A 72,089-nucleotide genomic window follows, 5' to 3' on the forward strand; every position below is an offset into this window, starting at 1 on the left:
CTGTATTTTAGAAACAATATATCCCCAGCAGTGGTTTTATCGCTTTATGAAATCATGTTTGAAGTTCGTAAGCGTAGAATTATAATCATTTTCATTACATCGAATAAATGTGCATTTGTACATATTAATCATTGTTTTAAAGGGTATTAATATACATCTGTGAAATGTTTTTAAAATCTATGAACATTAAAATTATGTTGTTTCTATAATTATATAGTCGATTCTTGAAACAATATTACCATTGAGTGACTATGCTATTTCACACACTTGTATATTTTACGTGAACAGAGTAAAATGTTACGGAACAAAATACAATGCTGCTGTTTTAGTAGGGTTTTACCTTTATCTGTGATTCTGTGCATGCGCAATATGGTTTTTAGGAAATAAACGAAATAATTTAGATCAAGCAGGTATTCTGGTAGTATTCTTGTTCAAAATTATAAACTATAATAGTTTAACTGGATTTTTATTCATATTATCATTTACAACAGTGCTATAGAGAAGGAGCGATAGTGTTGCGATTATATCAAATGATTTTTTAAATTATTTAGATTATCTAGTTATAAAGGATGTTTGTATTCATAGTTGAAATTTTGCATCGGTAAAATGTCATTATGATTAATGTACTTAAATATATGATACACTAAGATTTTGTTAAACAACACAAATTTGTTCAAAGTTGTTCAAAATCAAATGCGTATCAATAAATCAAATACAGTGCAACGTCCTTTTGTTAAAAGTGAACATCGGGATTTTGGGGACACAAACATTGATTACAATATCTAAATGGAAATAATTTGTGGTGTAAATCACTTGTGGTGTAAATTGGATGTCTTCTATTTTGACAAAAAGCTTGTTTCCTATATCTACAAATTGTTCCCTTTTGTTCGGCCATCATCCTAGCGAAACAGTACATCATTGAACTTTTTCACTATTGAAATAACCGACCTGTTCTAAAGATGATTTTGCGAACTTTGAAACAATAAAAAATGCAAACAAAGTTTTAATACCCAAGGATATTGATATTACTATAGATAGTTTTGATTAAAGACGTAATTTATGTTAGTATTGTCTTTAAGCTGGTTGACAAATATGTAAATAACATCCATGCTAGTTCTTAAGATTTAGTTCACACTGTATTGATCCCACAAACATGTTCAGTGAGTGAATAAACCTATTTGAATAAAGAATCAGCATACAGAGCGTTTTTCAGCTGAATATAATATATACCAAGAAGTTTTTAACAATCAATGAAATCACACAAATATGTTTATTGAACTAAACTTTCACGTGTGTTTGAAATACACTTATATTTTTCTTTTTATAAATAATAATTCAGTGTTGCAATTGAAAGTTAATTAACAACCGATTCAGTATTGATAAGTTTTTATTTATATAAGATTTACATGTTTTTGTCTTTTACATTAAATGTCATTTTATAAATTACTTATTTACTAGAATATTTCCTTTATTTCCTTTTGAAAAGCTATTGATCGGTATGCTCACCTTGGAATATTCCTTTGTATAGAGATAGACGGGTTCAAATACAGTCAGACGACCAAATGATGCCTTATTTCGTATTTTGTCCGCTTGAAATCCCAGTAGAATATGTCATCTATATTAATACATTTTGCATAAGAAAAAGATTCGTGCAAGGAGTACGAATTTAACGATTTTAAGAGGAAGCTGATATTAAACTCTGAACAAAACAAATGATACTAAATGTCTCATATTGATATCATTTTGAAACAAACAACCCATTTTTACTTCTGACAAATCAATGTAATGGAATTTATATTCTCGAATCCTCGTTTTTTTATAATTACCAAAACTGCAAACACATCAAAGAAACAGCTGAAAATTAAATGCTTTTTCGAGGGATCACTTTGTTTCCAGATTTTTATTATTAAATTCTATAGCGAGTTTTTTTTATTATTATCAAACAGTAACTCAAAGACATTATTTTCGTGAGAACATGATTAGAAGTGTTTCTTTGTTTTACTAATTTAAGATTGCATGAGCAAAAACACAAAACATATATGACTTTGGTTTGAATTGTACCAGTTCATATTAAATGATGAATCCTGCTTAAGCCGGTGGCTAGGGGCGTGGACGGTAACTTGCACTTTCCAGTACCGTCCATGAACAGGAGCCTGCAACATTTTCAATTTTGCCGTGTTAGGCTTTCTTTATGCACTCTGTTTTTCTCTATTTTATGGCAACGTCAGTGTTATTTGTGTCGTGTGGCGGCTGTTAAAAGTCTCCCTGTACATTTAATCAAAAATGTTATATTTTCGATCCTTGATGATTGTTCAGAACGAAAAATTTATGTGTTTACATGTTATGTGGTATTTTATTTAATTCTAATTGGCCTTTTAAATTAAATAATCAACGTTAGGATATGTTGCCTGCTTTTTAAATTGTCTTTTGTCATCTTGTCTGTGATATGCAGGCTTCATAACCTCAGATCCCCTTTCAAAATTCTTTTTTATTTAGTTCCGCCCATTGTTTTCTCGTTTAGGACACACGCATTCTTTTATTTGAGAATCATACGCCGCTTTTCATGGAATGACATTAATGTGTCACGTTGAAGGTTCCATGATAACCGCCGTATGAACAAATCTAAGGATGTTTCTAAATTCAAAATTTCACCATTTTCGTATTAAAATGTTAAATTCTGCTTAAGCCGGTGCTAGGGGGGCGTGGACAGTATCTTAGATTTACCAGTACCGTCCATGAACAGGCTCAATCAAACCGAGCCTAAAACATTTTCAATTTTACCGTGTTGAACTTTCTTTAGAAATTCTGTTTTCTATATTTTGCTAGTCTAAATTAATGATTTATGAAACAAAACAATATTGGGCGGGATGTTGTGGACTTTGGGCTGTTCAATTCTTGATGTATACACCAACCGTGTTTTGTCTGATCAATTTTACATTAAAACTTATAGACAAAATCATGAAAATAAAGCTGAAATTTCTAAAAAAAAAGCCGTTTTTAAAATAATGGTATTTTTGAAATAATGAGATATACATACATTAAAATGAAAATATTCACTTTCACAATAAAAAGCTAAACGTTAGTTTTTATAGAGATCAAATGGTCCTTACTAGCTTTTTGCATACATTGAAACTGACAGGATGGACTTTAATTTAATATGAAAAGAGAACAAGATCAATCGGAAAATAATTTTAAAGTTTTCAATGAGCTCGAAGTTATTTCTGCTTCTGGCTTCTATAACATAGTGTTTCATACGAAGTCTACGAAATTACATATTGATTTGCTGTGCTATATCCTATGCAATAGACACTAGCTTAATTATCTTCAGAACACTTAGAATAATTAATCCTATTCGTTTGTTTGATTTATATTGATTCATTATGTAAAGTTGTTTAGAATCACTGAGACTTTCATTTTGTTGTACCATCAAATATAATAGACCATGTTTTTATGTAATATTCGTTCACATCACATATCTTGAATACAATATCACCATTAATGCTAATAGTGTTAATGCTAACAGTGATAACCGTACTGTATCTAACATATTAAACATTTTCGTTAACTCATAAAAAAATAATGATAAACAAGATCAACAAGGAAAGACGGCGTTCAATGAACGCAACCCCCATATGGCCCAGCAACAAGAACCAGTGGCAAGGAGCCCAGGCAGACCCCAAACAAAAACAGGTGAGGGCAAACATACCTTCTACTTTTAAAAATTATCAAACATACGGTGTTTTGGCTTGAAATGGTATTTATATCTCAGACGTTTCTAAACAACTTCGTATCTTGTAAACATCATACTTTTGAGGCCCACATGGAAGATCGGGAAACCGAATGTGCTAGCCTCATTAAATAAAGTCGTTACTTACTTACTTACTTACTTACTTACTGACTATGTATTTCCCAATACACATCAAACTTTACAATCTACTCTACGCAAGCTTGAAACAAGTAACTGTTTAGGCCACATCCGCGGATGTCATGAAACGACCTTGTCTTGTCTCAATGAAATGTTATTGGGTAATAGTAAAGATACATTAGGAAAAATATTATTTAGATTTTGGAAAACAAAATTCAATGTACCGGTTGCATTATAATTTACTGACATATATTAAAGCAAAATCAAAAGTTTGACAATTGCCTTACGAAAAGGAATTGCAAATATTGCGAACATGTTTTGATCATTTTAACAGCTTTTAGAATATGTTGCTCACGAAACATTTTCAAAATGTGTATCATTAAATATTAAGATGTTTGATTAAACTTACTGAAATAAATCGTTTAAACTTTTAAAATTAGTACATGTAGATTCAAAACCGTGAAAGTAGAAAATATCCATGTCAATGCATCATTGGACTCCTGTTTCATAAAACTGAATGTGTTTTTTTAAATGCATTTATAGAAAACATTGCTATGCTAACATTAGATCAATTCTAGAAGCATTATTTCATATCCCTATATAAAAAAAGATAAATCACCAAAATAACAAACAGGAAATACATTGGAAGATGTGATTTATCACTTTCAATGTAATTGTTTCTTTTAGAAATTGACAATAGCTTATTTCCTGTGTAAGGGTTATTATTATCTTATTGGCATGTCATTTACTTGGTAATCATACCTACTTTCTGAGAAATGATAGAGCCTACCAATTTCAGAGCAATGAATTGTTCTAGAGATATACTATCAATATTGACAATGAAAAACTGGTATTACTAATGTAGTAATATAGACCACTTCAAATTACTTAAGGACACTTTTGATGAATGGTTCAGTTAAATGTGGTGTATCGTTTTAATTTTTCATTCTAAGCATTGCAAATTATCAATCTCTTTTTACTTATTTCTTTTTAAAGGTCATTCATCGGTGAATCATATATAAACAAACTTACGTCAAAATCATCAGACATGATTATCTGAAATCAATAGATGCTTCTTTGCAATACGTAGAACAATCTAAAAGAAGATCTAAATACATTAATGAATCACGTATTACAGCATTTTTCAATTGTAAAATACACTTTATTAAAATTTACAATCGTATGCAATGGGAAAAAGTAGGTTGGGCAAAATTAGTTTAATAATTTTCATTATAGTTAACATCATTTTGTGTATTTTACATTATCCTGACATTTCTATCTCTCTTCAAATATGAAAGTGTGTCAGTCAGGTCTTGAAAGCATCAAAAGCAAATATTTTGTTATCATAAACAGAACGATATAATACCTTAACATAGTGTAACTAAATTTATTTATCTATTCTTTATACTTTCTTTACATTTACATTTTTTATCATTTTGTAGAAACATAAATTTATGGCAAAGAACTGTTTCAATACGAACAGTCTTATTTAAATTTTTCTTTAAGATTATTCTCTTTAAATGTGCAATTATTTAGCCATACACATATTCCTGTAAATCGATGTCATTTTTTGCTTGTAAATTTATAATCAATTTGAGAAGAACCTTAAATGATTTGATTTCTTTCGTTCTAATCCGTGATCACAGTGTGTATATCTGAATTTGTATATCATGTATTGTGAATGTTCCTGAATAAAATATGTTTAAACCAAGTGTTACATAATAGCAATATGATTTTTTGAGTACTTGTCTTCATTGCAAAGGTACGGTTCAGGATTCATTGATAATCAAATAAATTTTGTACCTTTTATCATGATATTAAATAAGCAATGCAAGTGTCGTCATGACATGAAAAACAAATGAGCTTTTTGTCTGACCAAAAATAACATATGCAAGTTTCGTCATATCAGATAAACAATGTAATTTTCTTCATAATATCGGGGCGTCCGTGGCCGAGTGGTTAAGGTCGTTGACTTCAAACCACTTGCCCCTCATCGCTGTGGGTTCAAATCCCGACAAGGACTTTGGATTCTTTCATGTGAGGATGCTATCCAGCTAGCTTACCTTTAATTATAATTGAAACAGACTTGGGAAGAATAAAATTAAAATAAAATATATAAAAATGGTAAAAGTCCTCTTATTTTCCAAAACATTTTTCTGTTCCTTTAATCAGAAGTTCCCGTTTAGATTCCAAATATAGAATGATTGGTTAGAATGGAAGTGATTGATTGTTGCATGTGTTGATTAATTCTCCTTATTTTTGGCAATGACTTGTTTTCTTTGAACAAATGCTATATGTCATGGAATTTACTAAGTTATCATCCTGTCGTTTCAAGCAAAGCGTTGAAATATACTTATTTGAAGCAAAGTACAGCCTTGTGTATCTAGCTAAATAACCTTAAAGGTTAATAGTTTTATTTTGGTAACATGGCTAGTTAATTCCATTGTACTGATATAGGGGTTACATACATATGTTTGACAAAGTTGAAGTTTATGTTTCTATTATTTTAAGTTGTTTTATCTAATTGCTATCATTATAAACTTTAATATGAACTTAAAAAATAGAGAAAAACAGAATCCCTAAAGAAAGTCCAACACAACACAATTTAAATGTTGCAGGCTCGGTTTGATTGAGCCTGTTCATGAACGGTACTGGAAAGTGCAAGTTACCGTCCACGCCCCCTAGCACCGGCTTAAGCAGAATTCAACATTTAACACGAAAATGGTGAAATTTTGAATTTAGAAACATCCGCAGATGTGTTCATACGGCGGTCATCATGGAACCTTCAATGTGACACAGTAGTGCCATTCCATGAAAAGCGGCGTATGGTCCCCAAGTAAAAGAATGCTTTTGCCCTAAACGAGAAAACAATGGGCGGAACTAAATAAAATGGAATTTTGAAAGGGGATCTGAGGTTATGAAATTCTGGAAACAAAGTGATCCCTCGGAAGCATTAATCACAACAAAATAACATAAGAATTGCAGACTCGGTTTGATTGAGTCTGTACATGAGGGATAATGAATAAGTGCAACATCCCTCACGCCCCCTAGCACCGGCTTGAGCGGTACTCAATTCTCAACACTTTATAGTGTTGGCACCAATGATCCCGAAGGACCAGAAAATATAACAACACTGAAGTGAAGTACGGGGCAACTTTTTACGGCTGCCACACGGCACTTGACACCTGCTGTTGTGTCATAGCCTGCATATCACAGATAAGACGTCAAAAGACAAATTTAAAAAGCAGGCCTCATATCCTAAGGGTGATTATACAGTATTCAATTAGGAATACTGGATCCACCCAAATAAAAAAGAGTTGAAAATGGCCAAACAGAAGAAACTAAAAGTACCACATAACATGTATACACAACAATAATGTCGTGCTGAACGATCTTCAAGGATCGAAAATATAATATCAGTTCACATTATTTTTATTTGTACACAAAGTGTATTATAATTTTGATCCTCAGTAAAAATATGTTTATATACTTCCCCTAAAGACTTTTATCAAAGCCAAAAGCACTGAAGTTTGGTATAATATGCTCTTATATTCAGGTTTATTCCCGATTTAATGCAAATTGAAATCGATTGAACTTCTCTCTTTCGTGGAAGATAAATGTGAAAGATAAATGTGTAACCAGTCATCATTTCTTTGCCTTTTTTATTTATATAATTTGAAGTAAAATTAACTGAAGCATATATTTAGAGACCAGCCAAATATCTCCAAAAACAAACAGTTTTGATATTTGATACAATTCTCAATTATATTTTCCATTTATAAGAACGCACTTTTTGTGAAGAAGAAATATGAATTCACCAGAAAAAGATTCAGTTACATTTATCTTTTGATATCATGATATTCATCATGATATACAGTTGAAAATGTGTTTTCTTGAAAAATGTGTATAATTTAACTATAATTGAAACTTTCCATGCAGCTATGTTTGGTTAAAGAGAATGTCAATGTTTGTTTTTTGTGTTGTTTTTTTGTCTATACAATAACTCTATTTATCAAAAACTAGAGGAAAGAAGATGAAAGTAAAATCTTTGTACACTAGTTGTTTCTTTATGCACCATAAATCATGTGTAGCCTTTGTCTGTATCACAATGTCTTGTCGCTTTCTGATTTCCCATGTTGCATATAGCTTTTATATATGTTCAGAAGTTTTGCCAACCGGTCGTCTTTTGCTGAAAGTCGTCTGACATTATCCTTATTGCATCATCGAAATCATCAAAGTGTCTGTTATATCGTAGGCACAAACACTTCTCTTTCCAACTGCTATCATATTTATATTTTTTAAAACAAATCGTCATTTACTCTTCATTTGCCTAAATTAACTCCTTAAATTCAATCCTAAAATCAACAAATCAACGTAGATACATCTGCAAGAACTCTTTGAAAAGTAGATTACTATCAATGAGCTACTCAAAGTCGTGTTACACTTGATTGTAACGCTTCAAATCTTTGAATCTTTTAATCAAATAAAGTCAAGAGTTAACCTTTGCATTATTGTTTAAATTTAATTTGGAAAAGTTAAAATGTGCATACTTCAAATGTTACCATTATAGTCACATTTACACACAAAAGCAAGAATTATTGTTAAGAATTAAAAAAGATTTGATTTTAAACATTGAAAAGAGTCTTGGGACTTTTTTAAAAGATTTTGTCATTTTAATAAATTAAATATATTAATCGCCTTAATTTCATGTTTTGTTGTAAGAATGCAAAAAATTATCGAATATTGAGAACATTTTATGCTGATTAATTTTAATGGTTATTTTATAACCAATTTGCTTAGAAAATTTGTACTATATTCTTCATTGTACAATTGCTAATTCAATTTACTTGAAAACATTCCGAGGCCCTATGACGTATTATATATGGTATGAGATGATATCTAACTGACATTAATTTGGAAACCTTTGAACGAGCTTAAATTTATTTCTATTTTAAAGAACCCTCATGAAATCGGATTACAGATCCATTTTCTTTATTAGATTCATTGTAATCTAACGAGTTTAATTATCGTCAGCACCCTCGGGCTTATTAATTTGAATTGTTTCTGCAAATCAAGATTTTAATGTTAAGTAGTTTTTTTACAATAATCAAGGTCAAAGAGCTTGTTCTATGAGTATAAAACAAATCAAAGACATTTTGTGTTATACTAGTATGATTTAGTAGAGTTAGGTATGAAAGCTTACTTTCCGGAAAATACGTTGCTTTACTTATTATGCATTTCATTGAGAAAATGTAAAGACTATTATGCTGTAAACATGTATGATTAATGTTTATGTTCACATTGAGCATTATTCCTAAAGAGGGTCGATAAAAGTATGAAATCAGGAATTGTTTATAGTTATTCCTTTTTTGTCAAAAGAAATGATAAATTAATAAAACATGATTACAATATTTAACATTCAATTTATTGTCGTTTTTTTCCACTTATTCGTTAAAGTTTTGCGGCATAGTATTGCGCTATATATGAGACATTATGAGGTTAAAACACGTTCGTTACTGGGTACAAAACTGAATTCTACAGGACGAGCAACATCTGTCAAAACTAAATAAGACGAGATTCTAGCGCTAAATTGAAAACTATCTAAAAGGGACCACCACCGAGGTTCATTTTTGACATGACGGGACTGAAAACATTATTTTCCGGGGTTTGTGTACCATTTGTTACAGGTCATGATCAATATCAAATGTTCAACTTCTCAGATCATTTCATCGTCCAAGAATGATCATTAAATTGTCCAAAATGTGCCATTAATGGAAAGCGTTGTAATGCTTTTCACTTATATTGCGCTAAGAACCGCACGTTAATGTTAATTTAAATTTACTTCTGAGTATATCTTTAATTATCCTTTGCAGAATGTTCCATTTTAGTGCTCACTTGATCTATTTAAACAATTTCAAATTGTATGGGTTTTTGTTGTTTTCTTTTTTATTTTAATTTCTTGCCTTAGAACTCATTGGAGCTCCTGTAAATTGTTATAACTAACAATATATATATATATTTGTTAGTTATAACAATTTACAGGATGTATTTTATAATGGATTTAACTCAATACAGGATTGGAGCAGTACCTCTAGACGCTTGCAGAAATCATGATCACAAAATAGACAAATATCGTTTTTTCGCCGATTTTTACATTTTTCATTCATTATCATACATAAATCGGTGTGAAAAGATGAATTAGACCTATTAAAGTTTATTCCGTTGGGTAAAGGCAAGATTTTAACATTTTATGATTCAAGCGCCTTGCCCGGTATATACCGGAATACCGTATTTAGTGTGGTGCTCCAATTGTTTTTAGTCTCACTCTTTTATAATCTCTACATATTGCATGCATCAAAAATGCCGATGAAACATCAATTATTTCATTTTTGTCGTCTTCATTGATCAGTATTGCTATCTCATTCACATTAGATTGCAAAATATATTTTTTCAAAGAGACCAAAAGTACATTCGGCGTATAGAGATTACATATCCATTTCGAAACTGAAAATATACAATAACCAGCATAGTTATAAAATATCTAGAAGGGAGAGCAATGATCGTAAATAGTATCGATAGAAAGATTTTACGGGACCCAAATGTTGAATAAAATATTACAGTGAACTCTTGTATGGTAAGATTTAATTAATATCGTTACTCCTGTATATCTTGGCAGATTCATTGCTCGTAAATATTTTTACCTTGAAGAGAACCATCGCTCTGAACGAATCTTCCATCTTTGCCTGGTATTTCGGTCGCTGATTCAAATATATAAAATATAACAATTAAATGCAAATATCTTGCTGTATAAACATGCAATATGTTATCATCACATATACATGAATTATGATTAAATAAATCAGTGCCATTACATATCTTTCGTTTAGTGTTAAAAAGGAAATGAAAACTTTAAAGATTCAGTCAAACGGAACATATGACATTTAATGATTGGTATACTGAGAACATTTTGTGGTTTTCATTCCAATATTTTTATTAATTTTGTTTGACTGTTGGAAAAAAGGATTTTTTAAGTCTTCTATGAAGCACTACATTGTTTACTGGACAGTTTTTCTTGTCAAAGTATATAAGATTAAAGACACCATTTTATGAAAACAGAAAACAATAACTAGCTAATACCTCAAGTTTATAAGTACATTTTTCATTGATGTTTGTAAACAACTGTTGACTTGAAAATTAAATAATGATTATGTCTAGATAATGTTCCGAGCAACCATCGTATTTATCTTACTGTATCTTACTGTATCATAGTTAAACAGTAAAATAAACAGTAGTAGCAGATAAATAGATAATAACCGGCAAATTTCTGAATAAGTTTGCTAGGTTGATTATATTAGTGAATATTGAAAATATGCATTATTTATTAGAAAGAAGTGTCCCTCGTGTTATGTTTCACAGACATTGCAGGGAGTCTAGCGAAATATTGTGTTTCTGTCTATATATGATTAACGAGATATCTTTGATTAGCTTACACAAAAGCTCCTGTTATACTTGGGTTATAACATTTTTGCGGTATATATTGCTTTTTCTAAAGACTTGTATTTCCCTTTATAAAGCGTGTTTCAGTTATTTGCTGAATTTTATTTAATATCAAATATAAATATCCAGTACTCGAACTAATTTAAATGAGATATTAAATCAAGTAATTTAATCAAAAATAAGAAAAACTTAATACTATCATATGTAATATGTGCATTATGTATTTGCATTAAGTATTTTCCCTTATGTTGAAAATATACAACAAATCAGTAAGAGGATTGCGACTTTATGCGGCTTAAATTATTAAAATGTACTCACACCATTAATAAAAACATGCATTTTAAAGATAACTTTGTTTAACATGTAAAATGTATGAATGAATAATTAATTTACTCATGTAAATATAACTTATGTTTACACGTTGATATTCATTTTGAATCATGTGAATGTTCCTTAAAACCATGTACATTTTGTTATATAAAAAGGTTTGATTACCGCTGAAAAGGATCATACGGAACTAAGCCATACAAATAAATGTTCATGCATTTTGCCAAGAAGAAAAATAGTGTCTGCTTATCTTTAGAACAGCACATGCTATTTTACTAATGTTACACATCAGGAAATTGCGAAATTAGTTTTGTGTTGATCTAAATGATAATAATAATAATGATAATAATGAGTTAACAGTAACCGATGTCCATTTTCTTTTCATGCCAAAGAACAGCTGTTGTTGTCTGTGAGATAAAGTGCTATTTTGTTGTCATTGAAGTATTAATAGTCACAATTTTTGAAACCAAGAAAAAATGCAATGATGAGGGGGATGATGTCGACTTTGGGCTGTTTAATTCTTGATATATACACCAACCGTATTTGTCTGTTCAATTTTACATTAAAACCTACAGACAAATTCATAAAAATAAATCTAAGAAATTATAAAAAGCCGTTTTTAAAATCATAGTATTATTGAAAAAATAAGATATACAAAAAATAAATTGAAATATTTTATTCTGTTTCACGATAAAAAGCTAAAGAGATCTGGTCTATACTAGTGTATTGCCCTGTTTTTGTAGAAATAAATACATCGGGACAGACAGAATCGACTTTAATTCAATAAACAGATAGAACAAGATCAATCGGAAAATATTTTTTTAAGTTCTCAATGAGCTCGAAGTTATTTCTGCTTCTGGCTTCTGTAACATAGTGTTTTGTACAAAGTCAGTTAAATTATATATTGATTTACTGTGCTTTATCCTATGAAAAAAACACTAGCTTAATTATCTTCAAAATACTTAAATATCACTTGTTGATAAAATTCATTATGTAAGTTTAAATGACTGAGTCTTCTATTGTGTTATATCCATCAAATAATATTATATCTTCAATACATATGTAAATTATTTTTAATATTACCATTAATGCCGTACTGTCTCATTTTAACATATAAAACATTTTGTGAACTTATAAAACAAATCTTTTACTTCTAAAAGTTATCAAACACACGGTGTCTTAGCTTGAATCTTAGACTTTCTAAACAACTTCGTATCTTGTTTATAAAATATTGACCTGTATTTCCAAAATTTTAATACACATCAAACTTAAAAAAAGAAGCTTACAGAAGGTAAGTAACAATCCACTCCACGCAAGGTTGAAATAACTTCATGAATAAAGATAGAAAACAATGGTTGACTTTACTGTTTGTGCCACATTCACGGATGTCTTGAAACGACATAGTCTTGTCTTAATTAAATGTTATTCAGCAATAGTTAAGAAAGATAAGGATACATATTATTTAGATCTACAAAAACAAAATTTTATGTGCCGGTTGTATTATAATTTACCGACACGAAAGCTAAATCAGAAGCTTGAGGAGTGCCTTACGAAAAAAAATGGCAATTTGCGAACATTTTTTTTATAATTTTAACAGTTTTTAAGATATGTCGGACACGAAATATCTTCAAAATGTGTATCATTCAATATTTAGATAAAATTTACTGAAATAAATCATTAAACGTTTAAGATTAGTAAATTGAAAACCTTGAAAGTAGAAAATATTCATGTCAGTGCATCATTGAACTCCTGTATCATCAAACTGAATATGTTTTATTTTACCGGAGATGTGTTAAAACATATCTTGTGGAATGCATTTATAGAAAACATTGCTACAATAACATTAGATCAATTTTTAAATCATTATTTCATATCCTTATATAAAAAAGATAAATCACCAAATTAGCAAACAGGAAATTCATTGGAAGATGTGATTTATCACTTTCAATGTAATTGTTTCTTTTAGAAATTGACAATAGCTTATTTCCTGTGTTAGGGTTATAATTATCTAATTGACATGCCATTTACTTGGTAATCATACCTACTTTCTAAGAAATGATAGAGCCTACACATTCCAGAGCAATGCATTTTTCTAGAGATATACTATCAAAGTACAACAAATAACTAAAATGGTTATGTTAAATATGGTGTAGCGTTTTCATTTTGTCATTCTAAGCATTGCTATCAGTGTATCTTTTCCATGTTTCATTTATTTCTTTGTAAAGGTCATTGATCGGTGAAGCATATAAAAACAAAACTCACATATAGAGTTTAATTTCAAATCATCAGACATGATTATCTGAAATCAATAGATGCTCTTCCACTTGAGTTATGATTGGAAATCAATCTCAGCAGAACAACAATGTTTAACAAAAGGTTTGCAATACGTAGAACAATCTGAATACATTAATGAATCAGGTATTACAGCATTTATCAATTGTAAAATACATTTTCTTTACATTTACAATCATATGAAATGGGAAAATGTTGGTTCAGCAAAATTGATTTAATAATTTTCTTTCATACTGGATACCAATTTGTACATTTTCGTTGCATTTCTTTTCCTTTTTTTAAAATATGAAAGTGTGTCAGACAGGTCTTGAAAGCATTGAAAGCAAATGTTTAATTATGATCATAAAAAGAATAATATAAGACCTTAACAGATACAAAGTGTAACTAATGTGTTTATTTATCCTTAAAACGTGTCTTTAAAATTGCATTTTTTATCATTTTTTGACTTATTGAAAAGAATGCTTTTTCTACAAACAGTCTTATTTAAATTTAATATTATCATCTTTAAATATTCAATTATTTAGCCATACACATTTTCTGTATATCGATGTCATCTTTTGCTCGTAAATTTATAATCAATTTGAGAAAAACTTGATAAAAACTTGATATCTTTCGTTTCACTCCATTTCCACAGTGTATATAATCTTAATCTGTCTATCATGTATTGCGTATGTTCCGGAATAAAATATGTTTAAACTAAGTGTTACAAAATAAACAAATGATTAGTATTTCTCTTCATTGCAAAGGTTATGGTTTAGGATTCATACACATGCTTTCATATATCATAAACTTTGGTTGTTTTCTTTTAGTTTTAAAATGAACGCCAGTGTTATATGAAGTAGCAAAAGCACTTCCATGAAAAAAGTTATTATGAACAATCGTTAGTAGTGTAAATAAATGTACTTGGTTTTTCATGGGATCTGTTTATATTAGTATATGTAAACTTTTAATGAAGTATATCAATATATATTACACCTGTTCCGGAACTGCAGTACCCTGTACGTTTTCACTTTTTAAATGTTCCTTATTATATTAACATTGATTTGAGCTTTTGCATTAGCACTTCTGCTTAATGTGTAAATTATTCTCGATCACAATAATTATATTTTTTTTGTAAAGGCGGAACTTTCTGATAATCAAATGAATATTGTACATTTTATCATGATATCAAATAAGCAATGCAAGTTTCGTTATGACATAAAATAGAAGGTAGCTTTTTGTCATGACCTCAAATTACCTATGCACGTTTCGTTTTATTATCGCCTGGTTTGGAACATTTCCTTTGTTCTAACTAACCCATTATACTGAGCATTTGAAAACTGTATTGATATATAACAGTACAGTTTTTTAATTGATTCATATAGGAAAAAAACTCGACTGTTATATATCGGTTGAGTTTTTTTCGCACCTTGTATATATCAATACAGTTTTTTTTCATAGAGGCTCCAAATGGGCAGTAGAGGCTCCAATGGGGCAGTGGTAACGACCATTCCCAGTAGCAAAAACATAAAAATAAAAAAATGGAATCAATAAAATAAAATAAAATAAATATATAAATACAATGAAAAATATAAACAAAGATTATTAATGAAATGAAATTTACTCTCATTTAATCAAAAGGTACATCCGCTGAATGAATTATTTCCACTGAAAAAAAATCCCTTTAATCTTGAATCAATCTTGGTAACAGTTTACAATCCGCCTCTAACATTGGATGTCTTTTGTATATTTTTTGCTGCTGAAAAAACTGCCTTATCATAAATAACTGTAATGTAGATAACGATTTATTTATTTATTTATTTGGTTGTTTCTTCTACAAAAAAGAAAACATTATGTCATTGCGATAAAACAGTTATAGTATATGAAACTCGTTAGTTACGGGGATATAACGCTGGCTGGGGCGACATCTCGGGATGTTTCTGCAAAAAAATTGTCTCGGCCTAACAGCCTCGGCATTTTTTAGCAGAAACACCCCTTGATGTCGCCCCAGCCAGTGTTATATCCTCGTAACTAACTCGTTTCATGTACTATAACTTTTACTAAAAAACATAATATCATAATATCAAATATCGTACATTAAGTCAAATTTAACAAAGCTCACTTTAAAGAGCTTCAATAACAAATGATGCAGACTGGTAAAGAAAAAATTTAAAATACAATATATTATAATATTAAGATGGTAAAAATTCTCTTATTTTTCCAAACAATTTTTTGCGTTCTTTAATCAGAAGTTCCCCGTTGAGATTCCAAATATAGAATGATTAGTTAGATTGGAAGTGATTGATTGCTGCATGTGTTGATTGATTCTCCCTATATTTGGCGATGACTTGTTTCTTTTGAACAAATAATTATTTGTCATGCAATTTACTAAGTAATCAAGGAAAGCGTTGAAATACACTAATTTCAAGCAAAGTACTGCCTTATATCTAGCTAATTTACCTTTAAGTTAAAGGTTGTGATTTCAATTTGGTAACGTAGCTAGTTCATGCCATTGTATTGATACCGGGTATGCTTTACATAGTTTAAGTTTAAGATTTCTATTATTTTAAAGTTGTTTTACTAATTGCCATCATTAAAAACTTAAATAATAACATGAAATCAGTTCACATTTTATTTTCATTTGTACATAAAATTTATATTGTTTTTGAAATCGTCCAAATGATATACTTTATAATTTTGTAATATGTTCAACATATTTAGTTCACAAATGCTTAAAAATATATAAAATGTATTAATTTAGAGGATTATGGTTACTGTATATATTATGAATTAAATATAATAAATATACGTATTCCTGATACACATAATAAAAATTATGATAAAATATCCGATATACATTTTTAAGAGTCTATGTCAAAACATTATGCTGCCAGCTTCCGGAATTATATTTATTTTACTTTTTGTACTTTTCCCATGATTTTTTGAAGTATTTGGTAAACATCAACATGATATTATGATAAGAAATATCATAGCATTTTTTGGTTTTGAAGCACTTTCTATCATGTATAATTTTTGATCCTCAGTCAAAATATGTTTCTATACTTCGTTAAAAGACTTGTATCAAAATCAAAAGCGCTGAATATTGTTATAATATACTCTAATATTCAAGTTTATTCCCGATTTAATGCAAATTGAAATCGATTGAAATTATATGTTTCGTAGAAGAAAAATGTGAGACGTAAATGTGTAACCAGTCATCATTCCTTTGTGTCTTTTCTTTATTTATATAATTTGAAGTAAAATAAACTGAAGCATATCTTTAGGGATCAGCCTAATATCTCCAAAACCAAACTATTGATATTTGATACGATTCTCAATTATATTTTCCATTTATAAGAAAGTAACAAGTACTTTTATGGTAATTTTATAACCAATTTTCTTAGAAAATTTGTACTTTATTCTTTATTGTTCAATTGCTAATTAAATTGACTTGAAAACAGTCCGAGCCCCTGTGCCGTATTTTATATTGTTTGAGATGATATCTAGCTAAAATTAATTTGGCAACCTTTGAAAGAGCTTAAATTTTTTCTATTTTCGAGAACGATTGCCTCATAAAATCCGGTAACAGATCCATTTTCTTTATTAGATTCATTGTAATCTAACCAGTTTAATTATCGTAAGCACCCTCGGGATTATTAATTTGATTTGGATCTGCGAATCAAGCTTTTAATGATAAGGAGTTTATTACAATGGCCAAGGTAAATAAGCATGTTCATTGAGTAAAAAACAAAATCTTAGACATTGTGTTTTATATGATTTCGTAAAGATTTAGCAGGATGAGATTTGTAGATGATTTAGACAACACACTATCAAACAATACAGTTCTAATCTTGATATAAGATTCTTTTTTTTGGTATTTGAAAAATAGATATGATTTTCACAAAATTCACTAAGTAATTATGAGATAATTTAGATTATTAAAAACTATTTATGAAATTATGAAAAGATCAGGATCAGGATCAATTGATCCTGATTTTCTTTTCATTGTTTTATAAAACTAAAATTGATCGTATTATGCTAGAATTAAATGGTACATATTCGAAATGTAAATAATTGCTATTTTTTAAAAGAAACCAACCTATTTTGGTATAAAATCAATATATGACAAAACAAATACAAAAATAATTGGATCAAAATGAGGATCAATTAAAGGATCAAGATCAAAATCTGGATCAACTGTCTAATGCCGGTATCTTGTAAAATAACAATAATTTTTTTCTAAAATTTCATAAACATGCTATTTCAAGTCCAGTTTTATCAAGTTAATATTGAATATTTAATCTATGAGGATAAATAAGAAAGAATATTTGAGTTTTTGAATTTGATCCTTATCCGTAAATCTTACCTTCAGTTCGTCCTCGTTTTCTCGTTTATGGTACAATCATTCTCTTACTTGTGGACCAAACGCCGCTTTTCATCGAATGACACAAACATGTATTATTGAATTTTACATAGTAACTATCCTATAAACACGTCTGCGGTTGTTCCTAAATTGAATTTTTCAACCGGTGCTAGGGAGCGTGGGCAGTAACTTGCTTTTTCCAGTACTGTCCACGAACAGACTCAACCAAACCAGCCTGCGACAATTTATTTTACTTTCGCCGTTTTGGATTTTCTTGAAAGATTCTTTTTCCCTCTATTTTTTACAATGCTTTCACTTGTCCACCAACACAACATGATTTACCATTAAATTAATTGTAGTTTGTCGATTCACACTTATTCATTGAAGTTTGATTACATAACTATGCGCTATAGCATTGCACTACATGTATATGTGACCAAACTGACCCAACAATGACAAGCGTTCATTCATATTAGGATACGGGCCGCACAAAAAGAGCAATATTTAATTCATTTCTGAGTATATTTCTGAGTATATATCTCTCGCAGATTTTTCAATTCTAAGTGCTTCATTTGATATTATTAGAAATAATTTCATTTTTTGGTTTGTCTTTAGGCTCTTTGACCTCAGTGGAGCTCCTTGAAATTGTAATATTACCAAATAGGTAGGACAAGATACATATATCCTTTCCTCATAACTGTTATATTGTATAATACGATTCATATCATTCTTCCTGTGTATTTGGCAGATACGTTGTTCGTAAACATTTTGATTGAGAAGAGACCCATTGGGACTCCACTGAGTTTTTTACATGACCGAACTGAAAAAGAAAACAACAGCAAAATACTAGAAGTAGCAGTCTGGTTTTAGATTAGTTATCTTAAACCATACATAGTAGAAATAAAAGGCGTATCAAAATAACTTATTAATAAATAAAAATATTTTCCTTATGCCATATTAGGTCTTTCACCCACAAAATGCAATCTATGGCCTACAATCATTCTATGTGAATGAATAAAAGCGTAACTGAACTAAAATTAAATCTAGTTAAAAAGAAGAAATAAATAGCATCTTTTTAGATTATATTTTTAGTTTTATCCGTAACAATAAAGAAAAAATATTGATATATTCTAGCAATCAAGCCAAACACCTTGCTGAATCAGTTCAACTCGTATCTCAAAATGATTTTAAGCTTGAATGATTTTCATTAATGAATTCATGTCAATGATTATTTTCACTGTATAAATTATCAGTCTTATTGTATCAGAAAAAATGAAACAGTTCAACCATTTTATTGTTAACTTAAATTTAGAGCAGTTTTTAAATATAAAAAGTATATGGATATTGTTCACAATTGAAAATAGTTACATAATTACAGTTATAAAATTTAAACAAATTGCTTTTCTATGAAAAGTTAATAAAATCAATGTCTTGCAAATTAATTTGTGTTGAAATGTACAATTGAAGCGTATTTATATTAAATTTAAAAAATCTTATAGCCAAAGAAAATGGTAAGCTCCGAGGAATGCCTTAATTTCTTTGATTATATAATTTGTTATTATTTTAGAATAAAGGAGATAGTGTCATTATTGTCAAATGTAATTATTTCGATAAAAGATAACTTGGTGGAAAATTTGTTCCGTTCAAAACAATGAGTAAAATTCTACGAAGAGTTACATCAAGGACGGTAAATACATCGTGGCCGAATTGTAAGGTCGTTGACATCAAAACACTTGCCCCGCGCCGCCGTAGGTTTGAATCCAGCGAGGGACTTTAGATTCTTTTATAATGTTTCCAACACAAATAATAGACCTTTGTCATATTGAGCAAAACTGACTTGCCCAGGTGTCAGAGGTAATATTACAAGTTTCGCGGTATGAAAGTTGTTTTATAAAACCATCACCTAACAGCTTGATATATTTAACATGATGTTTGCCTTTTTAATTATTTAAATTCATTCAGTCTCATATGTGGTCAGACGGCAAAATTGTTTCCCGTTTAAACCGATTCGCCACTCATGTTTTGTAATATTGGGAATCAATAAAACCCGAAAAGCATTTAAAGTCAATATCGATATCTGCAAGAATTGTTTCATGTATATGCGTTTTTATAATAACAAAACAACACTGAAAGCATATGATAATACGAATTTTGCAGGCGTCATACACATATAATATCATGTTTAAAATAATTTGATTTTAACTGTAACCGAGATAAATTACACAAATACACTCGAGTTTGTTCTTCAAACTGCATTTAGTGTTGATAACATACATAATTGTTGAATGACAAAACATATTTAATTTTGTGGATTGGGGCACACAACTGCAAAAATATGTAGATTATGATGTAAATATACGATTAGTGATTTAATAGTATTTATTATAATAATCAAAATACAAGTTTGCGTATTTTTCTCCGTGTGGCCAATGTCAATAAGCTGCCTTTTTATCTTTAAATTTTGGGGCAGAAAAGAAAATAAACAACATTCATATCCAGATTAAGTACAGAACCTGCTACTGATAAACAATAAACATTTAATAATTCAATCCCGGTTTATTGTTAGAATTTGACATTGGCAGGAGAATTTGCAACAGTGCAACACGGTCAAATTTGGTAACCATTTGTACTGCAATTAGCATTTGGCAATTTAGTTTCATTCAACGATTTCATTTTCAATAGATAATTTCAGAAAAATTGAAGTTAAACAAATATGTTATCATTAGATTAAAAAGAAATTAATATCGTATCTGCAGCAGTAAAGAATGGAAAATATGTAATGGGTTATTCCATATATAAACAGAAATGAAAACGTATGAAAATCAACGACGCGATTTGTTTCTAATATAAAATTTCTAAAAAACATTTTATTTATTTCGTAAATCATGAAGAAAGTATTTCCGAAGAGATATATCCAGTTTTGTTCATCAAGGTATACCTTTTTCTTCTTGGAAACTATTTTGTAAACTATTTAATTGATACAATATTAGGAAATTTCAAACTTAAAGTACGCCTCGTTTATCTCTTTGAAAATAACATCATATACGTTATCGCTATTATCATGTTCATAAAGTTTGATTCTTCAAAGGCTGCTTCTTAAATTACTTATAGAATATGCCAAACATTTGCCAGGTTATACATTAATTGGATGGAATAAGTTGTTTAGGTTGAATTATGAAGAAAAACGAAGAAATAAATTGATAGTAATTCTAGGTGTGTTCTTTTTTATGACATTTATGGTATACATATAAAATAGTAATTGTATTTTAACCGTAACTGTAAAATATAAAATTTACAAAAAGGTTTGTTCAATGAACAAAAGACGTTCTTCCAAATACAAAATTCAATAAAAATTTACTTGATGAGTTGGCTATATACTTCATCATGGAAATACTATAATGTTGAAAATATACCTGCAAATCTAATATAGAGTGTAAGTGTCGTATCTCTGCAACTCATAGTAATCAAACATATTCTCCAGATTGAAGTTAATGAACAAAATCAATATAAAATGTGAAGCTATAATTGGTTTTACAACATGCCAGACAGTTGAAGTATTCGTAAGGGGTGCATTATTCCTTTATGCTTTGTACGACTACTGTATCGAATGGGTGCTAATATGTTCAAAGCATTCTTTAAAGTATGAGGCAAAATAAATGTTAACTTAAACATAATCATATTGTTACAAATGTATTTTAGTGTTAAGAAGCTTAGCCGGTTTTGTTTCAACGTGTTATTATTGTTAAATTGCCATGCACTCTATGCAACTATGCAACTATTCCATCTAATTTCTATTTGAATAAATCCAACCTAGTATGTACTATCGGAAATTGGAAGGAATTAAGGGCGTTACACTCTTATGAATATATATTTATAGTACTATTGTCTGTACAAGTCATCTGGCGACTTTCCAGCTAAGGTGGTGGATGAAACTTCAGGTGACATCCATAGCTTAATATATTTTCTCGCATAAAAAGAATCCAAAGTCTCTTGAACGTAAGGCCTATTAACAGTTTTGGTTGAGGTTCAAGTCACAACAACAATCTTTAAAGGTCAAATGACGAATTTTCAACTTAACAGGTACAAGCGAGTACATAAAGCCAACTGTTTGACTTTCTTGCAACGAATAATTAAATGTCTAAAGTGGTATTAGAACCCACTGCGGTGAGGGACAAGTGGTTTTAGGTCATTGAACATTAAAGACACTGAAATAGAATTACCGATGAAAAACCTTAAGATTATAAGTAACGGGAAATCAAGTCTTGTTAATGAAAATCAATATGATTCAAGATGAATAACATTCTACAACATGTGGTCCTCATTTGTTTTGCAATACGCACTACAAAGTCACCTATTCCGATATCTGATTATTGATTGAAAATTCTTTGTCAGTTCTTTAAATGTTTTAATAAGAATAAATTTCAATTTACCAGACATGAATTTCCGAAATCAATAGATACTAGTTCTACTTGAATTATGATATTTATGATGAATCCGTCTGAACAATAATGCAGCATCCGTTTTGAATGAATAAGATGTAAATAGCACGAGAATTGTAAACGTTGCTCTCTTGTTTTGATCTTTGTAAAATATTGAATACACCATTTGCATTTGCTTTAACGATTGAAAAGGTTTGAGTTTAATGAGTTTTTTTCCTTATAAAACGCATATAAATAAAATTATTCTTGTAGATATCGGTATTTACTTTCGTGGTTTTCACACACATAAAGTCATTATGATATACTCGAGTACCCCACTGTGCAATGAGTTTTTTGTTTTGTTCCCTCGATAACAAATTGCTATAAACTATTCACATTTAAATGCAGAGCAGTTTTAATTGCAACATGAATTTCTTCATAAATAAATAAAATAATAATACTGTAAACACAATCAAAACAAAGCAAAAAAATAAAACGACGAAGAAAAAAAGGAAATATATTATAAGGATGGACAAATAGAAATAAACGACGGTTTTGCATCTTAATCTTTTTAATATCTCTAAAAATTAAACAAAACAAATTCATGTAAAGGTTACCAATCAAAGCCTGTTTTGAAACAGCGAAGTTTTTTTACACAAATAGATATTATTTAATGTTTTATTGTGTATACGAGTCGTCCTGTTATTCAAGAAATGTGTCGCCAAAAAATCTAATCGAAGACTATTTCATGATTAAATATAATTTTCTTTAGCTTTAAGAATTGTTTTGGCATATACTAATGAGTAAGCAATGAGCCATAATTAAGTACATCTATCTCAAGGCATTGCGTTCTTAATAAGACGTGATTAAAATATAGAAATTCTTATATTTCTTTTGAATGTTTTTTTTTTCTTCTTTACGCTTGTTGAAAATTAGTTTATCAAAAAAGTAATCTCAAATAATATTCTATCGCGAGCGTCGACTTAAAAGAATGTCCCATAACAGCTGATATCATTCTCTTCATATTTCACAATTTGCACAGCGTTTAGCATAAGAATCATTTTTTCTTTGAATTCAAATTTTAATATAATTATATCGTATCGCATTAACTTAGTTTCACGCATTCCTTTTATGTGTATTTTATGACAATGATATTATTTAATTAAATCTACAAAAATTAACTCAAGTTTAGAAATAATATATGCCCAGCGGTGTTTTATCGCTATATAAAATCGAGTTTGGAGTTCGTAAGCGAGGAATTATATCTCAAAGATCATTTTCATTATATCAAATAAATGCACATAGTACATGAAAAATTGTTTGAAAGGGTATAAAAGTGTATCTTGTGAAATGTTTTTTGTTGTTTTTTTTTAATCTATGAACATTAAAATTATCTTGTTTCCATAATTATATAGTCGATTCTTGAAACACTTTTACCATTGATTGGCTATGCTATTTAAAGATCCTGACTGTATGTCGTAATTGAGGTTGTATATAATAATGCTTATAAAACAATTTTTCAAACATCGAAGAATATGATAAAATGTACTGCAAATATTTGTACATATTATATGTAATCATCAAAATATATGCATTCATTTCTTATTGAAAAAATTGACTAAGAATTTATAGAATATAATTTTTTATTACCTCCCTTAATTTACATGAAATATTAAATTCGGTAATATCTTTATAAATAATGGTTTTTGGAACTGAACTTACAAAATTGATAAATCTTAATTGAGCATCATATCTATTATATAAGACCATACAGGATCTTTAGCACACTTAAATATTGCACGTTAACAGAACAAAACGTTCCGGAACAAAATATTATGCTGCTGTTTTTAGTAAGTTTTTTGCCATACTTTTTCTATGATTCTGTGTATGTTAGAAAATAAACGAATTTGTTTATATCAAGCAGTTATTCTGGTAGTATTCTTGTTCAAAATTCAATTCAAACTATAATTGTTTTCGCAGATATAAAGCATTTTATGCTTTAACTAAATTTTTATTCATATGATCATTTACAACATTGCTATAGAAAGAAGCGATTATATCAAATGATTTGGAAATTATTCGGATTATCTAGTTTTATTGGATGCTTGATAATAATCATTGTTGAAAAGGAACTAAATGGAAAAGATTTATCCCTTGTGATATATTTTATCTTGACAAATCGTTTGTTTCCTATATATTGATTATGATTGCCCAAATTTGCTTCATTTTGTTCGGCAATAACTTAAGCAAGACGGTACATCTAAATAAATAATTAGCCTTTTAACTTTTGAAGTTATCGAACAGTTATAGAGATGATTCTGCAACCTTGGAAACAATACAAAATCCAAACAAAGTTTTAATAACCACGGATATTGATTTTAAGTAGCTTTGATTTAAGACCCAGTTTATATTAGTATTATTGCCTTTAAGTTAATGAATATCTATATAATATCCATGCTAGTTAAACTTTTTCTTAAGATTTATCTCATACTGTATCGATCCCATAGAAATGTTTATTGATTGAATAAACCAATTTAAATAAAGTATCGAAAGGCTTATACATTAATAAGAATACGTCAAATTGAAATTGATCTATTGTTTTCACTTTTTTTCCAGTTTTTCAGCTAAATATAATGTTAACAACCAAGAAGTTTTTTTTAATAATCAAGGAAATCACAGAAATATGTTTATTGAACTAAACTTTCATGTGTGTTTAAAATACACAAATATAATCATCTTTTTAAAAAAAAATAATAATTCGGTATTGCAATTAAAAGGTCAATTTACGAACAATTCAATATTAATAAGTAGTCATTGATATAAGGCTTCTTTTTCCTTTACATTAAATGTCATTTTATAAATTACTTATTTACTAGTCTAAGAGTATTTCCTTTTTTTCCTTTTGTAAAGCCATTAATCGGTATGCTCACCTTGGAATATTCCTTTGTATAGAGATAGACGAGTTTGAATACAGTCAGACGACCAAATGACGCCTTATTTCGTATTTTTGTCCGCTTGAATCAAAATCAGAAATCAATCTCAGCAGAATATGTTATCTATATTAATTCATTTTGCATAGGAAAAAGATGCGTGTAAAGAGTAGATTTTTAACGATTTTAAGAGGAAGCCGATATTAAACTTAGAACAAAACAAATTATATCATTTTATGAAAGTGATACCAAATGTCTCATATTAATGTCATTTTGAAACAAACAAACTATTTTTTCATCTGACAAAGCAATGTAATAGGATTGTTTAAAATCCTTGCATCATATAATCCTATGATTAACAAAACTGCAATAACACGTCAAAAAACAGCTGAAAATTAATGTCACATGAACACATATACGTGTTCATATTCTTTAAAATGAATTGGTCAACAATATAAATCACGAAAAAATGCGTGAACGAAAACTGACATCCATTGCCAGTAACGATTTAACTGATGTTGTGCTCAAAACTATTCATAACAAGAAGAAAGTATTGGCATCCATCTTCATAGAGGAAATAATATTAAGGTAGGTTTAACAAGGTGTTACAAAATATTTTTCGCTAATCGATTGCTTTGCTCTATTATTTATTTTTTATTCATTTATAAACACATAATAATGATTTTTTGACACACGTCCTCCTCATGTTATCAGGTGTATCCTTTTTCCTTGTGGCTGTTCATATTTCACATTTTCTAGATCATTTTTTTTCTGATTCCAAATATCTGTGATTGATTTGGACTTCTTTACATGTGCTCTGTCGTCAATGAATTCCATAGCAAGTTTTCTTTCTTTTATTATCAAACATTAACTGAATGACATTATTTTTGTCAAAGTACATGAGCAGTGTTTCTTTGTTTTACTAATTTAAAATTTTCTATATATTTCACAAACGTTACTAAATTTCATGATAATAATCAAATTTGGCGTAATGTTATTAATTGTTTGTAAATCTTATATTTTTAATATCAGTGTGATTAAAATCAGCTCTAAATAACTCTACTCTTTTAGATTTGGCAGACCAAATACGAAGTCATTTCTGGTGACCTTTCGCAAAGCCAGTCATCGTTGAACTTTCATAATTTTGAAAGCAATGCGGTTTCTAATTTCAACCCTGGGAAAACCAAAACTGAGAAGGTATTTTTTACGTTGGCGTTGTCCATATAGCCGATAGGTAAGCTGGAAAAACAAACTTGCCCATTCAAACACAATTACTTCAAAGAATTTTTTTCTAACAAAAATCAACATGTTTTTTTAATTTTTCGAATATCGGTACATTTTTGTATTTTGATACTAATATCTGTAAAAACCGGTTCGATTGCATGGCTAAAAATAGCTTTCTCGGGAAATCCGAATTATAAAGAAGGCGAAACATATACGTTCGCCATCAGATCTACATGAAAAGATGTAGATCTGAACATTAGTCAGATTATTTTTAATAATTACTGAATATATTTCAATATATAGTAATGGCAAATTATCAAGACGTTTGTGCCTGATAAATGACAATAATGCATTATTTTGATCATTTGATGGGCGATTTATGTGGACTTTGGGATGTCCAATTCTTGATATATACATCAACTGTATTTTGTCTTATCAATTTTACATTAAAAGTTATAGACAAATTTATAAAAATATATTATTCAGTTTCACGATAAAAAAGCTAAACGTTAGTTTTTATAGAGATCAAATGGTCTTTACTAGTTTTTAGCACAGTTTTTTTTAGAAATGAATACATTGAAACTGACAGAATCGACTTTAAGTCAATATGCAGATAAAACAAGATAAATCGGAAAATAATTTTAAAGTTCTCAATGTGCTCGAAGTTATTTCTGCTTCTGGCTTCTGTAACCTAGTGTTTCATACGAAGTCAACGAAATTACATATTGAATTACATTGCTATATCCTATAAAATAGACATGTTAAATATGGTGTATCTTTTTTATTTTTCATTCTAAGCAATTATTTTCATATCAGGATATTGATCATGTAATACTGTTGAAATGTTTTTTTTTGTTTTTTTTAAAAACTGTGTATAATTCAACTATAGTTATATACATGTACGTGGCTATGTTTGGTTAAAAAGAATGTAATTTTGTTTTTGTTTTGTTTTTTTCTGTACAATAACTCTTTTTCTACTTATTTCTCAATAACTAGAGCAAAGAAAAAGATGACAGTAAAATCTTTGTACACTTAATGTTTTTATGCACCATAAATCATATGTAGCCTTTGTCTGTATCACAATGTCTTGTCGCTTTCTGATTTCCCAAGTTGAATATAGCTTTTATATATGTTCAGAAGTTTGACAACCGGTCGTCTTTTGATGAAAGTCGTCTGACATTATCCTTATTGTATCATCGAAATCATAGCAGTGTATGTAATTTGGAGTAAGCGTAGGCACACACATTTCTCTTTCCAACTGCTATGATATAATCATGTATTATTTTTAAACAAAATCGTAGTTAACTCTTGAGTTAACCAAATTAAGTCCTCAAATCCAATCCTTAAATCAAATCAACGTAAACACATCCGTCAGTAATCTTTAAGATATAGATTACTATCAATGAGCTACTGTAAGTTGTGTTATATTTGATTGTAATGCTTACAATCTTTGAATCAAAAAAAGTCAACAGTTTTACCTTTACGTATACATTCTCTTTTAAATTTCTTTTAGAAAAGTTATCCTTTCCAGAATGTGTATATGTTAAATGTAAACATAACATTAAAGTCACATTTGCACACAAAATTAAGAATTATAAAGAATTAAAAAAAAACAAGATGTTTCTCCTTGAAATGACTCTTAGATTTTTTTATCCAGATTTTGTCATTTTAATAATATATTTAATATTATATTAAATATTTAAATTGCTGTTGTTTTTTTTTGTTGTTGTTGTAAAAAGGCTGATTAATTTTAATGGTAATTTTTTAACCAATTTTCTTATAAAATTTGTACTATATTCTACATTGTACAATTGCTAATTCAATTGGTTTGAAAACATTTGGAGCCCCCGTGACGTCTTATATATGGTATGAGATGATATCTTACTGAAAATAATGTGAAAACCTTTGAAAGAGCTGAAATTAAGTTCTATTTTCGAGAACGATTACCTCATAAAATCGGATTACAGATCCATTTTCTTTGTTAGATTTATTGTAATCTAACCAGTTTAATTATCGTAAGCACCCTCGGGGTTATTAATTTCATTTATATCTGTGAATCAAGCTTTTAATGTTAAGTAGTTTATTACAATGGTCAAGGTCAAAAAGCTTGTTCTTTGAATAAAAACAAATCCTAGACATTGCGCTTTCATATGATTTCTTAGAGCTTGATATGAAACTTAACTTTTCTGAAATTCGTTGATTTACTTATTATGCATTTTTTTAGAAAATGTAAAGATTTTGATGCTGTGAACATATATGATCAATGTTTATGTTGAGAGTCGATAGATGTATGAAATCAGGAATAGTTTATACTACATTTATTTGTCGAAAAATGATAAAGATAAATTAAGTAAACATGATTGCAATATTTAAAATTCAATTTATTGTTGCTTTCTCACTAATTCATTAAAGTTCTATCACATTATATTGCGCAATATTATTGTGCCGCATATGAGATATAATGAGATAATTCAACATGTTTAATACAATACTGAAATTCAATACTATTGAACGAATACATAGCTGTAAAAAATAAATTAGACGAGGTTCAAGCGCTAAATTCAAAATTGTCTTTAAAGGGCTCCAACGAGGTTCTTTTTTTTTTTTTTGACTTGACAAGACTGACAATATTCAGTGCTTCACTTGGTCTAAGTAAGGAAATTTCAAACTGTATGGGTTTTGGTGGGGTTTTTTCTGGTGTTTTTTATGTTTTTTCCAGCCTTTGGCCTAAGTGAAGCACCTTTAAATTGTTATATCTAACAAATAGGCTGAATTATATAAAATATATTTCCGCTAACTATCTTTACATATTACATACATCGCAAATTGCAGATGAAACGATAAATCATTTCATTTTTGTATACATTGATATCCCTTTCTCATTTGGTCGAAAAATATTTTATTTCTAAGAGAACAAACGTACATTCGGATGAAAAAGATAAAGTATCCATGTCACTGAAAATGTACCATATAAAATACCTAGACATGAAAGCAATCGTAAATATTATGGATAGAAAGATTTTACGAGACCCAAAGGTTGAGCAAAATGTGTATGGTAAGATTCAATTAATATCGTTACTTCTGTGTGTATTTTGGCATATCTATTGCTCGTAAATATTTTTGCCTAGAAGAGAACCATCGCTCTGAACGAATCTTTCATCTTTGCCTGGTATTTCGGTCGCTGATTCAAAGAAAATATCCAGGTCTGCATAAAATATAAAAAGAAAACAAAATAATACATTTAATATAATTTCTTGCTGTATAAATATGTTTTATGTTATCATCACATATACGTATGTGAAATATGAATAAGTAAATTGTTGCCATAATACATGTTTAATTGTAAATCACATAATTATTAAAAACAAACTGATGAATGCAAGAAACAAAAACTATTCCTTAAATCCTAACAATCATGACATTTTGAAAATGTGCACGTGCAAAAACACCTGTTTTTAACAATTGTTGGATTGTGGAGCAGAAACTGGAACGTGAATAAAAAAAAGTGAATGAATATGTACAATCATCAAATAAAAAAAACAGTTAAATATTCTAATATGTACCGTGCTCTCATTCAAAGATCAAGCGCATCTTGATGATCAGTATATGTTATTGCCCATTTTTGAGACCCAAAGTCAGTGCATTCAGCACGTTTTTTAAAAACTGGATCACGTACTTTTAAATTGTTACTTTATAGACTTCTTAAGAGTGTTTAAAAGGAAATGAAAACTTTAGAGATTCAGTCAAACGGGACTATGACATCTAATGATTGGTATACTGAGAACATTTTGTGGTTTCCATTCCAATATTTTTATTAATTATGTTCGACCGTTGGAAAATAGGATTTTTAAGACCTCTATGAAGCACTACATAGTTTACTGGAAAGTTTTTCTTGTCAAAGTATAAGATTAAAGACACCTTTTCATTAAAACAGAAAACTAAAACTAGCTACTACCTCAAGTGTATACAATACATTTTTCATTGCTGTTTGTAAACAACTGTTGACTTAAAAATTAAATAACGATAATGACTAGATAATGTTCCGAGCAACCATTGTATTTATCTTACTGTATCTTACTGTATCATAGTTAAACAGTAAAATAAACAGTAGTAGCAGATAAACAGTTAATAACCGGTTAATATCTAAATAAGTTTGCTAGGTTGATTATATTAGTGAATATTGATAATATACATTATTTATTAGATAGAAGTGTCCCTCGTGTTATGTTTCACAGACATTGCAGGGAGTCTAGTGGAATATTGTGTTTCTGTCTATATATGATAAATGAGATATATTTGATTAGCTTACATAAAAGCTCCTGTTTTACTTGGGTTATAACATTTTTACAGCATATAATGCTTTTTCCGAAGATTTGTATTTCTGTTTATAAGGCGCTTTTCGCTGTGTCTAACATATAATAATTCCACAGTTGAATTTCTTTTATCAAACATCATTTCCAAGTTGTCGAACTGAATTGAATGTGGTAAATAAACATGTAATTCATCATAAATAAAATAAAAACACTTCATACCATCATATTTGATATGATTGTACATTATGTATTTTCCATTATATGTTGTTATTATACTAAAACCAGTAAGAGTATTGGAAAGTCAGGAGTGAAGGCGCATGATTTTATGCGGGACTCAAACTATAAGAAAAAAAGTTATGTTTCTTTAACATGCAAAACCTATAAATATTTTATTAATTTACCCATGTAAATATTATTTATATTTAACGTTTGTATATATTTTGACCTTAAACTACATGTTAAAAGTATCCACTAATTATTCTTTTTCAATTATCGTGTGAATGTTCCTTTAAATCATGTACATTTTGTAATTGTATAAAAGAATAAGTTTTAATTATCGTTGAAAAACGTCATATGAGCCGCGTCACGACAAAACCAACATAGTGTCGATTGCGACCAGCATGAATCAAGACCAGCCTGCGCATCCGCGCAGTCTGATCAGGATCCATGCTGTTCGCTATCAGTTTCTCTACTTGTAATAGGGTTGGTTAGCGAACAGCATAGTGCTGGCATTGTTTACAAACCGTATTCTCATTCAAATCTCCCAGTATAAAAAGATATTTATGAAATTATTTAATAATGTCATACTGCTAAATCTGATTTTATATTTCCTCTTTTCTATTTTCCTATTGATATTCATTAATAATGTTCAATAAAATACCCATTTATTGATGTTTGATTAGTTCTGTTGTATCGGATTACTATACAGTCCTCATATGTATTATTGTACCTGATATCGCACAAAGATATTAGCTATTTTATGGGTTTCTGTTGTTTAATCGAACGCTATTCGATTAGCCATTATCTAGATTTCCCGATTCAAGAGCTTTTTGCATTAGTGCGTTCCTATATCCAATTTCAATACTTTTCCTGCAGACGGCTTTTAATGTTTTTACAGTAGACAACATTTTGCAAAACACATAATTTTATATGAGTTGTTTTGCTCGTGCTCTTTGAAATTTCAGAACGTTTTCAAAATAATTACTCATGTTGTAATAGACGTTGGAGTGTTTGATGCTTTGGGCATTTTTACTCTCCAACAACACCAGTTTATGCTGCCTTCTCATTATCAAACCATTGGACGCATTCAAGCTGTCATAAGCTATACATCATCTTTACAGACAATATAGGGAATTAAATATGTCACATTAGTCTATTGAAATGTATTTTTATCTTGTTAAGAACCTGTCAGCTGTCTTTAAATATATAACATTGAAAACACGTCTGATGCAATGTTGTAATGTTTGCAATAGCGATAATATGTTACTTAACAAGATTTTAGGAAATGCCCTTTCTATGAGATTTCCTCATCTCTTTATAATTATAAACTTTTATTTCTTTAATGTATTTTGTTGCATATCTATCGTTCTTTTCAATTTGCTTCATTGAATCCAATACTTAAGCGTTGGGAATTGAATACCTCCTTGATCGGTGCTAGGGGGTGAGAGACTTTGGACTTTCTTATCTCATTTAATTTATTTACTATTTGGTTTTATGTGATAATCCGCACTTTTACTTCGTAACATTATGTTTTAGTCCGCTGATATTAACGATCCTCATGTACATTGCCAAGTACTGGGATTTTGTTATTTTTCCGTGTCGTTACTAGCGGGTTACAATAAGTGAATATGAAATTCACTAAGGGTGATAGAACGACATGTTTATCCTTGACGAGGTAAAATGTACCCTTGACAAGATAATGCCAACGACGGAAGTGTCTCAGTTGATGGATGAACTGTCTTCCGTTCTCTCTCGCCCTCAGTGGAATAAACAGACTGAAACCGACTTTGTGATTTTCAACTATTTTTTGTTTGATTGTTCTTGAGGGATCTCAGCGTTCAAGAATTTTAATAAATACTTTTATGTGAAAACCTTTGTATCATATTGTATGCAATTTGGAATGTTCATATCTACATTATACACATTTGAGGAGTCGTTCACTCTTTGTAAAAGAAAAACTGCTTCTTACATAGAAGAAAAGCGGCAAATAGTAATTGCTGATGGTCTAAAATGCTTTACTAATATTTCAAAGTCTTCTTCTTTATATGCATATTTTATGTTGAACTTTAAAATGAAATGTTTGTTGTCGTTACACTTAATTTGTGCAATTAAAACAGACCTTAAGCTTCGATGTATCTTATTCAACATTTTATATGATTTTACTGTTTAAAGCCTCGGCACATATAGACGAAATGTTTGGGAAAGAAATAACACATGAATAATTTTATCTACAGAACGGGCAACGGAATCATAAACAACTGATTACATACTGGAAATGTCGATTTTATTGGTGGTTGATTCAATTAGAAGAAAAGGAATATCATGAATTGTTAATAGCCAAGTCCCTCATACAAAATTCCATTTTCATTATACTTCTTCTTTTGCAGCTTCCTAACTAAACTTCTTTCAAATATCATTTTCGTTTTTATTTAGAAATTAGTTTGTTTACATCTCTTCTAGAATTTTTTAAATTTTTAAATATAGGCAAATTATTTTCTAATTATAGCTAACTCATAATGACGTTCGTCCCTTTTCTTTTCTTTACACACCTCCTCTATTGTTTGTGATAGGTCTATATTTTTCGGATAGACCTGTTTAAACAAAAGAAAGTCCGTTAGGAGGTCTATCTTTTGCACGTGCACAGGTCTGTTCTAGTCAGACAGACCCAGTCATGAAAAACACGTGAAAAAATAGACCTGCCTATGCGCAGACAAAGAAAACATGAAATACAATCAAAATTTGAAAAATGAAAATCAATGTATATGATTGTCTTAATTATATTCCTATCTTACAAAATCTGGATACATTTTTTAAACAAGATAATGTTTCTTGAATGCAATTATTCCAACATTCCTATATTAAATCTAAGAATAACATAAATTAATTGCATTTTAAAGTTAGGACGCATTTCACATTTATTAAATCGCGTCATTTTTTCAAAGTAATAGTAATCTAAGCGGTTCTTCTGTCATTAAGTTCAGAATATAACAACTATGGACGCTTCACGTTCATTTCTATGAAACTATAACAGTTTCCACAGCATACTTATTACCATTTTAAATCACCTAATCCATAACATCTTAAACGTTCTAGAAAATTCATAGTACATGTATATACAAATTGTACCAAACATTCATATCGAAAAATATAACATTCAAACGCATTTGTGATTGAAATAACGTACATTTGATATACGCTTTGCCTACGAAACTGCAGCTACCCACAGTTAATAGCGAAGTCCCTAGTAACATTCCCACCCACGGGATTGTTAAATCCCCGTTAATCTCCCCCTCTCTCTTTGAGTGCTTCATCCTGTCTTTCTATTCAATCGGTGAAAAATCAAAACTGATTTCCCCTGAAAACCTTCGAATCTAGGGCTTAGTTCCAAAGAATGCTACAGGTATAATCCAAAACTTGCTTATAGTGACATGCATATACAAGTACTTTAAGTGGATTGGTTTACAATGGGAACACCTCCCATTAGTATTTCAAATATCGATAGAACCGATAGAAATGTATCATTCGGATATTATTAAAAAATCTAAATAAGAAATGTTTATAAAGTTTAAATTGATTTAGCACAAAAATTTATATGAAAGACGATCATATTTTATTCTAGAACACTTAATAATATCTGCTATATCAAATACTATTTCGGATTATGTATCCTACACTTGTCACAATATTCAATGTACATATGTAAGTTTTTTGTGGTATGCCGGGTATCCGGACATTTGCCCCTTAGACAGTTGCGTCTTGGAAGTTTGCCCCCTTTTTGCAGTGGGGGACATTTGCCCCGTCATACCTTTGTAAGGGGTGAACAATTGCCCCAACCCCCTTTCTCCTGTTTTTAAAATGTTAAAATATTTAACTGTTTAATTGGTTGTTACAAAAATTCATCGCCTATTGTCGAGATTCTATTGTGCTTTAATAAACAAAAACTAAGCCATAAATAAATGAAATAATATACATAACATTTAAACACGGAATGACTTATGACAAGTGACAAGTCGCCACAGCAAAAAAAGGGGCAAACTTCCGAGAGGGCAACTGTCCGGGGGCCAAATTTGAAATGTTTGATTCGAAATACTATCAACATAATTATGCATTCTTACCTTCAAGTACAGACCCATTCGCTTTATTTTTCGACAAATTGCACATTTAGCCTTTCGATTATTATTTTAAAGGGAAAGGCAAAGTTAAATGAAAACTATATACTATAATTAAGCAGAACGTTGATAAAAGCTTACCTGTTTATGCGCAGTGTTAACAAATAATCTTTGTGCATTACATAATTTTTTTTTTTTGGATCAGCCATTACTCAAGCCAATAGTTTGACGGTGTGTAAGTTGGATATCAGCCTCGTACATCGATCTTTCTGTTTAGGATAGACCTGGTCACGAATTTCATGAAACACCTCGAGCGCTACGCGCTCTCGGTGTCACATGAAATTCGTGACCAGGTCTTTCCTAAACAGAAAGACCTCGTACTCGGTCGATATCCTATACATAAAACATACTACGCAAATTACAAAATATTTATTGATAAAGAGTCATAAACAATTGATTAAGTTCCAAACATGTCAACTTTATCAGAGCTATGTTGATTACATTAACGGAAATGGATGGTATGCATTATTTATTAGACAAGTGAGGGTCCCTGGTGGTGGCCTTCACAGGCGTTTCTGGTTATCTGAAATATGTTGTTGTCAGATATATAAAAATAGATTCTCCTGCTGTAAAGAGCTATATCCAACATACATTTCATTCAATAACATACAACAAAATTCTCACAATTTTTTTTAATTAATAATGTATTCATTATACTATAGTATGTAGGTGTGTAGTGAAGCTGTTTATTTATACTTCATATATTGACATGATGTCAGGTGTTTCTATAGTATTAATTGAGACCTCTTTCATACACATTAAACACCTGCGTTCTTCAGCGTCTATGAAAATGAAAAGTCATCGTAACGTGATATTGAATTCTGCTTACTTAGGTGAACATTTAATTTGTCAAATTTATGACAAACAATAAAATAACATCTTGTTATGCTCTTCAATTCTGTGCTTTATTCAAGTGAATGCAATTTATTTTGCGACACGCAATTAACGGAAAGTTTATCTTAATCTCTATGGCAACAAAATATTTCATGCACTTTTTGTATTAAAATTTGCTTGTATTTATGCGGGTTTTTTTTACCACAGTTTGTCTTATTTTAAAATTCTAATGCTTTTATTTAATAAGATTGACTGCTTTAATGACGAAAATTGAAATATCTTACGGACGCCACAAACGGTAAATTTCAAATGCAACCCTGGTATTTAAACAAAATGTTTGCATTGGTATATACATGCTTTACAATCTATAAACTGTCATTAAAATAATTTCTTGACTTTAAATGTCTTATGACCAAGCAAATCATGTACATGTATTATAAAAACAACTAAATCAATTTTTCAACCTGAAATGTTTTGTAACACACCGAATTTAATTCATCTAAGAAGCAAACAAAATGAACAGCTTATCAAATAAGCATTACATTTTACAAAATAAAAAATATGCGATCACTTTTATAAGCGTGAGAACATTTTTGGAAATATATCTACAATTCCTTTTTTTAATTTCCGCTTAAATAAGAAAAGCAATTCCAATTGCCTCAATCGAATCTCTTTGACAATGTCAAACTGTCTACCCTTAGGTAATCAGTCGTTTTGTAAATGAAACTAGATAAGAAAATACGGCATTCATTCAGGCAAGAGATCATTTAGAATCTATCTAGCTTTTATGTTCCTCAAACGTATAATTCTGCGATGCACTGAAGCATTAATATACATCGAACACGGCTTCGTTTTAATAGCTATCCTTTTACATGAACAGAATAGCTGTATATCAGCTTATATTGATTTTCTCTTTTTCAGAGTAAGGGGATGCATAAGCCGTATCAGATATCCAATAGAATGCACGACTTGGAAGAATAAATTCCACATATAGAAGTGCGCAAGGAACACTTGATAGAGTAGGTCACATGATGCGGGCGATTATGAATGTTTCCCGATGGAATCCGATTTTCATCATTACCTGTAGACACAACATTCTCGGAGACAATGCTGACTAAATAACATGTTTTCCTCCTACAAGACAAGATAGATATGAGTGTTTTTGTTCAGAAGGAGGATTTTAAAATTAATCCTATTGTCACGTGAGACGTATGGATAAAAAAAAACAATTGTGCTGGAGATACCTTGTTTTAAAAATTTAATCGGAGTGAGTGATGTTTATGTGATTGATTAAAGATGGAGATAAAATTACAAAGCTATTTTGTTAAAACATAATGATTACTCAAAACAGACTTCAATTATACGGTTACAATAAAAGACACATTATTTATCAGTAAGTTATATTTAAAAGTGTCTGAATCTAATTAAGTCAAGAAATTGATAACTAGTGTTTTAAAATTTACATTTAATGGCACGTTGAGAAGGATTTGGTTTGAAGCAATTTGAATAGTGATTTTTTGATAATGGTACGTTTGGGACATGTGCTTGTATAGGCAAAGATACCGTGCATGATTTCACAACATTCATCATTGTCTCATTTGCATAAGTAAATAATTCTATCACACAGAGACCTGTTATATTTGTGTGAAAATACATTTTCAATTTGTGCATAATGCATTTATTTGATTTTTTCATTATGTAAAACATTTTATGCATGCAACATGGTTAACGTATTCAATCAATATTTAATTGACACACTCTGTGTTTAGTCATAAAATGTATCACGTGTAAAAGGATAAACATGCTATTTGTTTGGGATAATGTTTCCAATTTCGAGTAAGTTAAATATCCATGCATATAAGTTCTGCCTTTAATGTCAAAATCAAGATTTGGAAGACAATAACCAGACATCTTTACGTGATCATCTGCTTTAGAATTTCTGGAGAGAGAATTCAATTAATTAATTGGATTAAGGAATTCTTGTTGGAAATGGACAGTATGCAAACATTGCTGAAAAGTAGTCTACAAGATACAGTAACCCAGGACGTATTTATGTAAGAAGAAAATGAATAATTGATAAGTAAAGTTTGTTTGTACTAGTTCAATAAATAAATGAGCCTACATTAATTCTATTGTAGAACGACATTGAATGAAATAGTTTCTTTGTGTTATATGTGGTATTAAACATTCAGGTATTGTTTGGTCAAAAGGAAAAGGTTAGTTTAGTGGATATACGAACAAGTTTTCTATTACAATAGTGGATATAAGAAAGAAAAGTGGAGTAGATACAAAGTCGATTGCAAAGAAGTGGTCGTATTATTACTGTTTCATTTGGAAATAACTGAGATATGGAAGTATAATGGAACAAGTGTTGACTTATTTTAAAATAGGATTACATAGTAAATATCACCCGCTATTATAAATTAAAGTAATACCTAACGTGTGCAAAGAGCTATATTACATGTAAAGGTATTAATGAAAAAGTGCTACCTCTTTTGTCTTTTTACTAAATTAAGAACGTCGAGTTGACGGGAAACCGTACACTTAAAATTCACAAGAACTTATGAGGATATTGTTCATAACGGAAACGAGACATTTAGTTATAACATGATGATTAAATGGTTACGAAACATGCCTTGTACCATGAAACACACAAGTTTCTGGCTCGGCATATGCTTATTCTATGCAATTATTAAAAGCGGTAAGTATTTTAGTAAATTATGTATCATTTCTTTTGAATCATCAGTTAAGGTATTTTGATTTTTTAATTGTTTTTATCTGAATTCGTTATTATTTATTGTTTCATATTAATACTCAGATTTTCATCCTGAACGTAAATTATATTCTCGAGCTCTTCATCTTTTGTTTCCAATCATTTTTTCTTTATTTATTTTTTTCTTTATTTATTTTTTTGCGAAGTATTATGTTTCTGTTAATAAGGTTAATAAACAGATTGTCGTTAAATATCAGTTTTTCATACACATGTAAATATAAGACAGAATTAATCGTTATTATATTCAGTTACACAGCTTTATTTGTTAGATCTATGAGTAAACAACCAACGTAAGTAAACAGCCAACGATCATTAACAAAAGTTGTTTATTGACAGTCTACTTCAAATAAATAGATAATTGAAAATCGTCTTGAGAAAGAGGTTAAGATAAATTTCCATTTTACAATTTGGAATATATATTAAATTAAAGACGTTAAAAATAATTTCAAACATTAGAATAAAAATTATTTTAGTAGAATAACAAAAAGAAAATAATAATTTATTTAATGGAAAAATTGGAATATCTTGTATAACATTTTCTACCTGTTTTCAAGATGTGATAAAGCTTTCAAATGAATAACACACAACTTAAAGTAGATTGGTCTTCAATTTTCACATTTTCCATAAGTATTTCAAATATTGATAAAACGATAGAAATGTATCATTTAGATATTTTTATGAAATATTTCTAGAACAAAATGGTGATAAGAGTTCTAATACGATTAAGTATAAACATGCATATGATTATTAATAATATTAATGTTCTAGATCACTTTATCTTTGCTATACTTGTATCTTATTGGTATGTCACATCTAACAAAACAAAAACATCCATCGATTATCCCGTGGTTTGTTTTTAAGTATGATACTAAATGCTGTCAACATAACTATTCATGGTATCACAGATCTTCCATTATTGACCAATTCGCTTTGAGCTGAAACATAAAAATATGATATACATATAAATTTCGTAAATAATTGTGTTCATTAGTCAATAAAATTCTACAAAATGATAATAATCATACTCGTCATAATCAAATAAACATGATCATGTTACTACTAATATTTCTCACAATATAACCATATAATCCTGAAGATAAGGACGTATATCGTGCACAGTATTAGAGACGTTCCTTAAGTCACAAGGGGGAAAACAGACATATATGCCATACAAGCTTGTTTCCTGTTACACTAAATATCAATTTCTCAGTGTCTAGATATGGTATTAAGAAATCAATGTTTTATGCGTGGAACCAGCCTGGAAATGACAAAGAAGTGACATTAATAATGTAACAATTGTGTTTCATTTCCTTTTTGAATATTTTCAACGCTTGTCGATTCTGTAACTTACGATGTCCTTGAACCGGGTCATATCATACATTGACGAAAGACAAACATGATTTGGCAAAAGAACTTATACAGATGCAAAAGATCCGCAAGATTCGAAATTCTGTAGCATATAGAATCATATGACATAGAAGCAAATGTTTGTCTTTGACTATTGTATTAAAGGTACAATTATATCACCACGTTTAATTATCAACAACCTTCTCTTGTTTCAAATTAATACAGCTGTCACATATTTCTTTTTATTTTATTTACACAGCAGGTTGCGGAGCTTTTTTGTGTGTGATTTAAGGGGGTGGATGAGGTGGGCTTATATATTTTCAGTCTTTAAAATATGATGTTATACAATTAATTTTATAATCGTTGTCATTTTTATACACTAACATTGAGCTCGCCTAAGAAATGTTTAAACATTTTGCATAATCGCGACTATATTACATCGTCAAAGACACGTTTAATAGTGAGTATATAAAAACAAAATGGTAAGATCTTTTACATGATAAGAATGTTCTAAAGAATTCTCTTTTTTCCCACCTATAGTAAGTTGTTTTTTTTTCCTTTTAGTAAATGATCAGGAACTTCATATATTTTCTTTATTTTTGAATGTTCTTTCTTCCAAAATAATGAACAACTTTAAATAAAGAACTTTTAAAAAGCCAGCAGCAACCAAAAACTGTATCAGTTACAGGTTAGTGCTTATGAGAATCGTTTAAAAGATTTTATCAAAATATGCAAAAGAGAATTGTACTTATTTGTAAAACGAAACAACAACTTTTATCTATGTGTTTAGCTGCATGCTACGAGAATCAAACCCACAAATAAAAACAAAAAGAAAAAGAAAGAATGCTCCAATGTATTCTATTCAAAGTGTGTTGTTCAAATGATGATCAGATTAAGCTCATAATTACGAATTAACGGAAAGAAATATTTTGTTTTAATGAAATACGCCCGGGGATGAAAGGAATCTTGGAATCTTTAGCAGGATACTGCAATTGATTTGAGTAACACTAACCTTAACAAATTCCTTTGAAGTTCTTGAACATTTATTGATCTGATTGATATCAGCATTTTACTGATATTGATTTATCAGTTAGGTGTCAAGAGCGGTGGGCTTTGATCTGTAAGCCATTCTTATTGTTTTCGTTTCCAGTTACACATTTGTCTTATTTTTTGTGATTATTTTATACACATTTGCAGAATAAAACCAAAATCATTGGTTCAAAATTATTTCATCGGAAGAAATTTTTTTAATAATGTTTTGTTCCTAAAAAAAAATAGAAGAAAAAACATTCGTGTATGGTGATCTATTTTTGAAACTGCTAAATTGTTTAAATTTCCTTAAGAAGAATGTTTTACTTTCTTTAGATAGGTGTCTTATTGGAAAGAAATAAACTTAAATTGTAGTTATACTTAAAATTGTTTTAAAACATGAGCAGTAAAAGTCAAAGTTCTCAAAATTCGTTTTTGTGTTTATATATATCTATTAAAGTGTATAAAGATACATATCTGTAAAATTATTGAAAAAAAAAGAAAAATAAAGAAGGTAAAAATACGTGAGTGACGGAAATTAAGTGTGATTGCCTCCTTATAAACGAATTGCGCATGCACGAACACATTATATTTTGTTCTGGAGCATTTTATTCTGTTCACGTACACTATTCACCTGTCACAAAAATGAGAGATATTCTGTGCGAATCGATCATACTATCATGGAAGCAACATGCTTATGTTACCCTTTGATAAATTAATCAGAATACTTTATAAGATATAGCTTTATACCCTGTAAAATTAATAGCGGTATATTGAAAATAGCAATGTCATGCGTCACGTACACACAGCTACTTCAAACATTGTGATCTCCCTATATTACTCACTATATCATGAGAAACGAATGATACGCCGTAATGCTCGTTATAAATGTAACATAAAAGGCGGTAATATAATGGTAGTTTGACATGAAAACTAAAGCGTTTCATCTACAAAGTTTCAATCTAAATCCAAGGCGTGAACTTCCTGGAATGTCTGATGGACTATAATAAAAATGGCAATATGAGTGTTAAATGCGTGTTGTTTTTCTTCTTTAATGTCAAGGTCATTGAGCATTTAAAATGCTTTTTTCTGAGACAACAATTGAGGCAAGGAAGCTATCCGTAATCTTATAAATTATTTCTCAGTCTGAAACGAAAGCATACTCACAGAAAGATCGAGTGTGAAATAGCAAAAACGTAAATGTTATTCATCACGTTAACCATATTATTTTCTTGAGCATCTATCTGAAAAAGATCGGGATCGGCGGGACAAAATTGATTTTAAAATATTTCAGCTAACTTTGGCTTCAAAATTTAAAAAAATGTAATGGTTTTCGTCTGTGTCTTAAAATAAGAATCTACAGACAGATTTAAAAGGCAAGCTTTGTTTATCTTATATTTAAAGTTTTCTTTAACTTAACTTGCTGCTAGATTTATGTTATTGATTTGCACTGCTTTGAATTTATAACAGCCTATTTAATGTTTAAGCAATTTCAATATCAAAATAAAATAACTGAAGCTCGTTTAGAAATTTTACTAAAGCTATTTTTTTATATATATTTTTGTTATTGAATGTCAATAAACATATTTGTTAAATATATTTTAATTGAATAAAGAGAAATATTTCTGAAATTGTAAACCAAAAGGACACAACATTAGGCTTTTATTTATAAAACGTAAACTATTAATAATATAACCAATATGTATGATAAAAAAATATGCTTCGCAAACATTTCATTTTACAACATCCATCAATTTTCACTAAGTTCTTATCTTACCCAAATGCATAAAACATTGGAAATGTTCTGTATTTTAGGAAGCCTTCAAATTTAGCTTTGTCAGCATACCAGTTGGAAGTCAATAATGCCTCAGAAATGCATTTATTTCTATTTCTCAAAAGCATTCTAATTTTGATGTACTTTTATAGTATAGAAAACGTAACTCAGTTGATTACCTGAACCATTATTTCTGTACAGTTGTAAGACATTTTGTTTACATTTGCTACTTTTATGACTAATAATATCACATTTATCACTTCTTTCGTCAAGTAAAAAGCATCAAACATTCTCTAAAACCATTAACTTAACATTATAAATTTCATGTTTGCCCTTTCTAAAGAGGAAAAAATATTTTGTTTGCGACATTATGTGCCTTTAAATTGGAAAATGAAGTTGGTAATTGATTAGTTGTTTTTCTGATTAAGAACGACAAAACCATATGCTGGCTGTAACCATTACAAGTGGTGTTAGTGACAATAATTCCTGCTCACTTTAGGCTTGCAATCAATTGCAGACTAGAATAATCAAATATAAAAGCAATCAAGTTCTTGTCGTATTGTTCTCTTTTAATTTTGTATGTAATGCATGAATCGTTTAATTCAATTAAATCTTTACACTTTTTTAAAATCATGTTTATCGTATTAAACAATCAAAAAATTTCGTATCCTTTAGATTACAGTTTCTGTCTTTAGTTAGCGCATTTTCTTTAACTAAAAACAATGATTATGGTCAGCACTGCATTATCAATTTCAAAACGGTTTTCCAGGGGCAGGTGCTTATTGCGTATGTGGGCACCACTTATGTTCATTTAAACAAATAAAAAATCTAAAGTTTTAAATATGATTATATTTTAAAGCTTAGTCATAAAAATGAAATAAATATTAAATTAAACATGAATATGCAGCTTATTCTGTTTGTATCTATAAATCTTAAGTTTTAACATACACAGTTTTTTTATTTTATAGTTTGGAGGCATGTAATTTATGCCTCATGTATCTATAGTTTACAAATTTAAACTTATAACGAAGCTTTGTATCAATAAATCAATCTATTGACCATATATGATGTATATTCTAGTTGTAATCAATAAATCTATAGTTGAAATGTGCATAGTATTCATGAGTGTTTTCTCGCGTTTGTTTTCTGTTTGTTTGTTTATTTTTTTTTCTCCAATAAATCTTAAGTTTAAACGTAAACACGTACGGATGAGAAACGTTTTATCTATAAATAAACAAAAATGATTAATGTGAAATCATCACAAGACAATGGTTGACCTCTTCATGATCATTAAAGAACAATGATTTTGTACTGAATCATTCTGCTTCGTTAGTCTAAATAATGTTGCCGTTGCTTGATTAATTTCACCAGTCAAGCAACTTGCGTGGACACGATTTATTCTAGCTCATTAGGCTGGCGAAAAATATTCAGCGTTTCGTCTTAGCTGAACAGTTAATTGAGCAAACCGATGCTATATAAGGAAATATTCTTCAGGAGTTTGAAATACGGAAAAATAAGTTGCTTAGGATTGGTTTTCAAATAGAATGAACGCTGTGTACAGCTTCTTTCGTTTTGCTTATAAATGTTGAAAATGGTGAAGCTCCACTTAGGTCCAATAGCCTTACGTATAAAAAAACATGAAATTTAGCATAGTTCAACTTTGGCACTTAAAGTAAAATATGCAAAAGATAAAAAACGAAATATACTCAAAGTTATACTGAAAATCTTTCTTCTTTTTTTTGTGCGATTCTAAGACAGATTTTAGATAAATGCTTAAATACTTATTTTAAGCGTTTTACACCTTTTTGGCCATTTTGTGCAATAAAATGATATGTCTTTTTAAAAAAAAGAGTGAGCAAGATTATCTAAAACGTTGCACACGATATTGTTTAAACATACATATGATATACAAATCTCGAAAAATATTTCTAGTTCCGTCGTGTAAAAAGCAACCTAATTTCGAGTCACTGAAATAAGCATACAAATACATTTATTGTTAAACATATATATAAAGCATGTTATAATACCATCACGATAAGGAATTTGTGGGGTTTTTGATTGATTTATTTGATTTATTTTAATTCTTGGTCTGAATACACTCAACAAACGTTTTAAATATTCAAAAAGCTAATTAAGTAAATTGATTTTAAAGAAAAGAAAATATATGCACTTCCATGAAATTTAGAAAAATAGTTATATGATAGTACTGTTAAGCTTTTTGCAAAGATAATGACATTTTGCTGTCAGCAATTTATGAATAACAATCCTAAATGCAAAAAATTCGGGAAGACGTCGGCCGTGTTTGTCCCCGGTTACAATGCCTTTGACGTATCAAAGGCAGCATCAGGAATTAATTTATGTATGAACGTTTTGTTAAAAATTCAAATCAAAGGGATACGTCATATTGACTTAGTTTCATATGTGATGATTTGCAATAATCAGTCACAACATTTTCCTTTGCTCAGTATAATAAAGTTCGCTATTTCTGGAGTCATTATATTTTATCTATTTATATACAAAAAGAATGTAATTGAAAAGTAATGAAGCCATCGTCGGTATTGTTTTTCTCTGAAATGATAATTGAAAAAAAGTTTTAATTTAAATAATATATTATGAAATGGAAATAAGTCGATACTGCTGTAATTGTCTTTAAAATTTACATTGAAGTTAAGAAAAGCGGGACTGAAGGTGGGGGAGGAGGTTTATTTTGAACAAGTATTTTTATACAATAAAAATATATATAAGGAAATGATTTTAGCAGCTCACAATATCTAACGAAGAACATTGTTGATTTCGACTAGATTTCTATAATGATGTATTGACGTGAACCAAAAGCATCTTGAAAGATTACTGTAAAATATAACTTTATTTTTTCGTTTCGATACTTATATTCTTCTTTTCTTTATTTTTGATATCCTTGACAAAATAAGCTACATTTAATTTATAAAAAAGCACTATTTGCAACAAGTCATTAATTTATTTTTAGAACAAACTGAAATATACTGCAACAGAAACTATTGTCCTTAATGTATTTGATAAAAAACTGATTGAATGAATTCATGAGCGACCAGACAAGTCTTTGAATCATTCAATGCCTTCCAGATGTAGCTACTGCATTAGATATTACATCTGGTTTCGACAATATTATTTGGCGTGTTTTATAAGTCAATTCCCTTATGGCCATTGATTGTAATTAACGCACGCTTTCACTGAAACAGATCCTCACACTACCATTAGAGCTATATAAATCTACAGCAATCGACAGAAAATTTGTGAATATATTCAATATACTAGAAGGAATGTCATTTGGGAGCAATGAAAAACACTGAAACAGTATGATACCACGATGTCAATTAAAACTTGTTATGATTATAATTGGTAGTATTAGATATCAGTTAAAAATAAATCATCTTCATAATTATATTCGTCAACAAAGGCATGTACAAAACGAACGCTTTAATAGATGTTATATTCATCATGTTAATCTGCTAAACAATGATTGACATTAATTGCTTATTGTCTATTAATCGGTGGTTGCGTCTGTTACGTAGTTCTGTGGCAAGATTTAATATGTTAGACTCCATTACAGTGATTTATTTAATAGCAGTTTAAAGTGGATTAGCAACATTCTTATACAGTCTACAGAAAAAGCGACATGTTGTTATTCAAAAACGCACAAAAATGAGAGAAAAAGATTTTTACAAATATCGATAGCAGTAAATCTAAACTTAATAACTGCTGTTTAAGAATTCTTTATATTTCCAAACAGCATTAAATTGAAAGAAGGTTATTAAATTTAAAACAAAATCAAGTTACAAATAATACTTATTACATAATGGATTTGATGTTACTTTAACAAAACCGTTCTACGATCATGTAACAATTTGTTAATTTGTTAAAACAAGCAAAACTGTTCATATCAACAAACTTCGATCTGCATGGTTATTATAGAGTTGTGGAAACAAATAGAAAAATATTTTCTTTTGATTAAAGGCAGATTTTACCCCGTTCACAAAATATTTTACTTCTTTACAAAATGCAAAAATGAAGTTTAAATAATGGTTTTAGATAATAGCTGATGTATGTTACTGATGAATGTGAATACTTGTCATAAAAGAAGCAAAATATAAACAAAAGTAGTATTTTGACTTCCATAAAAAAATATTTATTAAATGACTGTACTTAAAAGCAACACCTGAAAAAATTGGCTCAGTTCACTGGCTAATGAGTAACTTTCGGATACTGTTAAAGAACACTAAAACTGAAAAGCATTTGAAAAATAAAATTAAAAACATTTCTAAGGTATAATGGGCCTTTGAGATAAAAAACTAAAGGGCATTTAGAATAAAAATAGTTTTGATTTGAATGACAGAATTTTTTATCGTAGTAATTATTTTAATATCTAAATTCCTCAGACTCACATCAAACATTTTCGAGTTCAAAATAAAAGCTTTTTTAAATTCAGCTTGGGAGGGTTAGTTAAAGACAACAACAAATTGCAACAATGATTTTTTGTTATTTCATATAATACATTTTCACCATATTTCAGAATCAAACACTTTATCACTAACATCAAAATTGAATAAAACTATGTTTATTGTCGAATAATACGAGTACACATACTTGCGTTTCATTTACACTATATTTATTTAAGTTATTATCATAGAAATAATATTTATAAACGAAGTCATAAAACAATACAAATATAATGCTTTTAATAGTACAGGAATTTGAATCTCGCTTTGAGATCACACTTAAAACTACCACACATTGTAGTTTGAGCGCTTTTTAAAAAAAAAATGTCATCAAAAGATAAAAATTCACCAAAGACTAGTACATTTGTATGGAACTAGATGATCAATACATGTCTTGTCCGACAAAAAGAAATCTTAGTAAAGAATTTGCAATGTTTATCCTGTTTTATTTAATGCTTTTCAGGGGATTACTGATTTATCCGTGAAAATTATATTTGATAATTTCACAGTGAAAATTATCAAATATAATTTCACACTTTTCAATGACGAAACTACTTTTTTAAGATTTTCCCCATGTGGTACCTCAATTTTTTTTTTGCTGACAATTCTGACAATGTCAGGCTGTTTAAAGAAAAAGCAAAGCTTAAATTGATAAATAACTTTAATGTCAAAAGTAATAAAAAGAAGAATTCTTACTTCTATTCATTCAAATTCCAATCACCAAATTTCGTCTCTAAATTTTTTTGTTTCATTTTTATAGTCTGAAAAATACATTCCTTCCCCATGCAAAACTGCTCTTGGTGACATTTAGGCATATTAAGTATCCTACGAGCAATAACTTACTGCCGTATGCTTTATGAAAACTTGAAAAGCAATGACAGCCATCACTCGAAGAATAAGTAAAACTACCCAGCGTTCCTGAGCAAGCTTCCAAGTTTTCCATTTTCCTAGCTCCTTTTTTGAATGTTTTTATATATGTCAACACTTATTTTTTGTCTGTTACAATCCTCAAATAAGTTTTCTTTCTTTTAAAAAGGTGTATGACTAACAAATCGAAATTATATCCCTCTGAATCTTACACAATTATTTTACTCCCATGAAATACACTACTTTAAAAAATGGCTGCCGCTTACATTTTACAAAGCCAGGTCTACAATAAATTCGCAGTAAGTAACAGAAATATGGATGGATGGTTGGACTTTTTCTCCTAAAAGAATTGTTTGTTTTTATTATTAAAATAAGCGATCATTCATATTTTTTAATAAAATGAATAAATATCACCGTCATTTAACGTTGATTGGCGGACTTATTTTGCAGCTCAAGACTTCTTGTTTTTAATGAGAAATTCTGACTAAATGGGGCTCTCAATGGGGAAAATAGATTTTAATATTAACAATAAAATTATTGAAATTTCGTTTAAACTTGTTTTAAGCATAAAATAAAAAGAAAATTTGTTTGTTTGTTGTGTAAGATGTTATTTTATTTCATCTTGTGATTTTTAAAAACAGTATTCTCACTCGTGGCTACGCCGCTCGTGAGAATACTGTTTTTAAAGCCCACTCGATGAAATAAAATTTCATCTTACACACAAACAAACAAATATCCTCTATTTAATTTAAACCTTTGCTACGTTTTATTTAGTACATATTGACTTAAATTATAAAAACGTCTTATAATGGTTGCAAGTAGATCATAAGGTTGCGGGTAGATGAATTCTGCGCTTAGTTTTTTATTCTACAATCGATTGCTGCACAATATAACATAGAAAATTATGTCTATAATAGAGAAAAAAACTCAAACCTGACATTTATATAATGAGGTCTACCTGCACCTAGCTGTCCTTCTCAGGTTAACGGGTGTGATAATAGGGGTCTTTATATCTGTGTGAAGTGAAACATAACATCTGTTTGGTCACAGTTCCTCCATGGAAACTGCAATGTTTACTGCTTTGCATATTTAATAAATGTAAACAAATTTGATGATGTTTTAGACCCGTTTTTGTGTGGGAGAGTAGGTTTAATATTCTTATGACGCATTCCATGCTAACCACATGAAGCTGACACATTAAATATATCATCTGTTTCTGACATTGTTTTCAATATCATAAATCAGTACTTTTGCGATCATTATATGTTAACGATCATTTTCTATGGAACTGTCATATACATTTCTCCATATTTCTCCGTGGCAATCATATCCCTTCACATATTTTTTTTGTGAAAAAAGGCAATAACTTTGGTTTTCTTTTTGGACGAATTTAATGTGTCAATGTTTTTATTGGCTTTCAATTGTCAACATCCATTCAACTCTAAACGTGCTTGGACCGAAAATGAATATGTTTTCGCCACCAGTAAAGAGTCAGACCAGCCAGCACATAATCTGACTAGGCTGTTTTCTGTTGCAATAAAGTTTTATTTATTTTGACCTTTCAATCTTTGAATTGACCACAGGTGAACGTTATTACATAGAATTAGCAGGTTAATGTGATATTATTTGTCGTAGTGAACATTTAAGCAGTTTAAAGAAAACTTCATGTTTAGGGGGAATTTTTCCATATCATATCATATATTCGGTGTCTGGCATATGGAGCACACTGTATACAATAACATAATGCACAAATGTCATGTAATTGCAAAACTATCGCCGAAGATGCAAGTTATGTCACTTATCTATGTTCTGATTTTCAGCTTTAACAATCGATTGCTACGATTGTAAGTCTCAAAATGGCGATCATAAAGAATGTGACGATACATTTGAGAGGGATATTACTACTTACAGCCTTATTTCAAGAAACTGTTACTATGGTTTCTGGAAAGCACAGTTTTGTATAAAACTAAAAGGAACTCGAGGTGAGTATCTATTTAATTTTCTTAAATATCTCATACACAAATTAAAAAAGACTTATCTTTTACATTCCATAATTAATATTGGCTTTTAATCGAAACTCGGAGTTTTAAAAATGATGTGCTTTCATAAAAGAAACAAATGCTGAAAGATCAGTACAAAATAAACCTTGTTATTGACTGAAAAGAATTGATAACAGTAAAAAACTATTCTAATTTAGTTTATAAAAATATTAATTTTGATGGATATTATAATGCATTGTTAAGCTGTCTACCAGAGTAGATCAACCTGTTTTTTATTCCGGCGTTAGTATCGCCATTAGAATTCAATATTTTCTATTATTTTATCAATTCATACTACCTTAAAATTTAATCTATGCATTTGCTTTTGTCTAACGAACAAAATACATATTTTTAGTCAATTAATAAATTACGATTTCACACTCCTTGTTCTGTACTGAAACATAACAGTCAAATGTTTATGTAATAGTATATACGTAAATAATGCAGTATTATTATTCTTATATGACATTTGAATGATTTGAAAAGTTCCGCTGCATATACTTGATACTCAATCAATCTGTACAATTCACATTATCAGCTTATTGATAAATTGTTTTGTTTCCTTTTTTTTTTTAAATAAAAAAAATTATTCATAAATTTTCAGTCGTCTAATTTATATACAACGTGCAGTATTATTAATACTTCAGTTGTATTAAATGCTTCAGCTTTTCAGCTATATAATGCAATGTTTCATATCAAGTCGTAAATCTGTATTTTATCTAAATTATTTATACATTGCAGCTGATGGTTCAACAATTGTCGTGCGACAATGTACAGTAAAGAACTGGGGCAGTCACTGTGGACTCATCCAGTTTCAGACATCGAAAGGACTAGAGGACATAGATGGTTGCTTAGAATCATGTGACTATGATGGGTGTAACATGGCAACGACTTATAAACAGAACTATTTTGTTTTATGTATATCTGTGATTTTTGCATGGACGGTTTGGCTTTGGAATCGTAGATAATTCTAAATGTAAAAAGAAATCTATGACACATTATGTTTGCTCACTCTTTTATCTTTTTTGTATTTAACTGCAAATTGTACTATTTATTTAATGGTTTTAGTTACAAATTCATGTCATTATTTATATTATCTAAAACACCTTATGTAAAAATGATTGAGAACGATTGGTTTGAACGCTAACAGGGCGTTTAATATAGTTCATATTTGTAGTTCCAAACTTTGGCTTTTAATCCCAATCAAGGAATAACTTCACGCATTCATAACAATGAATTATGCCAAATTTATTTTAAGAACGTGCCGACACTTGATGTAGTGAAATTGCAAACGCTTTTTGTTATTTTTTATACTTTATATGAACAACTAACTTGAAGATCAGCCATTATTATTTCAGTTATATTTGTTATTTTCGAAATGTTAAAGACAATTAATTTATGTGTAATACCATTTTAAATGACGAGTATTAAACGTAACCATTCGTTTTCATTTGTATGTTTACCAAATAAAACTAAGTATAAAAAAAATTTTGACCAAAAAACAAATCCTTATAGTTATATAATTATACAAAAAATATTTAAAGCTTCTTATATTGATAAAACAATAAAATGTGTCAAATATGAAAAATATCAACAACAACTGATTCTAAGACTATAAGTTTCATTGTTTTGTACTCTCATTTGACTCTTTATTGCACGAAAACACACATTGATGTTGTTCAGTAAATTATTTTTATTCACGTGTGTAACCAAAGGTAATTATATCGTTTGTGTCGAACAACGTTATCAAAGACATGATTATAATGTGGTTATTATGTATATAAATGAGAGAATGAAGGATACACAGTGATAAGAGAGTATGATATTTTAAACAAGCCAGAAACAAAGTCAGAAGAATATTTCATATAGGTATTTTAACAAAATATAACTGATGAATAAAAAATGAGAACAAAGACCAACAGCGCACTTGTTCACAGCCCCGACATAATCCAGTCAGACAAGCAGGACATCAATAAGGCACCGAACCAAAAACGAGAGATGTTGCAGGGGCGGTGAAAGGAGGGAAGGGACATTTAATAAGTGAAATGATCAGAACAAAATGGGGTCAACTAAACTAATAAAACTTAACTTTAATTTAATTCAATTTAACTTTATGTTAAACTAATAAACAAGGACTGTTTCATATGAAAACTACAAAAATCAGTACACGTCACTGTTATAATGACTTGTGGACGGTGAAGATATACATGTATATATCATTACATTCAGGCTTTCATTAACAGATATCTTTCACACATTCGTGCAACTATGAAACCACATCTTCTTCTCGGCTTCTGAAGACCAGTTAAGCCGTTCAGACTTAATGATATTTAACAGTTTTGAATAAATGTTGGACTTGAAATTATCAAATAACCAGTGTTAATAAAGCGAAGAATAATGTTTTTTAGTTCTGTGTTCTCAGTATTATGTTTCAGTTGATTTTTAATGTTGTTCATCATGTTATTGGTTGTAAAGTTTCATGTTATTGTTTTGGTTGTGTGAACACATAATATCACTTGATGTTAAAGTTTTATTGTTTCCTTATTTCACATTGACAAAAAATGAAATGAGAGTGCTTTATTGTGTAACGATGTCAATTGATGTTTCACAATCAATGAATAAAATATTAATGCAGGTCAATTAATTAGTGCTAGTTTTTATTTATTTCAGAGAGTATGTAGATATTAAAATCACCAAATTATATTATCTGAATGTAATTTAAATTATTGTCATGGTTAAATGACACATTATGCTTATGTCTCTGCTTTGGGTCATTGCTCAAACATTTTCAGACAACATTCAAGATTTCAACTATCAGCATTTAATCTTTATCATTCTCGTCAAAAGCAAAAGCTATATTCAAAATATTTACTTATTTAAAAAATGTGTTTAAATATAAAAAGATATATTTCTAAATGTCCGAAAAGATTTGAATTATCAACTGCTTGGCTAATGTTGACTCAATCACTTTTTTCCTCTATATATTTTCAAAAAAAGGTATTTACATATTGTTGGATGAAGGTGAAACTGACATAAATTGGTAATGCTAAATCTGGTGTCGTGGGTGTGCATGAATAGAAGCTTGCATTTACGACTATTGTCGAGAAGCAGCTTCAATCAAATAAAGTCGTAAACTTTTTCAATTTCTTCGCATTTGGTGACCTTTAAGATTTTACTACACTGAAAATAATTGTGCGGCGGTGGAACTGTTGTATTATCATTAGTACAAATCGCTTGCGACTGTTTTATGCATTAAAACAATTTAGTAGATGTAGTACACGTATCTATTATTTTTTTACAAAACCCACCAGAAATTGAAATATCAAGCAAAGGACATCTTCATGAAAAAGAATTACATATAGATTTTTTTTTCTAATTATAAACTGCAATTTGGTCCAGTCCAGTCCATTTAAAATTAGAATTGCAATCATGATATCAAATGTAAGAGAAAAATGTTGATGCTCAAATCAAATTTATTGAATTTACAAAACTTTTCATTGATCTATAAGGCTATTCAGATCATTAAATTTGAAACAAGGGTAATAGTTACATATAGTTCTTGATAAATCGTATTGACTTTTATATTGCTCTATATTAAAACTGAATATTTAAGAAAAATTGAAAGTGCAATGAGTAAATTTTAAAAATACAACTAGCTCCAAAATTGTGCAAAATAGAATTATGACTTTGTAAAATGTATGTTTCGTCAATGAAAATAATCCATTTATTAGGATGCAAGTTGATATAGCCAATTCGTCTTTATTTTTACTCCCGAGAAAAATCAAATATGAAACTTAAAAATTGGCAATAGTTCTTAAAACATATCAAAATGAGTTATGATTTTAACATTTAGCTTTTAATTCAGCTGTCAAATTTGTATCTCCAATATTAACCGAATAGTATACTGCACTTGAATATAAAGGGAGGTAACTTTAAAATTATGCAAAGGATAGTAAAAATTATACATTTTAAAGAGTTCTTATGTACTGCACTTCTGCTTAATAATATCTGTTTATTACTGCCTAAATTTGACATCACCATTTGTTTTGAGTTAAGCGCCGTGGAAAATTCAGGTATGAAAAAAGGCAAAACGGTTGCATTGCACTTTGTAGCCATATTTACTAATCAAGTACCTCACATAAAAAGTATGTGAAGACGGATGTCTAACAGACAAAACAAGGAATTTCGGACGCAGAAAGGCGAAGCTAAACACCTCCGTCTACGTCGAGAGATAATTTAAGCTTGCACGTATTGCGAATACCTACATTTTTGCCTTATTTCGTGTTCAAGTTATGCATAAGTTCGGCGACTTTGACAACTTATACAAACTTAAAAATTATGGAAAACTAGAATATGTTAACATATGAAGCTACAAATTATATCAACAGATATTTCTATTTATCAGAACTATATAAGATTAAGCAACAAAATTCACAATTGGAAACCGCAAGGACAGGGAAAGCTAGTTTTGCCATAACGTCTGAGAGGCAGTAATTAAGTGACCTTATGTATATTAAGAGCTTCTTAAGACAGTCTCGATGGTTATTAACGGTCGTTTTGTCTCAATCAAATCATCATTACGTGAAAATGTCTGCTTTTATGAGGAAATTCTCTATTCTGTTTGAAGAAGTGCTAATGAAACGAATATTATTCGCACCTTAAAAGCCGTAATGACCATGTTGTAACCGATTTGAAGATATAAAATATGTCTTACATTTTACAAGGTACTTACGTATGGAATATTTTATGACAATGTCTTTAATATTAAGGAAATTTAAAAAAGCTGCTTAGGTTACACGCAATGATGATTATTGTCTTGTTTCACATATCTTTTACAAGGCGGAAAAGCAAAAACATTATCTTAGCTCCTTAACGTTCTTATGCGAAATAAGCCAATAAATATGTTTGGCATTAAATTTCTAACATTTGCTTTCTGGCATATTTTGTAAGAAGATTCAACATATATTATAACAATGCCAGTTCTTATACAAGCAAGAACGCTATAACAATCTAGTTTAAAGTTATGGCTGTAATTTGAAATAAACTTTACTCATAAAGCTCAATAGAAACCAGTAGCGTTAAAAATAAGTACACTGTACAAGGAATGCAACACTATAACATTCTTCAGTACTGGAATTTCGTATGTTTCCTATAACAGTCATTATTTCTGTCATATTTTTTCCTCTCAAAGATAATAGAATTAAACGAGAGTCTAAAGGTCGATTATTCTGCAGAATATCCTAGATAGTCCTTATCTCTATTAGGTGTCCGAATTAGAATTATTGCTTGAGAAAACAGAATCACAAGTTTATTTTATTGAATTCGATAGCTGCTATTTGAAAGTTTTTTATTCAAAATAAAAAGATATAAAGAAATTAGCAATTTTTTTCTATTTCATCCGTTTTATCGTCTTATTTGTGATATGCAGGCTTCATAACCTCAGATCCCCTTTCAAAATTCTATTTTATTTAATTCCGCCCATTGTTTTCTCGTTTAGGGCAAAACCATTCTTTTACTTGGGGACCATACGCCGCTTTTCATGGAATGGCACTACTGTGTCACATTGAAGATTCCATGATAACCGCCGTATGAACACATCTGCGGATGTTTCTAAATTCAAAATTTCACCATTTTCGTGTTAAATGTTGAATTCTGCTTAAGCCAGTGCTAGGTGGGGTGGACGGTAACTTGCACTTTCCAGTACCGTCCATGAACAGGCTCAATCAAACCGAGCCTGCAACATTTTCAATTTTGTTGTGTTGAATTTTCTTTAGGAATTCTGTTTTTCTCTATTCTTTACCAGAAATAATGTCGCGTTGCAATATATGTTCTGTGAATTATTTAAATTGGTAAGCGACCAACTTTATATGCAGTATGATAATACAATTGTAACCGCCGTATTTATTACAAAAGGACGGATATTCGTGTTTTGTGGTATTTTGAAATTTACATTACATTTTTAGAAGCTAGATGACAATATATATTTCTGTCTTTTTTGTACCTTAAGTCCTATAAATATGTTGGCAATATTGTAAAAGTAATTGTCAATTTTAAAAGCCGACAGTTACTTGTAATGTAGAATTTCCAATAACAACGAATTATTCGTAAGCATTATTATTGTAAGTATAACCATTCGTCATTGACGAGATAAGTCTAGGTTTGATACAAAAAATACGTTATAAAGGATAAAATTGTATGTGATATTTAATGAAGAATTTTACCTACTCCTTGCAAGATGATTATAATCATATGAATGATAAATAAATCGAAAATATATAGATAGTTTAAAGTTAATTGTTTTCTTTCCATAACCGTTGCACTTCAAACAATCATTGAATTTAGAAATACAGCTGACAATTAATGCACAATTATTAAATTATTTATACCGATGGTCTAATAAAACAAAGTGAATAAATTATACTTCGTGATACATTGTGATGGATGGGAAAGATCCTAGTTAGTTACGGACTATCCTTCTCCTCGAGTCAATAAGTATAATATCTTGAAAACAGAGATCCCTCGGAAGCACTAAAAACAGCAAAATAACATGAATATTGCAGACTAGGTTTGATTGAAATTGTACATGAAGAAACAAGTGCACCATTATTCCACGCTGCTGTCTGTATTCAAAAGAAGTTGGTAAATGTCAGTCACGCAATTATGACAGTTTATATCTTTGAAATTACTAAACTCATACACACACTAGTTGTGTTCAATTCTGATTTCTCATTATTTTTCATATCGATTGATGTAAAGAAATACTATGCTTAATTTCCCGTTCTAACATTGTTTTGATAGGTCAGTTGACGATAACCAAGGTGTCTCAAACGAAATTGATGATATTTCAAGATATAAAAATGATAACATTTCCTGAAAATCATTACAATACTTTATCACATTACGTCTAGAAGTTGTATTAAATGTCATATAAATAAGTCTTTCTTAAGTTAGTTAGTGTCTGCTTTTCCAAGATTTATTGCTTACATAATTATTCCCTTTCACACCTTTATGTCAGATTCTAGCATTGGTGCATTTAAATAGATATAACAAAAGAAAATATATATGATGTCTTTCTTAATTAAATCACATATGTTTGCAGAGCAGCACGTATCAACTATCATTTTCAACCTTTAAAAAAACTTTCGTCTGATTCGATTTGCTAATATATATTAATCGACATAAATATTGATATATTCTCACTCTTAAAAAAACTTTTCATACCGACTCTTCTTCTTCTTCGTTATCATAAACTAGATTTTCATTGCATCGTCACAGGTTGATGTGAAATAATTGGGTCCCCTTTTAGCTGCCAAGACCATTACTATTTAAGAAATCCATTTATCCTAAAGACAAGAAATGAAGAAATCAATCGTCATACTGCTATAAAGATTCAGCAGATATGAGGCTGCGTTATATTCTTCTTCAATTTTACCTTAAAGTTAAAGGCTTTTGATTGATTGCTATTAAATGCAAAGGTTTATTAATGTTATATATCACGAACATTGTTCTTGTAATTTTCAATGTTAATTTATTCATTATTTCAACATTTTAATGATTCGCAACAAACAATAGAAGGATATTTTAGACATACTCAGACTAATCTACATCGTTTTCCACCATGGTATTGTGTATAACTGTTCTAATAGGAAAGCAACGTAAATATTGACCACCCTAGGGAGAATATCACTCTTAAGATCAACCTTGTTATCAAAAATCTAATTGTCCAGAAACAAATTGGCAACAATTTAGATGCAACTGCATATATCCTGAACATTCGGTTAATACAATATAATTGTCCTGTAAGTAATGACTTAGATTTAAATTTAGCTATATATTCTTTTTCGAATTGGGTGATTCCATTATACCCGCCGTATGAATATGTCTGCGAATGTTTTTAAATTTAAAATTTCACCATTTTCATGTTTGAAAGTTAATTCCGCTTAAGCCGGTACTAAGGGTGCAATTACCACTACCGTCCAAGAACAGGCCCAATCCAACCGATCCTGCAACATTTTAAATTTTGTTGTTTTGGGTTTCTTTAGGGATTCCATTTTTCTCTATTCTGACGGTTGCGTATTTTTACCATTACAATCCATGAACAGGCTCAATTAAAAAGAGTCTGCAACATTTTCATCTTGCCGTTATGGTCGTTCTTAAGGGACTTTATTTATTTATTTATTTATTTATTTATTTATTTATTTATTTATTTTTATTTATTTATTTATTTATTATTTATTTATTTATTTATTTATTTTATTTTTTATTTATTTATTTATTTATTTATTTATTTATTAATGTTGAATGAAAAACTGATCATCGCCCTGTGCGGGTAGTATTCCAACAAATTAAAATATTATAGTAATAACGTGTATTTACCGATGCTTCAGACTAATAACCAGACTTTGTATATATCAACTAACTAAGCGATAAGTGCGTCAGCGTTGAATTTCGTATAAAAAAGACATTGCACAGTAGATTGCCTACTGATACAAGGCATAATTCCTATGGACAATTTATTTTTGGAGTTTTGCGCAGTAATTATTTCTAAATCATTTATCAATACAAGGAGCTGACCGCTCATTATTGCTACAATACATTATTCCGCTGATGACAATTTATGATAGTCATAGAATAATGAGCGATCAATATCTAATTAAGCGTAACAAAATAAAAGGAAGAGCGATGTTGTTTTTTTTTTTTTTTACCTTCTTTATTTTCATTTTTCATTTCATCGTTTTTGTAGTTGTTGTTGTTTTTTTCGCTGTTGTTTTCTTTTTCATCACAAACGTCAAATATGAGCTTTTATAATATCACTCACCGACGAAAATCTTCTATATAAACTTATAAGTAATACTTTGATTTAAGAGCTGGAAAAGTGCGCTATGAAATTAAAGTATACTTTATATAATACAATGTAATGTAATGTTCTATCTTGGAATCTGAAAGTGCACCAGAAACATAGTGCATGCGAAAATTCCAACGAGTGGACGAACGAAGGGTTGTTGTGGATTTTGCAAATCTCAGTTATTTTGAGCATGTTTCAATGTTATTTGTCGTTTCGATTTTGTTTTGTTTTTCTCTCATTGAATTATTGAACAAAATTTGTGTCAAATTATATCGTTTATCCGAACTATAGTGTTCTTTAAAATCCAAAGATATTAAGAACACTCAAGAACAGTCTTCATCGCTTTTTTTTGTCTTTTTTTTCCTCGCAATGAAAACAACAAGAATACAAATAAACGCTGACCCGATGAACCAAAGAAATATAAAAACATAGAGGTGCAATACGACACACGGAACTTGACATCTGCTGTTAATCTGCTGTTAAGTATAAAAATCTATTAAACGGGTGATCTCTTGCATTTAATGTTCATTCTCTTTATTGTTTTCTTTACTTAAAATCCCGTCACTTGTGAAAAAAAGGTCCGTTTGTTAAACAAAATCATTTGAAATGACATTTATATTTATTATTCCATTTATGTAGGAGGAACAAAGTATTTAAAACTTGTTTTTAATTTCGCTTCTTGTTGTTGTTTTTTTTTTCTCGATTTTCTGGATAATCAGATATCTAAAATATTACATATAAAATGTGATATCACATTCATCTCGGAAACTTATTTTAACAGACAATACTAAAATCTTTTCACTGAAAACCAAAATTGAATAATTTCTTCTAGAAGCAGCACATTACAGTTTGTATATATATAGAGATTGGATGGGAATACCAAGAGCGGATGTAACAAGAGTATGGACAGAAATCATATTTATATCTTAAATTGGAATATAAGTGCTGTTTGACATTACATAACAATGTTGATATATAATACCAATATCAAAAACACATATTGTATTGTTTATATAATTGATTATTTTTGCGTGCATAATTCTAAATACAAAATAGAGAAACACATAACGGAACTGACTAACACCTAGTTTTATTGATTGTCATATGACGACGTCACATAAACAAATAAGTTGTATTAGTAAAATAGCAAATGAAAAAATTCATGTATCTAATACAACATGTATATCCAGTAACGACGGAATGTGAAAATAACGCACGATTCGTGCAATAAGTAACGCAGAATTGTGCAATAAATGGCGGATACCTGACAGGATTTCCAACGCGGTAAGAAAACTGGCCAATATATTTTTTATTTCACCGAACTGAAAAAAATGAATAGCTGCATACGGCTGCGAAGAAATAACTCTTTTAAAGTTCATTCGTAAAAATGATGGCTTGAGCGAGAATTTGGCTTTTTTTGCGTTATTTTCACATTCCGGCGTTACTGGATAAACACGGTGGAATAGTAGGGATTAATTAAATGATAATAAAGACTTTATAACGAAACGAAAACTTTCTTCAGAACGTAGACAGAATATTTTTCCGCAGGAAAACCGCCATTACATCATTACAGCAATTACTGAAATTAAAATATATCTGTTCCTGAATAAATTTGTTCAAATGTACCTAGATTGCCAGATTTATTGAATTTTCAAGGTTATGTTATAATGATGTATAAGTTTATTTACTACAACCTCTCTTAAGCATTGGAAACAAATTGACAAAAGATAGCAATACCCTTTTCAAAATTGTTCTCGATGATAAAGACGTTTGCTCTATGCCTTTAAAACAATGGACATTGTTTAATATTTTTAGCACTTTGTAGCAATATCTAGTGAAAAAACACATTTAAGTATTATAATGATTCAACATAACCTGCAAATGCGTGTTTGTTAATGAAGCTTTTGAAAACTCCTCTAATTGAAAGCGTGATAAGAGCTTTAGTGTACTTCCTTGCAAAATCAATATACACGTAATTCGTATATGCAACAAAACAAGTTCTCTTTTTTCCCTTGAAAGCATGTCAGTACTTGAAATCCATCGATCTTAGCAGGGACCAACTCTAATCTTCTTGCGAAACATATTTAGGTGACACATCAATGTCAAATAAGAAGTATTCAGAGTCGTAATTTGTTGCTGAATGCGGTGTTTATTGCTTTCTCAAATATTGGATGTTTAGATTCCTTGTGTCATTCATCTATTTCTGTCTGAAGTTAATTGAATGAAATAAGGTTTTGAATCTGAAATTTATAACGGTGACATGTTTCATTGACCTAATGTATTAGATGTAATGAACAAGCTAATTTTAGGGTAAATTATTTAAAATATTGTTTCTAATGCTCTTCTACCTTGAAAATAATTTAGGACTCCGAGAATATGTAACCTTGAATTTGGATGTTAGCATGGTCGCTCGGTTGCATTTTCTACTGCATACATTTTCAGAATCATCAATCAAACCGAGTGTGCGCTATTTTTTTAAAGCTTGAAAGTGTGTTTTCCATGAGCAGGCTCAGTTAAACCAAGCCTGCAACATTTTCAATTTTGACGTTTTGGACTTTCTTTAGGGAAATCCTATTTTCTCTATTTTGATAAATCAATCCTCTTACACAAACTAAATAAGTGAACACAGATATTTGCGTATTGTCGTTTACATGAAATATATAATGTTTAATATATAGTGTTTAATCAAACAAAACCACTTTCAGCTTTAACATTGTTTTATTAAGTTTTCAACATTATGTGTTATCAAAATCTGGAGAATGTTTTCTATATACTTTATATTTATTGTCCGTCCCAACACATCAATAGTTTGCAATAAATGAGACGCATCATTTGGTTTAATCATATCTTTTTAATTTCGATTTGATAACAAGTTCTTGCAACTTATATTAGTCACTGTCGTTCCCTGGAACCAACAAGTACTGGTGTCAAATAAAGAAACATGGTCATGACCCGATTAGGGGTCAAACCAATGATCCCTCGGTTGAGAGGCAGACATATTAACCGCATCCTTTACGGTCAATTAAGCTTAAACATTTTAACATTTTAATTTTTACAATACTGTGTTGTTGTTTTTTGTTCTATATTACATTATTTACATTTTGCTTCTTTTATTACAAAATATTTCACTTTCAAAGGTACATTTTGCAGGTGATTATCATCTAACACGCTCTAAATCCATTATTTTAGTATTAAAAAACTCTTAATCTTAAGCATAATCTTCTAAGGCTTAATATTCGTGTAACATAACATTCAACTCATTTGTTGTAAACGATAAAAAACTTTTAACCTATATGCTTTCAATGCATTTCCCAGGAAGTTTTTAATATGTTCAATGGTTCAACGATTTGAAAACATTCAACAGGCAAAAATAAAAATAAATGTCATGTCTGAATACAATTTTTCATCTAAAGTATTGAATATTTGAACCAAATTCCAATGCAGACTAATCAAGTTTGTGGAATCTAAAAAAGGCGGGGGGGGGGGAGTGGAGAGTATTGTATGGTAATTTTGCGTTCAATAACATAAAATTTCAGAGAACATTGTAAAAGGCCGCCTTATTCACACATGCAAACAACATATCATTCTGTCGTGTTCCTGACATAATCCATTGAGTAGAAAACTCGGGGAAAAGGTACAAATATTAAGTTCGAATTGTCTGGAATATAGTCAATGTTAAGTGACACTTTTGAAAAAAAAGTATGTCATGTAATACTTAAATATATATTTAGAAGAAAAATCATATGCAGCATTAAGAATGTTTACAGAAACGTAATATGTTAAGTACGTTAACTGATTGTAGGAAGTGATTTAAACGCCGGTCTTCTAAAATAGTGAAAATCGGAATCCATAACTTTTAGCACTGACCTAAGCAGCGTTTTTTTAATAGATAACTCCCGAAAGTATGTCTATACTGCGGTTTAAAACATTGTTTTAATCTGATTTTTGATCAAGTCATTTGGTTTTACGAACGTATATCTCAAAATAACTATACACACGTTAATATCTGACTTGAACTATTATTTACAAACACTTATTGTCATTTTCGAATGAACCGAAAACATGCGTTTATAACTTCTTCTTTTAATTGATAACTTCGTTTAACTCCTATTGTTTTTCTGTTTAGTATGTTTATGATCATAAACTGCAGACCGCAACTCAAATGACTTTCGCGGTTTATTTTTCAGCTTTCCTGAGAACTAAAAAGAGACATTCGTGCAGCGATCAATTAATTGATGAACTTGGCTCATTATCAGTTCGATAAGCAGATAGTCACCTTTATTTTCTAGATGATGCGAATTTTGTACAAATTAACTTGTCTTTTTATTTTGCTGTTTGCAAGCTGACATACTTTAGAAAATTAAGTACAAGTAAAAATATTGTTCGTAGAAGTAATACACTTTTTTAACATCAAACATTAGACAATGTCGGGTATATGTCTTGTTAAAACATTTTATAGATTTTATAATGTATATAATTATGTTTATATGTATTGTAGAATAATGTTTTGTGCATTGATCAGGAAAGTTTTCTCGGTAACTTCGCCAATTCACACTTTGAAACTGCATGCCTCTAAATGTACCAAATAATTCAAGAAAGTTAACTTCAGAAAAATCTTCATGTACTAATATCTAAAGAAAAGTACACAGAGTTAAGATTCGGGTTATAAATTACATATTATTTGTTATTTATGACTGATTTTTCAGTATTTATTATCATATATGTCATTTATAAAAGTAATAATCGTAAAACTATCAGTAATATTTTCGATGGACATCAGAATAATTAACATGTTATTAGCAATTTATATCTGATATTATTTTATTCATTACCATATATAAAAATAATAATCCTAACGGTATCAGTCAAATTTTCAAATGCAAAGTCGATACTGTTTTTTAGATGAACATCAGTTAACACTTTAGTAAGTAAATGCATGTATCTCATATACCTAATATGTGAAATAGTTTACAAATTTTGAATATTTCGATGGGATATTAAAGGACAAGGTTTGTGTGATTACATAAAATTGATAAGTCATACCCTCGAATTGTTCGAAACTTAATACGCAGGGAGAAGTTAATTTTATCTATTAACAAATTCTTTCGGCCACGAATGTAATGACAAATATTTACAAATGTTTCAGTGATTACTGCACTTTCTAGATATTATCTGATTGAGTGATTAAATGATCCATGTTAATGACATATACTAGTATCTAAAATATCAGACATTGCGGACCGCCTCCGTGGTCGAGGGGTTAGTCGATGACTTCTAATCCAGTTACCTCTCTGGCGTGGGTTCGATCCCCGGGAGATGCTTTGGTAGTTTTGCACGGAGGAAGGTAGTCTAGTACTGGTGTAACTCTCCAGGAACGATGGTTAGGAAACTACCCGCCTATATGACTGAAATAATGTTGGGAAAAGGCGTAAAATGACAAACAAACAAACATCAGACATTGTTGAATAAACTATTTGCGACAATATTGGCATAGGCACATTTCTTATTGAGCAGTGTATGTTACCATTATTTGTATAAATACGAGTAAATGATGCTCATTATTTAGAAACTGTCCCATTTCATTGGTGACATTAACTACCAAAGAATAATCACTGATCGATATCTTATTCAGTTAAATGGATTTAGAGGATGAGCAACGTCTTTTTATCATGAATTCTTAATTATTTTTCTAATGAATAATAATTACCTGATTATAATTTTATTGTTTACTTGTCTAGAAATTAAGTGTTTGTCCATCTTTTAAAACAAGGTGCTATGAATGGAAAACGAAAACTAATCGTGAATAATACCTGATACTATTTTACTCGTGTTTGAAAGCAAATACATTTTTTAATGCGTCTGGGCATCTTATAACCCTGTACATATGTATTTAAAACAATGATTATATCAAGGTGTCCAGTGGTGTGTGGCAATTGTAAATAATTGCCCTATACTTAAATATTGAATCCGGCTTAAGTCGGTGCTATGAGGCCGCGAGGGATGTTGCACTTTTCCATTATCCACCACCATAAACAAACTCAGTCTAACCGAGTCTGCAATGTTCATGTTATTATGTTATTTTGTTATTTTCATTTTATTTCCGATGGATTTCTACTTTTCCAGATTTGTTAGAACGAGGAAAGTGGTGTCATAAACACCCTTTGTCGTTTACGAATAAACCGTAAATGGTTTTGTTGCTATATTTCTCTGGTCTTTTGGGATCATTGATAACAGCACTTTTAAGAGTTGAAAACTGAGTACCACTGAAGCCGGTGCTAGGGGTCATGAGTGATGTTGCACAATTTTATTATATGCATGCCATACAAATACCGTCCGAAAGCCGACCAGATATCGCACGTATACTTACTGTCACCGTACGATTGTTGCAAACAGGCCAGATAACGAAAGGCAATTGGACATTTATCGTACGGTAGTCTGCTGGTTACCTTTAGTATATCGACCAGTGTCCAGAAAGAAGATGCCAAGGGTTTTCACCGGGTGACCGGGCGAGTACCCTTCGAAAACCGTCCGAATACTTAAAGGACTACAGAGAGAGAATGACCGCCCACTTCTTCCCGGACATGATTGAAATGTTTTCTCCGATCTCAAATTATCAACGGTGTCCCACCGATCCCTCTATATCGAACGGTCACCGCTTGTAATGTGACGTAGGCATTATATCGATGAACTGGAAAAGATTGAGTCAATATAAAGTTATATGTAAACTAATGATACATATTAAATTTTTTTAAAGGCCTTCTGAAATTAAAAGTTAAATGTTTAAATGTTTCGCGATCGGTTGCTTAAACTACAGAAATAGAATGCACAATGTGAAATTTTTTTTGGGGTGTAAATTCATAATAATACAATTGCCAAAAAAACAGTTTTTAACATTTTAAAACGAAAATTTTAAAAAACCAAATTAAACCCCCCTAATATTTTAAATGTTTTATTTTAATTGTTTAATAATTTTGGGAAGATTTTTAATTTTCCAACTGGATTTTTCCCTATAATCCCAAGAAATGTTTCCCCTTAGATGTTTCTTTTATTCCCATTGAAAAAAATTTAAACTAAATTTTTCCTTAGAAGTATCAAAAACTTACCCCGTATGTTTCCTTAAAAATCAAAGCCCATTAAACATAAAAAAATTTTCATGTTAAAATTGGGTTTTTTCCCCGACACTACTATAAGGGGCGGGCCCGGGGAAGTGGTTCCCAATTTGGGTTAAAGGGCAAAAGCAAAATTGGGTTTTGAAAAAACTTGAAAAAAGGCGAAAGGGGGTGTTTTTTTGAAACGGGGGGAACGAGTTTTTCCCCCAGGAAAAGTGGGTTTCTTTGTTATTTTAAAGTTTTTTAGAAAATGTTTTTCCCAAAAATGCAATATATATCCACCCGGGTTTTTAAAGGTTTTTCAGCATCCTAAAATTTTTTTTGGGACAAAAGTTATTGAAAGATTTTAAACTGATCATGTAGTTTTTTTTTAAAAATTTTGACATATAAATTGTTCGGGCCCCGGTTTTTTTCCCCAAAATTTTTATTCAACTTTTTTGGAAAGTTTTAAATGCATTTAAAAATAAAAAAAATAGGGTTTTCTGTAAATTTGCTGTAAAAAGGGTTTTTAGTTGAAAAGTCGAAGTTTAACGTTAATAAAAAAAATATCTTTGTTAAAGGGGAAAATTTTGGGTTTGGGCAGACTTATATTTAAGGGTTTTTTTGGGTTGAAAACCCTTTTGTTCAAAAATGGGGAAATCCCCATTTTTTCCAGTGAGGAATAACTTATCATTTTTTTTAAATAATTAGCAATATTATTGCAATTATACCGGTTCATCTAATAAGAAATATATATACAAATTGTGCATGCGTGCAGATATATCCTAACACAGGGTCTTTCAAATAGATATATAACACAATATGCTAAATTGAAGTTCAGTTGTGTTTATCTTCATCATTTTTTTCTCCTCGATATACTCCTTTTCTTTTTACAAAGTCTTAGGACTTTTTTTATATCTTGGCATGACTAACTGTAAAGGAAAAGAAGAAGAAAAAAATAGCAACAAACAGCTTTCATTACTGTTCTTTTTTGAGATTTGAAATAAATTTGACTATATAGTAGATAAAAACTATATTAACATTGACACAAGGGCATTATTCACATGTTTCTTTAAATTGTTCTTTATTATTGATCAATCGAAAAAATTTCCAAATTCCCTAACTCGAACAATGACTAAGTAGTTTTGTCACATAACAGTTAATGTAAATAACCAATCGTATATCATTTATATTATGATCTAATAATCAAAATCATCTTTAGAATACCAATGGACATATGATGTACATCAAATCCGAAATATTGTAAACAAGCAATGTACGTCATTTTAACTTTTGGTTTGTAAAAACATTTTAAGTACATGTCTAAAGCAACTGCTGATCTTTACATACGAAACAAACAAATTAAAATTTCTTGTGGTTTTGATAAACTTTGGAAATTTTGCCGAATTACATCGTAATGTGTGCACATGTCCTTATGTTTATGATGAAAATAATTCACTTAAATACAACAGTACTCTCACATGTATACGTTTTTTTGTATGTAGTATTTTTTCATTTGCATTTTACATATGATGACATATTTTAGAATTGAAGTATCAATAAATATTTTTCTATATGCTATTATTTTTGTTTGCAGTCTTTTACTGATGATTATAGTATTGAACTGAGAACAATGTAATTTGAAACATAAAGTGCATAATTTTGTTGTAAAGAAGAAAGTATAAATAACATTTATAACAAAAAGAAGTAACAGAACATAAATGTCAATAATTGCCATTGAAAATAGGTTAATAGATATAACCTTCTACAATCTTTTGCAAAGTTTAACGATGGATTTCAATAGAAGAAGAATAAGTTTGCAACCAAAAATGCTTGAAGTATAAGTCTGCAACCAAAATGTGCTTGAACAAGATATTTTTGTGTATTGAACGTTATCTTCGGACTTGCGAACTAAACCGTTTTTACAGCATTGACAGAAACATATTTTGTTATTGTTAAATGCAGTTTAAAACTTCCAAATTTGAATAAATTAGGAGAAAAAACCGACCAGAACAGTCATATGTCAAATTTCAAAATATCTACGTGATCAGTTTATATCTTCAATAACTTCGTCAAAACAGAATCTAGGATGCTGAAACCTTTAACTGAGTGTGGCATATATTATTGCATTATGGAATAGACATACTAATAAACTTCAAAAATAACAAAGAAACCCACTTGCCTGGCAAAACTTGTTCACCCGTTTCAAAAAAAATCACGCCGTTTTCGCCATTTTTGTCAAGTTTGCAACCAATTCGCTCGCTTGAACCAAGTGTGCAACCACTTCACGTCCTGCCCCTTGACTATAACACAATCATTTGTCAAATTTTGTCTTACTTCCATTGAAACTAATGGTGGTAATGGTAATAAAATACGAATAATTTATGAAAAAGAAGTCTTTAACGTTCTATTTCTTTCATATTTAGCTTTTTCATTGTGTTGTTCTCTTTTCATTTTTTAAGTGTGTATTTGATTTTTACAAGACTTTTACTACAATTCTAGAATGAGTGGATGGAGCGCACGCCAATATTAGATGTCTGATATACAATATGAAATTGGAAATCGCATTTATCTCAGGAAATATATAATATGACAACGCTAAAAGCTTTTTTCATGGAAACTAAACATTTAAAAATTGGCTTTCAGTAAGTGATAATGTATAATTGGTAGAGGTTACATTCCTCAGACAAGAGCTGTAGTGAATGATTCAGATCGAAAGTAACGAACACATATTAAATTTTGTTACTTATATTAGAATATGGTTGGAATACTATTGGATATCCTTTGAGCAATGTTGACACAGATTTTGTTCTTAATTTTTAGAAACACAAATCGACAGCAGATTTAAGCAATTTTGTCGGAACATTTGTCTATAAATTTAGTTGTATATGCTCGAATTTGTTAAGGTATTTTTACTTGATTATCTATGAATACTCGAGTGTCAATTATAATGGCTTTATAAACAACATAAATAAAAAACATTCTTTGGTCTCATGTAGAAAACAAAAGCAATTTTCATTAACAATAAAGATAAAGACTATATGTATTTGATATTTTTACCGAAAAAAAATCATCCGCCTTTTTCCATTTTATGTGGCATAATCTGAAAATCTATCGAGCTGAGCATAGTTCTTATGAAACACTTATATATAGGTGGGACATCAATACAGTATAAGACGCTTTGGATACTGTATTTCGATTCAGTAGCTTTTATTGCTTTCTGAAATAATGGAAGTTTAGATTTCTTGTGGCATCCGTTTTTCCCGTCTGGTGTTAACTTAATAAGATAAGGTTTGGATCCGAAATTTCCAATGATGATTTGTTTTATTGTCTTTATTATTTAGATAAAATGAACGTAATTAATCAGGGAAAAGTGAAATTATAAGACATTTTCTGATGGACATGAGTTTAAATTTTAAGATTGAACTGCTTTAAATATTTTTCATTTTTCAAAGTTTACAATTACGACATACATTACGTTCAAAACCTGTTTAATTATGTTATTGCAAAAGTATGTCTTTGTGTACGTTAACTGCTATAAAAAACTGTCGTACAAAAACTCAATCAAATCAAGACTGCAACATTGTAAATCTTGCCTTGATGTGTTGAACAACCTCCTTTATCGTTTCTATTTTGACTATTTTGTGTGTTCTTAACCCGAAATACAAAAAAAATGACTAAGAGATATAGAAATAAGTGTCATCGTGGCATTTCTCTGACAAAAACTTAATAAATACACAAATATTTGTAATTGTGCTACGCTTTATGCACATTGTCACTAACATAAATGCATATTAAGATTTGTTTTCATAATTCTGCAAGTATGTAATGGCGATTCACATTTATAAGATGTCGAGCGGGAACACTTTTTTGTGTTACATTGTTAAATAAAATTTTTTCATTTGGGGATTAAAATTGCCCGTTTTGTTTTTTTAGAAAAGATTTTTTAAAAATGAAAACCCTTTTTATTTTTTAAAAAAAAATTTTATTTGTTTAGTTCCCTTTTTTCGGAAAGTTAATTATATTTTTTTTCCCCTTGCGTTTTTCAGGAAAAATTTCAACTTTATGTAGACTAAAACAATGTTAATTAAAATCCCTTTAAAAAGGGGATTGGGTATTTAGTTGAAGAGAAAAATTTTGCTTAATTATTTTGTTTAAATGTAAAATAGAAATTTTCTAATATTTTTAAATTTCCCTAAAGGGAAATATTAGATGCCCTTGGAAAAGTTTTTTTCCAAAATATTCATTATAAATAAGATTATTTGTTTAAGGGTAACTTAAAAAGACGAAATTATTTTAAAAGGAGATTGTACTTGATCTGTTAAGGGAAAAGAACATCGATACACATGATTTTCAATTTTATACAAAAATGCATTAATAATGAATAAATATGAAAAAAGTGTGTAAATATATCGTTTTGCAAAAAACTCATACATGTAGACATAAAAATTCCTGTGCTGTTTTTTCATCGAATGTGTAGCTATGAAGTTTTGAAAATACATTTCCAAGCGCTTTTTCTTATTCCATGTGTGTATATAAAAGAAGAACGAGTTTGGTAATTCTTCCAAGTATACTTGCATATTAGTAACAATGAATGTCTGTATAATGTTTACAACAGATTCTTCAATAAAAATGCTTTTTTCCCCTGTCATGTGGTGCTCAAATTGCCCTGTGTTTCACATGATTTTTCATAAACTTAAGGTTAATAAAAATTGAATACAGAGTTCGAAATTATTTCTGACGTCGTGTTCTCTTAGCTTTAAGGTTTAACAGTTATAAGGGTTTTAGAATAACAAAGAACTGATTCAAATTTGAAAGCAGTGTCTTCCTTTTCTTTTAGTTTCTTCCTCTTTTTGAAAAAAAATTATTTTAACCACCGAGGCTATTTTCCATATATAACATTAGACTATTGACATGAAGTTCATAAAGTTGCTGCGCCTCAACAAAATAAACGCCACAAAATGAAACAACGCAAAACATTGAATATTAAATCAATATGTCTTTTTAGTGACATATGTTATTTGTAACCCTTAACTGTCAAAAAAGCTGAAAATCACAACAAAACAGTTTTAGTGGGGTACTAATCATTATATTACACATTAAATATTGACATAAGTGTAATGCCAAATTGTACATTGTATATGCTTTTTACTGCCTTTTCTCTATTGAAGGCAGGCATCATTACAGCGTAGTAAAATCTAATTAATAAGTAAGGTACTGGTATTTTTGTTTGAAATTCCTTTTTTCCCATTTAATTGGTAAATAGAAGGTCGCCAATAGACTTTTTTTTATATTATTTTCATAATCAACAGGAATGACTTATTACAATTCAATTTTAAAGACATCTACATGCAAGGAAGTTTAAAGCATGACACTAAAATCTTTCTTTTTGAAATGAAAGCAAACAATCTGATACATGTTT

General features: G+C 29.6%; 1 protein-coding gene across 1 annotated transcript; it reads left to right on the forward strand.

Moving 5' to 3' along the window:
• Positions 1-37,367: 37,367 nt before the first annotated feature.
• LOC132728753 (uncharacterized) lies at positions 37,368-52,252 on the forward strand. The gene is made up of 3 exons (XM_060714423.1): positions 37,368-39,131; positions 50,516-50,677; positions 51,476-52,252. The coding sequence occupies exons 1-3, from the start codon at positions 39,038-39,040 to the stop codon at positions 51,700-51,702; spliced, it is 483 nt and encodes a 160-aa protein (XP_060570406.1). The 5' UTR covers positions 37,368-39,037; the 3' UTR covers positions 51,703-52,252.
• The last annotated feature ends 19,837 nt before the right edge of the window (positions 52,253-72,089 follow it).

This window comes from Ruditapes philippinarum, unplaced genomic scaffold, assembly GCF_026571515.1.
Source record: "Ruditapes philippinarum isolate M1 unplaced genomic scaffold, ASM2657151v2 ctg4204_1_1_1_1, whole genome shotgun sequence".
NCBI classification, from domain to species: Eukaryota; Metazoa; Mollusca; class Bivalvia; order Venerida; family Veneridae; genus Ruditapes; species Ruditapes philippinarum.

What these genes read in the sequence shown, in the direction of transcription:
- LOC132728753 (XM_060714423.1), top strand. Translation starts at nt 39,038, where the DNA reads ATGATGATTAAATGGTTACGAAACATGCCTTGTACCATGAAACACACA. An exon ending in CTATGCAATTATTAAAAGCG is followed by an intron (nt 39,132 to 50,515) that starts GTAAGTATTTTA and finishes TCTGATTTTCAG; the next exon opens with CTTTAACAATCGATTGCTAC. An exon ending in AAAACTAAAAGGAACTCGAG is followed by an intron (nt 50,678 to 51,475) that starts GTGAGTATCTAT and finishes TATACATTGCAG; the next exon opens with CTGATGGTTCAACAATTGTC.